Source organism: Mauremys mutica, chromosome 20 (assembly GCF_020497125.1).
Source record: "Mauremys mutica isolate MM-2020 ecotype Southern chromosome 20, ASM2049712v1, whole genome shotgun sequence".
NCBI classification, from domain to species: Eukaryota; Metazoa; Chordata; order Testudines; family Geoemydidae; genus Mauremys; species Mauremys mutica.
The window spans coordinates 24,934,386-25,002,454 of record NC_059091.1 but is presented as its reverse complement, the minus strand read 5'-3'; the positions used below and the strand labels follow the sequence as shown (position 1 = coordinate 25,002,454).

The 68,069-nt window shown below is 62.6% G+C and overlaps 2 protein-coding genes across 3 annotated transcripts; both read left to right on the top strand.

Moving 5' to 3' along the window:
- Positions 1-19,489: 19,489 nt before the first annotated feature.
- On the top strand, positions 19,490-26,611 carry MRPL4 (mitochondrial ribosomal protein L4). The gene is made up of 9 exons (XM_044995802.1): positions 19,490-19,629; positions 21,075-21,159; positions 22,394-22,562; positions 23,041-23,092; positions 23,401-23,518; positions 24,217-24,323; positions 25,190-25,299; positions 25,666-25,736; positions 26,156-26,611. Exons 1-9 carry the CDS (start codon positions 19,582-19,584, stop codon positions 26,299-26,301), a joined length of 906 nt encoding a protein of 301 aa, XP_044851737.1. The 5' UTR covers positions 19,490-19,581; the 3' UTR covers positions 26,302-26,611.
- A 4,281-nt stretch (positions 26,612-30,892) lies between these two features.
- LOC123354085 (vascular cell adhesion protein 1-like) lies at positions 30,893-41,199 on the top strand. Of its 2 annotated transcripts, none has more exons than XM_044995747.1 (5): positions 30,893-31,036; positions 36,590-36,847; positions 37,384-37,671; positions 39,328-39,588; positions 40,754-41,199. In XM_044995747.1, exons 1-5 carry the CDS (start codon positions 30,946-30,948, stop codon positions 40,858-40,860), a joined length of 1,005 nt encoding a protein of 334 aa, XP_044851682.1. In that variant the 5' UTR covers positions 30,893-30,945; the 3' UTR covers positions 40,861-41,199. The 2 variants fall into 2 exon arrangements, with proteins under 2 accessions (XP_044851682.1, XP_044851683.1); XM_044995748.1 differs by lacking the exon at positions 30,893-31,036 and adding an exon at positions 31,460-31,713.
- The last annotated feature ends 26,870 nt before the right edge of the window (positions 41,200-68,069 follow it).

Sequence of the window (68,069 nt, the reverse complement as noted above, 5' to 3'; positions counted from 1 at the left end):
ACACACACGCACATACATAGACACACGCGCACACACTCTCACACACGCGCACACACCACACACATGCAAACACACCACACGCACACACACATGCACTCGAACACATGCACATGCAAACACACACTCACACTCACACACATGCAAACACACCACACACACACGCACCCCCCCCCCAGGTTGTTGACCCTCAGAGCCAATCGGCAGCCAGGTGTCACCCGGGGAGCCGGGGCACCCTCAGGGCTGCAAACGCCTGCATCTCTAACCCGACGGGGCCAGGCCACGCTGGCTAACACCCGCAGAGGCCTGGGCGCCCTGGACTGGGCCCGTGGCCCGTACACAGAGCACAGGCGCCTTCCCAGGCACGTGTATCTGCAACGGACCCAGCGCGTCCAGCACCAAAGTCCACCATGCGGCGCCAGAGTCTGGGCAGCCTCCGAGCTGGGCCCCGGCTGCGGCAGGAGCCCCGGCAGCCCAGCCCAGCCCCTCGCTCCGGTGCCTGCCGGTACTTTTGCTGCTGAACTTTCCGCACCGAAGTCTGGATGTTGCGGTTTGTTTACCTGCGTGTTAACCCCTCGAGCGCTGCATGGCACCCGTCCCAGGGGCCCCGCGCGTCTCCCTGGCTGCCGCTCAGCTCAGCGAAGTGCAAGGAGCTGGCTGCAGCGCCAAGGGGCCGCCGGGCGGCGACGGTGCTGGGGCCATTCAGGGATCTGTAGCTTGGCAAAGAGAGAGAGTGTGTGTGTGTGAGCACACGGTTTGTGTATGTGCAGCATATGGGTACGTGTGCGCAGGTGGTTTGTGCATGCACATGTGCATTTGTTCACCCGTGTGTGTATGCACGTGGGTGCGCAGCTGCAGCTGTATGTGTGTCGACAGCCGTTACACACACAGGTGTGCACTAGACTGGACGTGCGCTGGTGCCCAGCTCCTGCCCCCCGCCGCGGGCGCCCAGGAACGCGGCCTGAGCTCCCGGAGTCAGGGGAAGACACACGCAGCCTCCCCCGGGAGGGCATGAACCCTGCGGGGGGAGGGAGGGGCATCGGCTCCGGCACAGCCAGACGCAGCCGCTGCTCTCCTCTTTCCAGGAAGCGGGGGCTGCTGTGTGGGCGGTTTCCGGCCGGGGGTGGGGGGCTTTGATCCTGCCCCAGGCACTTGCTCTAGCTGTGTGGGCGTCAGGTGTTTGTCTGGCACCAGAGCTCCCGGGCGGGAAAGGCTGAGTCAGCTGCCGAGCAACCCTGTCATGGGGAGTCTGACGAGGTCGCGGGCTCTGTAATAACCCCCCCCCCGCCCTTATGGAAAGGTGGGCACTGCCAAGGGCTTTCCGGGCATGGGCCCTGGGCAGTAACTGGCATTCTCCTTGCTATGGGGGGGTCGTCCCCGTCAGGGGCAGAGCTGGAACCCAGGGGTCCTGGCTCCCCAGCTCTAACCCACTACACCCCACTCCCCTCCCAGAGCTGTAGATAGAACCCAGGAGTCCTGGCTCCCCAGCTCTAACCCACTACACCCCACTCCCCTCCCAGAGCTGTAGATAGAACCCAGGAGTCCTGGCTCCCCCCCCCCCAGCTCTAACCCACTACACCCCACTTCCCTCCCACAGCTGTAGATAGAACCCAGGAGTCCTGGCTCCCCCCCCCCAGCTCTAACCCACTACACCCCACTTCCCTCCCACAGCTGTAGATAGAACCCAGGAGTCCTGGCTCCCCCCCCCCAGCTCTAATCCACTACACCCCACTCCCCTCCCACAGCTGTAGATAGAAGCCAGGGGTCCTGGCTCCCCCCTCCCAGCTCTAACCCGCTACACCCCACTCCCCTCCCAGAGCTGTAGATAGAACCCAGGAGTCCTGGCTCCCAGCCCTCCCCCAACCCCTCTCCCTTCACTTCAGAGCTGTCTGCACGTTAGCGGCTGGGAGCAGGGGGACCCCGCTGGGAGCAGGTCTGTGGCCCTCCCACCCCAGCCTCCCGCAGAGGCAGCCGCTGCGCTGGAGCCAGCCTGGGGAGCAGCCCCACATGGGGCTCGCGGTGACAGCGGTTAGCAGCAGGCAGGAAGGAAGCAGCATCACCTCTGAAGGTGCGATGCACAGACAGTGCTGCAGCCAGCTGGGGCAGGAGGGGACATACATGGGGGGTGCGGGCTGGGGCCGGGGAGTGCAGAGGGCTGGGAGATGTGGGTTTGCAGGGGGTTGGGTGGTTGGAGGAAGCGGAAGTGGGGCTGTGTGTGCGTGCAGGGGGCTGGAGGGTTGCTAGGCTCGGTGGGTGCTCAGGCCGGGGGGACGGGTGCAGGGAGCTGGAGGCAATGGGGGGTGGAGGTGGGTCACGCGTACGGCAGCCCCTGCACTTAGAGGCAACCCTACAATAACAAATCATTGTGTGCAGCGTCCCAGCGCTCAACCCTACAATAACATGGGCCCCGCGGGCTGTTTAACCCGCCCTTCCCCCGCGGGGCCAGAACTGCCCCTCCCCACCGGAGAACGCAGGCCCTGCCGAGACTGGACCCAGCTGGACGACCCAGGAGGCAAATATTGACAGAGGTGGGGGTGGAGTGGCCGGGGCCTCCCGGTGCCGGGTGCCTGCACCCAGGGACCCTGGCGGTCTGGCCCTGGGTCGCAGGCGGGAATCCAGGCGTTGGCCCCGGAGCCTTTGGGCTGGAGCTCCAGGAGCAGGGGCTGCTTTAGGGTCGGATTTATTGACCCTGGTGGCAAACCCGACGCAGGGCGAGATCTGGCCCCAGGGACTACGGCTGAGCTGAGGGGCCTCGGGGTGCCCCCAGGCTGCATTTTGGGGTCCCCCAATGCATATCCCCAAAGGCCCTCCCAGTGGCCGGATCCGCAGCCAGCGCAGGCTCCATTCCTCACAGCCCTGAGTGCTCCCCACTGAGAGCCGCAGCCCCGTTCCCCAGAGCAGGAGCCGCTGGGACCCGAGTCCCCTCCGCAGCCTCCCACAGGGCAGGGCGCCTCGGTGAGGCAGCTGGGATCCTGGGACCTCCCAGTGCACCCCTCGTTACTAGCCTGACGGGGCAACGGATGCACCTCATCAGAGACACCCCATCCCCCCAGGCTGCAGCTCCCCGTTCTTCCCTTTTCCAGTTAGCCCGTGAGATCCACAAGGCTGGGATGAGCTCTCGGCCGGGGTCCGGGCAGCGCCCGACACGACGGGGCCCTGATCTCAGCTGGGGTCTGGGCAGCATCTGGCGCGACGGGGCCCTGATCTCAGCTGGGGTCTGGGCAGCATCTGGCCCAACGGGGCCCTGATCTCAGCCGGGGTCTGGGCGGCGCCCGGCCCGACGGGGCCTGATCTCAGCTGGGGTCTGGGCGGCGCCCGGCGCGACGGGGCCCTGATCTCAGCCGGGGTCTGGGCGGCGCCCGGCCCGACGGGGCCCTGATCTCGGCCGGGGTCTGGGCGGCGCCCGGCCCGACGGGGCCCTGATCTCGGCTGGGGTCTGGGCGGCGCCCGGCGTGACGGGGCCCCGATCTCGGCTGGGTCTGGCCGGCGCCTGGCGCGACGGGGCCCTGATCTCAGCCGGGGTCTGGGCGGCGCCCGGCCCGACGGGGCCCTGATCTCGGCCGGGGTCTGGGCGGCGCCAGGCGCGACGGGGCCCTGATCTCGGCCGGGGTCTGGGCGGCGCCAGGCGCGACGGGGCCCTGATCTCGGCCGGGGTCTGGGCGGCGCCAGGCGCGACGGGGCCCTGATCTCGGCCGGGGTCTGGGCGGCGCCAGGCGCGACGGGGCCCTGATCTCGGCCGGGGTCTGGGCGGCGCCCGGCACGACGGGGCCCTGATCTCGGCCGGGGTCTGGGCGGCGCCCGGCGCGACGGGGCCCTGATCTCGTCCGGGGTCTGGGCAGCGCCCGGCGCGACGGGGCCCTGATCTCGGCCGGGGTATGGGCAGCGCCCGGCGCGACGGGGCCCGGATCTCAGTTGGCGTCTGGGCAGCGCCCGGCGCGACGGGTTCCCCTGGGCCTCACTCTGGGCTTGTCGGCACTACCATAATGAGTCACAGATCTTGCAGGGAGCCCCTGCTGGGGCCAGGCGAGAAGCCCAGAGCCCCAGGGATGCCCCGGACAGCAGGTCCCTGCAGGAATCCCACCGCCGTGGCATGAGGCCTGGGCAGTGTTGCCCTCCTCAGGCAGTGTGGGGAGATAATGAAGGGGTTGGGTTTTGCAGCTGACCACAGCTGGAAACCCGCGGCCCCAGCTGTGCCAGCCCAGATGTTGCTCTGCGAGCAGCAGGAAGTTATTCATTGTGCACCAGTGCCCCTGCCCTGCCCCCCGGCTCAGTGCTGTGCCCCCCAGCTGCTGCTTGGCCAGTCCCACACGCCGGACCCCTGGGGGCCGCATCCAGGGAGGTTTCCAGACAGTCGTTCACGAGGGACCCGGGGGGTTTCATGAACTGGTGACAGGCCACCAGGCATCTGGATTCACCTGCAGGCCCCATCACAAACCCAGCCCATATCTGGCAGTCTGCTCTGAGGGGGGCTTTGGAGAGCAGAGGGACTGGGGCTGCGGGTCGGGATTGAGGGGCACCGCCGAGCTGCTGGGGGAGGGGTGAACCCAGGGCGCTTCGGAGCTGGTGTCTGTGGCCCCGATTCCCCAGGACAGGGTTGGGGGGGGAGGGGAACGCTCAGTCCCGGGGGAGGCCGCTGGGTGTGTGAGGATGACCGGGGGGGGGACCCCCTCCCCTCTCCCTCACTGGGGCATTTCTCCTTCCCGCCTTCACCCCCAGCACGGTCAGGAGCCGCCTCCTCCTGGGCTGGGGTACGGGCGGGTCCAGGAACGGGAGCGGGGGGCCAGTGCTGGCCACATCCTGCCAGGGACAGGACCATGGGGCTGAACCCGCCGCCGGGGGCCTGACCTGGGGAACCACCCACAGCCAGTGCTGCCGAGCCTGGAGGAGCCGTGGGGATCGGGCTGGGGGGGCCTGGGGCTGCCAGGCTCCCTGGGGGATTGGGTCTGGGGGGGTCTGGGGCTGCCAGGCTCCCTGGGGGATTGGGTCTGGGGGGGCCTGGGGCGGCCAGGCTCCCTGGGGGATTGGGTCTGGGGTGGGGGGGGGCTGGGGCTGCCAGGCTCCCTGGGGGATTGGGTCTGGGGGGTCTGGGGCTGCCAGGCTCCCTGGGGGATCAGGCTGGGGGGGCCTGGGGCTGCCAGGCTCTCTGGGGGATTGGGTCTGGGGGGGCCTGGGGCTGCCAGGCTCCCTGAGGGATCAGGCTGGGGGGGCCTGGGGCTGCCAGGCTCCCTGGGGGATTGGGTCTGGGGGGGCCTGGGGCTGCCAGGCTCCCTGGGGGATTGGGTCTGGGGGGGCCTGGGGCTGCCAGGATCTCTGGGGGATCAGGCAGGGGGGGGTCTGGGGCTGCCAGGATCTCTGGGGGATTGGGTCTGGGGGGGCCTGGGGCTGCCAGGCTCTCTGGGGGATCAGGCTGGGGGGGGCTGGGGCTGCAATGATCCCTGGGGGATGTGGGCTGTGGGGGTCCTGGGGCTGCCAGGCTCCCTGAGGGATCAGGCTGGGGGGGCCTGGGGCTGCCAGGCTCCCTGGGGGATTGGGTCTGGGGGGGCCTGGGGCTGCCAGGCTCCCTGGGGGATTGGGTGTGGGGGGGCCTGGGGCTGCCAGGCTCCCTGGGGGATCAGGCTGGGGGGGCTGGGGCTGCCAGGCTCTCTGGGGGATCAGGCTGGGGGGGGGGTCTGGGGCTGCCAGGCTCTCTGGGGGATCAGGCTGGGGGGGCCGGCGGGGGGCCGAGGGGGGCCGTGCTGGGGAGGGGAGCAGGCGGGGGGCGGAGGGGGGCCGTGCTGGGGAGGGGAGCAGGCGGGGGGGCGAGGGAGGCCGTCCCGGGGAGGGAGGGGCGCGGGAGGGGGCTGAGGGGGGCCGTGCTGAGGAGGGGAGCAGGCGGGGGGCCGAGGGGGGCCGTGCTGGGGAGGGGAACAGGCGGGGGGCCGAGGGGGGCCGTGCCGGGGAGGGAGGGGAGCAGGAGGGGGGCTGAGGGGGGCCGTGCTGGGGAGGGGAGCAGGAGGGGGGCCGAGGGGGGCCGTGCTGGGGAGGGGAGCAGGAGGGGGTCTGAGGGGGGACGTGCTGGGTAGAGGAGAAGGACGTGGGCTGACGCGGGGCCTTGCGGGGGAGGGGAGCAGGCGGGGGGCCGAGGGGGGCCGTGCTGGGGAGGGGAGCGGGAGGGGGGCCGTGCCGGGGAGGGGAGCAGGAGGGGGGCTGAGGGGGGCCGTGCTGGGGACGGGAGCAGGCAGGGGGCGGAGGGGGGCCGTGCAGGGGAGGGGAGCAGGAGGTGGGGGGAGGAGCAGGCAGGGGGCTGAGGGGGGCCGTGCTGGGGAGGGGAGCAGGAGGTGGGGGGAGGAGCAGGAGGGGGGCTGAGGGGGGCCGTGCTGGGGAGGGGAGCAGGAGGGGGGCCGAGGGGGGCGGTGCCGGGGAGGGAGGGGAGCAGGAGGGGGGCTGAGGGGGGCCGTGCTGGGGAGGGGAGCAGGCGGGGGGCCGAGGGGGGCCGTGCTGGAGAGGGGAGCGGGAGGGAGGCCGAGGGGGGCCGTGCCGGGGAGGGAGGGGAGCACTCAGGTTTCCCCAGTTCCTGTCTCTGAAGGGAGGGAGTGGAGCTAATTGGAAGCAGACGCCTCCCACCCAGCCCCGGTTCTTTCTGCCCTCTCCTCGGGGCGGGGCGGGGCTGGGGGCCTACAGCCTGTGCCCGTCCCAGCGGGTTTTGGGGGAGGCCCTGTGGGGCGCTGGACTCACACGTGTGCACACGGGCGCTGCCCGGCTCCGACAGACGCAGACACTGAGCCTGGCGGGACAGGCCCGCGACGGCTGGCGTGTCAGCCCTGGGTCATGTCACCCGTTCCTGGGCCGCGTCCAGGCCGACACAGTGACTCCCAGGCACTTCCAGCTGGCTCGAGAAGTGGGAGCTGGACGACGTCCCCCAGCCCTGGAGAGCAGCTAGGCCCCAGATGACCCGGCAGCTGGCTCCAGATTGCCCGTCAGTCCCCCCCGCCCCTCCCAGCCCCACGGCGGGCACCACAGAACCCTGCCCCAATGCTGAGCGTGTGGGAGACGGAGCAGAGGGAGAACGACGGGGCCTTCCCCCCAGGGATGGGGTCAGACCAGCTCACGGCCGGCTGACCCAGAGATCCCTGGGGGCTGGCGGCACCGTGGGGGTAAATGTAACCCCCGGCCGAGAGAGGATAACAGCCTACTACTGGCAGCAAGGAGCGGAGCTGCTGCTTTAGCTCCAGGGGTAGAACTTGGTGCTGGCGGCCCTGGCGCGGCCCCGTGGGACGGGGCTTGCTGCACAAAGTCCGGCCTTTCGCCAGCCCGGTCCTGCCCTCCCCAGCCCGGCTGGCACCCTCGGCCGGGGGATCTGAACCGCCCTGGGTGGCCCCCTCGGAACGCGCGGGGCCGTGCCGGGGCCGGAGATGGGGTCGCGGGGCCCAGAGAGGCGAGCGCTTCGGGGCACGCCCAGGGCGCCGTGCAAGTGAGCGATGGGGGCAGCGACAGCACGGGGCATCGTGCCCTGTCTGGGGATCGGGTCCTGCCACGCTGGGGAGAGCGGGGGTCAGGGCTCCTCCAGGGTCTGTCTTGTGGGCCTGGCTCCCGGCTGGGCGGGGGGTGATGCCCCCCAAGCGAGGGGCAGCAGGGACGGATCGGGGCAGGAAAGGACAGTCCCGGGCAGGGGCTCAGCACAGCAGCCGTGTCAGGCGCAGGGCGGGGCCCGGCTCTCTTCCCGCCGCACAGAAATCGTTTCCCATCAGCCTCCTGCTCCTGCCTTCCCAGGGCAAGGCCTGTGCAGGGAGCAGAGCCGGGGCCGGGCGTGGGACAGGGAGGGGAGCGGTTTGGGGGCAGGATCCTCAGCCCGGCGCTTTGGGATCCTTGTGGCACCACCCGGCGTGGCCGGGGCTGGAGCACGCCAGGCGGCGCGGGAAGCGGAATCTGCTGCGCTCCCGCCCCGCCCCCGCCCATTACCCAGCTCACATGGAATTCGTTTGGCTCTGGCACCGGCCAGGGCCTCAACACTGGGGATTTATCTCTGTTCTGCGAGCGCTGAAGTCAACAAACCCAGACGTGAAGTGGTCCCAGCTGTTTGCAGCCCCCGCCCCGCCCCCCACAATGATCTCACCCCAGCCAGAGCGGGTCCTGATGAGCTGGGGGAGGGGCGGGCGGGGGGCCGAGGGGGGCTACGCTGGGGAGGGGAACAGGGGGTGGGGGAGGGGCGGGCGGGGCGCCGAGGGGGTTACACTGGGGAGGGGAACAGGAGGTGGGGGAGGAGCGGGCGGGGGGCCGAGGGGGGTACACTGGGGAGGGGAACAGGAGGTGGGGGAGGAGCGGGCGGGGGGCCGAGGGGGGTCAGCTGGGGAGGGGAACAGGAGGGGGGGGAGGAGCGGGCGGGGGGCCGAGGGGGGCTACGCTGGGGAGGGGAACGGGAGGTGGGGGAGGGGCGGGCGGGGGGCTGACGGGGGTACACTGGGGAGGGGAACAGGAGGTGGGGGAGGAGCGGGCGGGGGGCCGAGGGGGGTACACGGGGGAGGGGAACAGGAGGTGGGGGAGGAGCGGGCGGGGGGCCGAGGGGGGCTACGCTGCGGAGGGGACCAGGAGGTGTGGGAGGAGCGGGCGGGGGCCGAGGGGGGTACACTGGGGAGGGGAACAGGAGGTGGGGGCGGGGCGGGCGGGGGGCCGAGGGGGGTACCCGGGGGAGGGGAACAGGAGGTGGGGGAGGAGGGGGCGGGGGGCTGAGGGGGGTACACTGGGGAGGGGAAGAGGAGGTGGGGGAGGAGCGGGCGGGGGCCGAGGGGGGTACACTGGGGAGGGGAACAGGAGGTGGGGGAGGAGCGGGCGGGGGGCCGAGGGGGGCTACGCTGGGGAGGGGAACAGGAGGTGGGGGAGGGGCGGGCGGGGGGCCGTGCTATGAGGGTAGCATGGCCCTGACTCTGGTGCAGGAGACCCCTGGGAACAGGGCAGCAGGTTTGGTCGCTGATCATGGTGTGGGGGCAGGAATGACATGAGTCCTGCAGCCCCACGAGCTGGGGGCCGGTCAGGGGCTGGGCCAGCTCCGCACTCGAACGGGAGGGCTCAGCACCGGGTGCTCTCCCCTTGCAGGCAATGCTGACCCCTGTCCTAGCCCGGTGCCCAGGGCACCCTGCCGCAGGGGCTCAGTAGGGGGCACCCTCATCTCGTAGTCAGTGTGGGCCCTGGCACGGTGCCAGGGAGCGCCGTGCTGGAGGGAGCAGGGTGGGGGGCTCAGACAGGGTGTGACTGCAGTGTCCCAGCGTGACACTAGGGGGCGCCGTGCTGAGGGGAGCAGGGTGGGGGGCTCAGACGGGGTGTGACCGCAGTGTCCCAGCGTGGCACTAGGGGGCGCCGTGCTGAGGGGAGCAGGGTGGGGGGCTCAGACGGGGGTGTGACCGCAGTGACCCAGCGTGGCACTAGGGGGCGCCGTGCTGTGGGGAGCAGGGTGGGGGGCTCAGACGGGGTGTGACCGCAGTGTCCCAGCGTGGCACTGGGGGGGGCTCAGATGGGGTGAGACCGCAGTGTCCCAGCGTGGCACTAGGGGGCGCCGTGCTCTGGGGAGGAGGGTGGGGGGCTCAGACGGGGTGTGACCGCAGTGTCCCAGCGTGGCACTGGGGGGCGCCGTGCACGCGGGAGGAGGGTGGGGGGCTCAGACGGGGTGTGACCGCAGTGTCCCAGCGTGGCACTAGGGGGCGCCATGCTGGGGGGAGCAGGGTGGGGGGGTCAGACGGGGTGTGACCGCAGTGTCCCAGCGTGGCACTGGGGGGGGCTCAGACGGGGGTGTGACCGCAGTGTCCCAGCGTGGCACTAGGGGGCGCCGTGCTCTGGGGAGGAGGGTGGGGGGCTCAGACGGGGTGTGACCGCAGTGTCCCAGCGTGGCACTAGGGGGCGCCGTGCTGAGGGGAGCAGGGTGGGGGGCTCAGGTGGGGGTGTGACCGCAGTGTCCCAGCGTGGCACTAGGGGGCGCCGTGCTGGGGGGGAGGAGGGTGGGGGGCTCAGACGGGGTGTGATTCCCTTGCCCTCGCGCTGGCCCCATGGTCACGGGGCGCCAGGGGCTCCGTGCTGCGGGGAACGGGAGCCTTGGCATTGCGGCTCCCGGAGGCGGCGGCCAGGGGGAGTCACTGGGTGAGAGAAGTGGGCTGCGGGGCGCGGGGCTGTTTGCACCGTCCCAGGCTCCGCGAAAGCAGCAGAGGCAGGTGCCCCTCTCGGGTAAACGGCTGCAGCAGAACTCGGACTCCTGCCTCGCCTGTTGCCCCAGCAGTGGGGGGCCCTTTGGGGCAGCTCTGCCCCCCTGGGATCCAGGGGACAAATCTCGCAGGGCACAGGAGAGGGCAGGGTGACCAGGCCCCAGCACGGCCCCGTCCACCCCACGGCTCCAGCCCTGGGACAGCCCTGGCATGGCCCTGTCTCGCACAGCTGGGTGCCGTCTGTGGGTCTCCCCCCGGCCGCAGAGGCTCCCTGGCCAGTCCAGAAAGCCCTGGCTCTCACCCGCGGCTGGCAGGCCAAGCCCGGACAGGAGACCGCGCGGGAAGCCGCTGCTGGTGAAATCTCAGCTTTCTTCAAAACAAACCAGCTAAAATGAGCCCCCGGTGCGCCCCCAGCGCTGCCAGCGGCTGCTCGGCGCTTTCACAGGCAGAAATCAGAGTGGGGGCCAGTCCTGTGCGCGGGCTGGCAGGTGCCACGCAGGGGTGGAGACCTCGCTCTGTGCCCGACTGTGGGAAGGGGCCGGGAGCATCCCACTCTTACCCCCACGCTCCTGGGCAGATCCCTGGCCGAGGCGCCTGAACCGCAGGCCCCTGGGGAGAGGAGCCGAGGTTCTCTTGGACCTGGAATAACAACAGGCACCAGCCCTTCCACTGGGCACCTCGCAGACTGTCCCTGGGATCCGGCGTCCCGCTCAGGTGCACCCACTTCTAGGGGCCGGCGACGAGAGTCCCTGCCTTGACGGGAGAGGCTCCATCTATTTAGCATCTCCGGGGGTCAGTACGGACCCCTCTGGCGAAGGGGTTCCTGCCTGTGGGCAGCCCTGGAAGGAGACCCAGGGGCACGGCGTTTCTCTCTGGGGAATCTCACCCAGCACCACAATTCAGCTGCCATCCCTCTGCCCACAGCGCAGACACGTCTCCTGCCAAACTGAAATCCCAGCCCGTCTCTGACGCCCCTCGCAGAGTCCAGCCGTCCGCTCAAGCGCAGCATGGAAGAAACAGAGCGAATCTCCCCCCCAGCGGCGACCTCCTTGCTTACCACTGCGGCCACCACCGACGCGAACGCCCTGCCTGGCGCTTGGGCCTAGAACCCAGGGGTCATCTTCAGCACAGGCCTCACGTCCAGACTCGCTGACTCTCCCTGCAGAACATCCCTTTCCCATCGCTCCACGCACGCAAACCTCTGGCCCAGGCTCTGATCAGCAGCAGCCTTCGCCGTGGCCTGGCCAGACGCAGTCCTGCCCCACTCAGCTCCGTGCCGAACGCAGCTGCAAGGCCATTCGCCCAGCCCGCTGCTTTGACCGCGTCTCCTTCTCTGCACCCCTCTGCCGGTCCCCTTCCCTGCATCCCTCCACCGGCTCCCTTCCCTGCATCCCTCCGCCGGCTCCCTTCCCTGCATCCCTCCACCAGCTCCCTTCTCTGCATCCCTCCACCGGCTCCTTCTCTGCATCCCTCCACCGGCTCCTTCCCTGCATCCCTCCACCGGCTCCTTCCCTGCATCCCTCCGCCGGCTCCCTTCCCTGCATCCCTCCACCAGCTCCCTTCCCTGCATCCCTCCGCCGGCTCCTTCCCTGCATCCCTCCACCAGCTCCTTCCCTGCACCCCTCCGCCGGCTCCCTTCCCTGCATCCCTCCACTGGCCTCCTTCCCTGCATCCCTCCGCCGGCTCCTTCCCTGCATCCTTCCACCGGCCTCCTTCCCTGCATCCCTCCGCTGGCTCCTTCCCTGCATCCCTCCACCGGCTCCCTTCTCTGCACCCCTCCACCGGCTCCTTCCCTGCATCCCTCCGCCGGCTCCCTTCTCTGCACCCTTCCACCGGCTCCTTCCCTGCATCCCTCCGCCAGCTCCTTCCCTGCATCCCTCCACCGGCTCCTTCCCTGCATCCCTCCGCCGGCTCCTTCTCTGCATCCCTCCGCCGGCTCCTTCCCTGCATCCCTCCACCAGCTCCTTCCCTGCATCCATCCGCCGGCTCCTTCCCTGCATCCATCCGCCGGCTCCTTCCCTGCATCCCTCCACCAGCTCCCTTCCCTGCATCCCTCCACCGGCTCCTTCCCTGCATCCTTCCACCGGCCTCCTTCCCTGCATCCCTCCACCAGCTCCTTCCCTGCATCCCTCCACCAGCCCCCTTCTCTGCATCCCTCCGCCGTCTCCTTCCCTGCATCCCTCCGCCGGCTCCCTTCTCTGCATCCCTCCACCGGCTCCTTCCCTGCATCCCTCCACCAGCCCCCTTCTCTGCATCCCTCCGCCGGCTCCTTCCCTGCATCCCTCCGCCGGCTCCCTTCCCTGCATCCCTCCACCGGCTCCCTTCTCTAGTGCATCCAACACGAGCTGTTGGGTTCTGCCGTAAGGCCATGGATGCCCTATCCCCACCCTACCGAGCATCTCTCACTCACCACTGCAACCTCGGCTCCCGTCTCCTGTGGGCCCCGGATCTCAGCCTCCAGCACCCGCTGGGAACACTTCCAAACTGGCCCCTTGGTGCTTCCCCTCCCCCTGGAAACAGCCCCCCAGCTCCCCCGAGAACCATGCTCTGCCAGAGGCCAAGAAAAGCCCTGACGAGGGTCAGGCTGCTGGGGGGGAGGGGTTGGGCTGCCCGTTGTCCCCCTGTGCTGCCTGCCTCCCTGTATCCAGACACCGTCTCTCATCTTAGCCTGTGTCTACACACGGAGGCGGCCCCGGCGGAGTTACGCTGTCACGCCAACAAGAACAGTCACCATTGTGACGAAGTGGGACTGTTCGCACTGGGGGCTGGGGACAGATCCTAAGTTTCTAGCAGCAAAAGTCCATGCAGCCAAATGCCTGAAGTGCTGTCTCCTAGCAACGGATGGCCAGGCCCCTCCCTGCAAAGGTGCTGGCTAAAGGTGTTGGAGACAAAGGGGTCAGGTGACCTCCTGGCCCGGGAAAGAGGCAGAGCAGGGAGGAGGGGCCGGAGGGGGTTGGGCAGACTGGAGTTGGCTGGGGAAAAGAGGGGAGGCAGAGAGACCGGGCTCTGATCCCCGAGGGGGGTTATGGGCCCCCAAGATGGACCTAACAGGGGGGATCCTGTTATCTGTGCCTGCAAGACCCTGTCCTGGACTGTGTTCCTGTCGTCTAAATAAACCTTCTGCTTTACTGGCTGGCTGAGAGTCCTGGTGAATCGGCAGGGAGCCCGGGGGTGCAGGACCCTGACTCCCCCACACTCCGTGACAACCATCTCCCGAGCCAGCATGAGCGACAGCCCCAGACGCCCCCTCCATGGACAAGCTCTGTCCTCACTGGGCGGGTGTCAGCAGAGCTGGGTCAGGCTGGGGCACCGATCGGAGTCTTATCCTGAGCCCGTGAGCAACGTGGGCCAGGGGCTCTGTTCTGTGTCCGCACAGCACCCAGCACATGGGGTCCTGGGCTGGGCTCCCAGGCACTACCGTAATGCACCTATTTACAGCACAACGGGGCTCCTAGGTGCTACTGTAATACACCTAATAGATAACGCACAGGGCCTACAATTCAGGCTAGACATACAGAGCATATTTTAAGAGCGAGGGGAATTAACTCTTGGAGTAAGTCACCCCGAGCTGGGGCGGGTTCCCCATCACTCGAAGTCCTTAAATGGAGCCTTTCAAAAGGAGGGGCTTGGCCTTTCTCTCAGCCCGAGCCTCTGGGCGGCTGCAGGAGTCGCGGGGGCAGATGCTGGTGGCGCTCTGCAGGGGGGCAGACAGTCCCTCTGGCCTCAGACTCAGTGAACATTTGAGGGTGTCACAGCGATCGACACACTTCCTCCTCGTTTTCTCACCCTGCCCCCCACCGACTGAGTGCATCCTCTGGCTACGGCTTGTCCTGTACACGTGGTGCTCTTTGGGGCAGATCTGTCATTTCCTAGATGTCTGGGCGGCGTCCAGCCCAGCACGACGGGGCCCTGATCTCAGGCGGAGTCTGTGCAGCACCCGGCGCGACGGGGCCCTGATCTCAGGCGGCATCTGTGCAGCGCCCGGCGCGACGGGGCCCCAATCTTGGTCGGAGTTTGGGCAGTGCCTGGCACAACGACACTCTGATCTCGGCTGGGGTCTGCACAGCAGCCAACGCAGCGGGGCCCTGATCTTGCCTGCTGTCTGAGCATCACCCAGCACAAAAGGGCCCTGATCTCGGTTGGGGTCTGGGCAGCGCCCGGCATGACAGGACCTTGATCTCGGTCGGGGTCTGGGCAGCGCCCGGCACAGTTTGTCCCAAGCCAGTTGGTCTCTCAGCACTTTCGCAATCTAAATGTTAAACAAATCATCACCACAATATGGATGTACTGGCGCTGTCCCCAGGGCTTTGTCCAGTCCAGGGTCATTATAATGATCTGATAGCGAGAGTTCACATTAAGGGTTCATGCAGTTTACAGAGGAAGAGGAAACCGCACTGGTGTCATTAGGAATTATCTAATAAGATGCTGTCGTCCGATTAGGTCCCATTTCTGGTACAGGTCCGGCCAGGCACCGCGTGACTCTGCATTAAAATCCTTGGCATTGTATCAGCTGCAGAAGGAGGTGATTAAAAGGCTGCTTGTATTGAGGAGCTGTTTGGAAGCAATTCACAGGCCAGCTCGGCTTGACAGACACAGGGCTGATGCCTCTCCAGTGCTGGCAGCTTTTCAGTCTGGACTGGAGGTTTGTCTAAAAGCTCTGCTCTAGTTCAACCAGGGATTAACTCAGGGCGCCCTGTGACCGGCGTGGTGCCAGGGATCAGAGTGGACGGGCCCTGGAATCTAGGAATCTTTGTCCATAGGATAAGGGTAGCCCTGACTGTGTAAGCTTCTGACGCCCTCCTGCCAGCGTGTCTCACCTGTGCACTAAAGGGTCCCCTCGAGGGGCCAGCTTAGTCTCAGTGGACTCTGGAGCTATTTGCTGTAGTATCCTGCAGCCAGGAGTTCCGTAGCTACTTGTGTGCTGCGTGCCGGAGCCTAACCAGCTAACGATAGCACGCAGAATGGCCATGCTGGATCTGACCCCAGGCCCATCAAGCCCGGCTTGTCTCTGACAGCGACCGACACCAAAGAAGCTGGAAGAACCCTGCAGCAGCAGACGTAGATCGTCTCCCTGGACCCCCCGCACGTCTAGGCGTGAGACCACCTGCTTATCAGACAGCAGCTGGTTTGCGGCACGGGCTCCCTTCACACATCCTGTTTGCCTCATCCACCTGTTACAGCTGGCCAGGACCTCGATTATGAGGTGCCTGGGGCAGGGACCATGCACAGCACAGGGCAGAATGGGGCCTGACCCTCAGCAGGGGCCCCCGGGCTCTGGCTGTGTATGAGTAACAATCCCACTGACATGCATGGAGTCCCGTCCCCCCCCCCGCTTGCTCCTCCATCACCAGGCAGGCCCGGAGGGGCTCGCTCTGCTTCACGACTGCAGAGGCCTCTCGCACAGCAGCCTCCCGCTAGACCACCGGGCCATTAACGATATGGCTAGAGTGCCCCCTGCTGGCCCAGCGCTGGCAGGCGCTTACTAGAAACCGGCCTTGGCTTGCAGGAAAGTGTCACTGTTTATCCCAGTACAGTTAAACCAGCACATGGAGAACTATTGTGGGATAGGAGCCCCCCTCCAACCACTGATTCTGCCACTGCTACTGCCCTGCTTTGTCAGGCGCTCGGAGACCCTCTGATGAGCTGGGCTGCAGTCAGAGCAGGCTAGGAATTATCATCATCCTCGAATAAGAGTCTTTCCCCGGGACATCAGACCAGCAGAACTGCGGCACTGCTCCCTGGGGTGGCCAGGGGGAATCACTACCACCTGCTCCCAGTGGGGCGAGCCCTGTCTGAGCCCACCGGAGGAAACCATCCCCAGCCACAGCTGCTCCGCTCGGTAACACAGGTGCTCTTCTCCGCGGCAGGCGAGCCATTCACACCGCCCACTTCGTTACACCCGGCGGGGTCCAGCTGTTGTCTGGACCCCCACAATCCGCTGCCTCCCTGGTTCCGTGGTGTTTCAGCTCAGATCAAGGCTCTCCCTTAGCACGAGGCCCTTGGGGTTACAGTGAATGTACAGGAGAGAGCTTGGGAGAAAGCGTCAGGTAAAAGCAAGTGTCAGGGTTTGGAAACATACGGTGAGAAACTAAGAAAAACATAAACCACAACCTAGTGATGAACAAGTGACTGTCTGGTCTAATCCACTAGTTCTCACCCGCGGCTCTGTCTCTGGTGCTGTTCCGGTCCCGTCGCCACCAGGCACGCTCTGGGCTCACCCCCCCTGCAGTCAGGAATAGGGTGACCAGAGGGCCCGTTTTTAGAGGGACAGTCCTGTTTTGAGGGGCTTTTGCTTCTTTAGGTGCCTATTACCCCCCACCCCCGTCCCGTTTTTTCACAGTTGCTGTCTGGTCACCCTAGTCAGGAAGCAAACCCCCCCTTTTCACTGATGGCAGCTGAGCCCCCCCAGAGCCTCGGTGCCTCAGCCAAGGACTCGAACCCAGGGCTCATCCTCCCGCTCCACTCCGACAAGCTTTTCTTCAGACGCACTCGGCTGGGACAGTGACTTTCCTTGTGCCTGCGACCTGGGGCGGCCATTCCTGTGCAGCAGCGGCCAGAGAAATCCACTGGGTCACAGAATCATAGAACATCAGGGTGGGGAGGGACCTCAGGAGGTGTCTAGTCCAACCCCCTGCTCAAATCAGGACCAATCCCCAACTAAATCGTCCCAGCCAGGGCTTTGTCAAGCCTGACCTTAAAAACCTCTAAGGAAGGAGATTCCACCCCCTCCCTAGGGAACCCATTCCAGTGCTTCACCACCCTCCTAGTGAAATAGTGTTTCCTAATATCCAACCTAGACCTCCCCCACTGCAACTTGAGACCATTACTCCTTGTTCTGTCGTCTGCCACCACTGAGAACAGTCTAGATCCCTCCTCTTTGGAACCCCCTTTCAGGTAGTTGAAAGCAGCTATCAAATTAAGAACATAAGAATGGCTATACTGGGTCAGACCAAAGGTCCATCCAGCCCAGTATCCTGCCTGCTGACAGTGGCCAATGCCAGGTGCCCCAGAGGGAGTGAACCTAACAGGTAATGATCAAGTGATCTCTCTCCTGCCGTCCATCTCCACCCTCTGACAAACAGAGGCTAGGGACACCATTCCTTACCCAGCCTGGCTAATAGGCATTAATGGACTTAACCTCCATGAATTTATCCAGTTCTCTTTTAAACCCTGTTATAGTCCTAGCCTTCACAACCTCCTCAGGCAAGGAGTTCCACAGGTTGACTATGCGCTGTGTGAAGAAAAGCTTCCTTTTATTTATTTTAAATCTGCTGCCCATTAATTTCATTTGGTGCCCCCTAGTTCTTGTATTATAGGAACAAGTAAATAACTTTTCCTTATTCACTTTCTCCACACCACTCATGATTTTATAGACCTCTATCATATCCCCCCTTAGTCTCCTCTTTTCCCAGCTGAAAAGTCCTAGCCTCTTTAATCTCTCCTCTCTTTTAATTCCCCCTCATTCTTCTCTTCTGCAGACTAAACAATCCCAGTTCCATCAGCCTCTCCTCGTAAGTCATGTGCTCCAGCCCCTAATCATTTTTGTTGCCCTCCGCTGGACTCTTTCCAATTTTTCCACATCCTTCTTGTAGCGTGGGGCCCAAAACTGGACACAGGACTCCAGATGTGGCCTCACCAGTATCGAATAGAGGGGAATGATCACGTCCCTCGATCTGCTGGCAATGCCCCTACTTAATACAGCCCAAGATGCCGTTAGCCTTCTTGGCAACAAGGGCACACTGCTGACTCATATCCAGCTTCTCGTCCACTGTAACCCCCAGGTCCTTTTCTGCAGAACTGCTGCCTAGCCACTCGCTCCTTAGTCTATAGCAGTGTATGGGATTCTTCCGTCCTAAGTGGAGGTGTGACGAAGCGGGGATGTTCTTGATGTGTTCTTTGAATACTGAGTGGGGAGTATTGCACTTCGGTGGCGGGTCCTGCTTCGGCGGTAATTCGGTGGCGGGGAGTCCTTCCGCCCCGGAGTGGAAGGACCCCCCGCTGGCGAAGACCGGGAGCGGAAGAAGCTCTGGCGGCCCCGCTCCAGGGCCCCTGAAAAACTCTCGTGGGGGCCCCTTGCGGGGCCCAGGGCAAATTGCCCCACTTGCCCCCCCTCTGGGCGGCCCTGTTGCCAGCTGCAACTCCAAGTGTGATTTGGCCTTCCTGATTTCACTCCTGCAGCCTGAGCAATACTTTTATACTCCTCCCTGGTCATTTGTCCAATCTTCCACTTCTTGTAAGCTTCTTTTTTGTGTTTAAGATCAGCAAGGATTTCACTGTTAAGCCAAGCTGGTCGCCTGCCATATTTACTGTTCTTCCTACACATCGGGATGGTTTGTTCCTGCAACCTCAATAAGGATTCTTTAAAATACAGCCAGCTCTCCTGGACTCCTTTCCCACTCATGCTATTCTCCCAGGGGATCCTGCCCATCAGCTCCCTGAGGGAGCCAAAGTCTGCTTTTCTGAAGTCCAGGGTCTGTATTCTGCTGCTCTCCTTCCTTCCTTGTGTCAGGATCCTGAACTCGACCATCTCATGGTCACTGCCTCCCAGGTTCCCATCCACTATTGCTTCCTCCACTGATTCTTCTCTGTTTGTGAGCAGCAGGTCAAGGAGAGCTCTGCCCCTAGTTGGTTCCTCCAGCACTTGCACCAGGAAATTGTCCCCTACACTTTCCAAAAACTTCCTGGATTGTCTGTGCACTGCTGTATTGCTCTGCCAGCGGATATCGGGGTGATTGAAGTCCCCCATGAGAACCAGGGCCTGTGATCTAGTAACTTCTGTTAGGTGCCAGAAGAAAGTCTCATCACCTCATCCCCCTGGTCTGGTGTCTATAGCAGACTCCCACCGCGACATCACCCTTGTTGCTCACACTTCTCAACTTAATCCGGAGACTCTCAGGTTGCTCTCCACCTCTTCCCCCATTCCCGGCGCCCTCCCCCACGGTCTGTGCTCTCTGCCCCATCCAACTTCCCCCCTCCCCATCCACCTTCCCCCATTCCCACCCCCTGCTCTCCCCCATCCACCTTCCCCTCCCCCTTCCCTGCTCTCCCCCATCCACCTTCCCCTCCCCCTTCCCTGCTCTCCCCATCCCCCTTCCCACCCCCCGCTCTCCCCATCCACCCCCCCCGCTCTCCCCCATCCCCCTTCCCACCCCCCCCGCTCTCCCCCATCCCCCTTCCCCGCTCTGCCCCTTCCCCCTTCCCCTCCCCCATGATGGGCGTTACCCCAGCACCTCCCCTCCCCCTTCCCCGCCAACCGGAAGTGCCTCCGGCCCCGCCCCCTAGGAGCCCCGCGCTGTCTCCTCTTGCGTCATCGGCACGCGCCGGAAGCGGCTCTGTCGGCCCCCCCCACCCCGCCGCCGCTCCTGGGCGCTCACGTGGGGCCGGCGGTGGCTCTTCCCGCGGCCGGGGACGGGGCGCCATGATCCGGGCTGGGAGCCGGCTCTGGAGCCGGGGCGCGGCCGCGCGGGTGAGGGGGTCAAAGGGCAGAGGTCAGAGGGCGCTCGGGGTGAAGGGGCCCTGTGGGGGTCAGAGGGCGCTCGGGGTGAAGGGGCCCTGTGGGGGTCAGAGGTCAGAGGGCGCTCGGCGAAGGGCCCCCTGTGGGGGTCAGAGGGCGCTCGGGGTGAAGGGGCCCTGTGGGGGTCAGAGGTCAGAGGGCGCTCGGGGTGAAGGGGCCCGGGGGGGGTCAGAGGTCAGAGGGCGCTCGGGGTGAAGGGGCCCTGTGGGGGTCAGAGGTCAGAGGGCGCTCGGTGAAGGGGCCCTGTGGGGGTCAGAGGTCAGAGGGCGCTCGGGGTGACGGGGCCCTGTGGGGGTCAGAGGTCAGAGGGCGCTCGGCGAAGGGCCCCCTGTGGGGGTCAGAGGGCGCTCGGGGTGAAGGGGCCCTGTGGGGGTCAGAGGGCGCTCGGCGAAGGGGCCCTGTGGGGGTCAGAGGTCAGAGGGCGCTCGGCGAAGGGCCCCCTGTGGGGGTCAGAGGGCGCTCGGGGTGAAGGGGCCCTGTGGGGGTCAGAGGTCAGAGGGCGCTCGGGGTGAAGGGGCCCTGTGGGGGTCAGAGGTCAGAGGGTGCTCAGCGGAGGGGCCCTGTGGAGGTCAGAGGGCGCTCGGCGAAGGGGCCCTGTGGGGGTCAGAGGTCAGAGGGCGCTCGGCGGAGGGGCCCTGTGGGGCGGGGGAAGAGCTGGGGGCTCAGAGCAGAGCTCAGGGGTGGGTGGTGTCGGGGTCACAGGGCCAGCGGCGGGGGGAGTGAAGGGGCCTTGGGCTGGGGTCAAAGGGCGGAGCCCGGCAGGGTGATGCCCCCTGGGCGGGGAGGAGGGGGCTGCAGCCCTGAGCTCCCTCTGCTCCGGTGGGGGGGGGGTGAGCGGGGATGGGCTGCAGCTGAGCCAGCAGGGACGTGTGGCTCGGGGCCCCGCGTTCTCCGGGCCTCTCTCCTCCCTGGGGCTGGGGGGGGGCTCCCTCCTCTGGGCCTGATGCTGCATCTCCTCACCCCCCCGCCCCCCGAGGCTGGGCTGGACTCGCCCGGCCCCCCTGGGGACGAGCTGGCTCAGGTGCGAGGGTGAATGATTTCGCAAAGGGCTCCAGGGTGGGGTTTAAACTCTCAGCTGATCAGGCTCTGCCAGCCTGGGACAGGGCCTGCCAGGGCTTGGCTGGCACAGCCCCCTCCTGTAGGTGCAGCATATACGACAGGCCGGCATAGCAACCCCACCTGCTCCAGTGGCCGCAGCTGTGGGGCCAAGGGGTGCGATTTCCCCCATACCTTGACCAGGGTAGCCATGGCGACACAGTATTGGAGTATGGCGCTGGCCTGAGCCTGGGGCGTTTTAACAACAGTGGGTGCAACATGCGACTTCCACCACTGCGCCTTTTCCCTCACGACTCTGTGCTCTGACCTCTCCCTCCCCTTGTCTTTCCTCCCTCTCCAAGGCTCTGGCCACCTCTGCCGGCCGGCTGGGGCTTCCCGAGGTGCCCGTACCCTCCCCACACGTGGTGGATGCCGCATCCCAGGCGGGTGAGTCCCGTTCATGGTTCTAAAGTGCTGCCTCTACGGTTCCTGTGCCCGGGCCCTGTGTGGTGGCCGGGTGTGAAATGAGATCACAGGTGCCATAAGAAGTAGGATTGCAGGGATTGCGCAAGACCAAGCTTGCTGGAACAGACCAGGGGAGCCAACTGGATTAATCTCCTGGGTGTGACAGGGGACAGCACCGGCTGCTTCGGGGGGGATCCCTTCAGGAGGTGGTAGTGGGATAACCGCCCCCCAGGGGAAGTGTCTTCCAAACCTCTCTTAGAGGTCAGCTCATTCTCTGATGGGGGGGTGCGAGGGGTTGTATTGTTGTTTATTTGTATTATGGTAACACCTGGAGTCCCCAGCTGCGGTTCAGGGTCCCTGTGGTGCTGGGCACTGCACAGGCCCCTGACTGAGGGTCGGGGGCCCCCGCTGTGCCAGGCGCTGCACAGACTCAGAGTGAGAGGTGTTCCCTGGCCCCAAAGTGCTCACAGTCTACTGGGGGAGTCAATTCTTTTTTGTCAAGGTCCAAATTTCTTGTTCAAGGTATAATCAGGGTCCAGACTTCAGAGAAAATAGTTAAAAAATAACAATCATGATAAGTAAATACAAAGATTTTGGGGTCCATTGAAAAGCATGTGGCGGTCCAGGTTTAGCCCGCGGTCTGCCTATTGACTACCCCTGGTCTAAACAGACAAAGGCAGGAGGGGAAACCGAGGCGCGGAGGGAGAAGGGACTTGCCCTAGGTCACCCAGCTGGGCAGCGGTGGGAGTAGGTGTCCCGTGTCTCTGTCCTGTGCCCTCGCCACTAGATCCAGGTGCTGCCTGGTCACTGTTGCTGTCACACTGTGCTCTTGGGTGTGTTTGATAGCTCTGGCTTGCTTGTGGCCAGTGAGCGTAGGGTGGCCAGAGAGCCAGTTTTGCGCTCTCGCTCTGTTGTCTGCTTTGCTGTGTGTGTGTGATGGTGCCTGGCTGGCTTTAGAATTGAGTTGTGCAGCGGGTTGTGGTTCTGCTGGAGATGAGCACCTGGCCTCTGCTACCTGCCTTAGCAGAGTGACTTGTTATGTGTTGTCAATCAGGGATAGTCAGTTTTAACCGGGACGGACTGTGACCATCACGTACCATGGGCTGAAAATGGGCCGGTTATTCCTGGCCAGAGGCTGCTACGATCTGCTTGTGGCTGCACGAAGCGCGCGGGCTCTGCAGTGGCTGCTCAGACCTCTTTTGTTTGTGCCTCCTAGAAAAGCTGCCCTTGGTGACCCCCAGCGCCCCTGTCCTGCGGGATTGCCACCTTGCGATCCCCTCTCACCGCACGGCCGTGCAGGCCTGGGTGGAGTCCCTCAGGCACTATGATGACAGACACGTGGGCCTGGCAGACCTGCATCCCGATGTCTTTGCAGTAATGCCCCGGTACGGTTCAGAGACACGTCGTCGGCCCGGGGAGCGTCCGGGTTAAGGGGGAATGAGCACCCTTTCCAGGGAATGGCTGCCTCAGGGGGTGGGGATCGGGACGGGGGCCCTTTCCCTCTGATCCAGCCCCGATCTGAAGGAGTTGTCTCAGAGCTGTTTGCTGGCCTGGCCCCCACAGTCACCTTTGCGCTGAGATAAAGCCGGCCGAACATCGGCTGAACAATGGGGACAGAACTGCTCTCTGCCCCCCCAAGGGGGTCACCCAAGTGCCGGCCTTGTGGCTAAACACAGGGATCCTGTCCCCAGGGCTAATTCCAACCCAGAGAGAAATCGTGAACCCCTGGGGTGTTCGCTCCCCGATGTTGCTTGTTAAGCTGCAGCTCTGCCCGCCGCTGTGTGCTCCTCAGACACACACCGCCTGCTGTCTCACTCGGCACAGCCTGCGCCAACCCCTGGTCTCTGTGCTTTCCCTCTGCAGGGTCGACATCCTGCACACGGTCGCAGTCTGGCAGAGGAACTACAAGAGGATAGTGAGTGTGTGCAGAGCCGGGGGGTGGGGACCCTGAGTGGAATGACAGCTTGTCAGTCTGAGGAGTGGGGATGGGATGGGAGAGTGCCCCTAGGCCACTGACACCTGGGTTCTGTTCCCAGCTCGGGGAGTGGTTAGAGGTCGGGGCCTAGGAGTCGGGACTCGTGGGTTCTATCCCTGTCTCTGTGTGCCGCCGGACGAGTCCCTCCCCCGTGCCTCAGTTTCCCCCGTTGAGCGGCAGCAAGTTGGGTCAGGCGGGTCCGCGGTGCTCACCCCCGCTGGGCGCTCTGACCCGCACTCTCCTTTCAGAGCTACGCCAAGGTGAAGACGCGAGCGGAGGTGTGCGGCGGGGGCAAGAAGCCCTGGCCGCAGAAGGGCAGCGGCCGGGCCCGGCACGGCAGCATCCGCTCCCCCCTCTGGCGCGGCGGTGAGTGGCTCCCAGCCCTCACGGGTTCTGCCCGAGCTCGGTGGTTTGAGCCTTGGCCTGCTAAACCCAGGGTTGTGAGTTCAATCCTTGAGGGGGCCATTTGGGGTTGGTCCTGCTCTGAGCAGGGGGTGGGACTAGACACCTCCCGAGGTCCCTTCCAACCCTGAGATTCTATGAGTCACCAAATATAATTAAAATGAATCAGCCAGATTCTGAGCCCATTCCTCTGACGCCGGGTGGGGGGCAGGGGGCAAACGGAGCCAGGGCCCCGGAAGCTGCGTGACTCTGGGCCCTGCTCCAGTCTCCCGTGCCCCAGGGCGCAGCCGGGGCCACGTGGCCCATGACCGGTGCTGCCTGGGGATGCTGCCGCAGCGCGTGTGCATTCAGTGGGTTGGGGGGGGGCGGGCAGCCGGGCTCCCTGGATTGGGAGTCAGTACAGTGCTGTGCAGTGGGGGAGCAGGGGGGCTGCTCAGGGCGCAGCCGTCATGCCCCTGAATCTGAGACGCCCTCCTAGCCCCCTCCTGCGGGCACTGATCCCTCCTGACCTCCTGCTGCCTCTAGGGTGACCAGACAGCAAGTCTGAAAAATCGGGACGCGGGTGGGGGGTAATAGGAGCCTATATAAGAAAAAGACCCAAAAATTGGGACGGTCCCTATAAAATGGGGCCATCTGGTCACCCCAGCTCCTCTGCCTTCCAGGCGGCATCATCCATGGCCCCAGGGGCCCCACCAGCTACTACTACATGCTGCCCATGAAAGTGCGCGTCTTGGGCCTCAAGGTGGCGCTGACGACCAAGCTGATGCAGGTAGCACGAGTGTGCGACTGTCTGTGTACAGGGCCCACGCGGGCCGCTGGGCTTCTTAGTGTGTGTGGGTGGAGTGCCAGGACTCCTGGGTTCTGTCCTGGGTTAGGGGACTGGGTTAGGGAGTGGGGGGAGTAGGAACTGGGACTCCTGGGTTCTGTCCTGGGTGAGGTCGAGCGGGGGGAGTAGGAACTGGGACTCCTGGGTTCTGTCCTGGGTTAGGTCGAGCGGGGGAAGTAGGAACTGGGACTCCTGGGTTCTGTCCTGGGTTAGGGGACTGGGTTAGGTCGAGTGGGGGGAGTAGGAACTGGGACTCCTGGGTTCTGTCCTGGGTTAAGTCGAGCGGGGGGAGTAGGAACTGGGACTCCTGGGTTCTGTCCTGGGTTAGGGGACTGGGTTAGGTCGAGTGGGGGGAGTAGGAACTGGGACTCCTGGGTTCTGTCCTGGGTTAGGTCGAGCGGGGGAAGTAGGAACTGGGACTCCTGGGTTCTGTCCCGGGCTATGGGACTGGGTTAAGTCGGGCGGGGGACTGGGAACCAGGACTCCTGGCTTCTGGCCCCTGCTCTTGCCCGGACCTGCTGTGTGTACAATCACAGATAGAAGAGGGGTGCGCTGGGGTCCCCAGGGTCTCATTCTGCCAGATGCAGGGCCTTGTTGCCAGGCGTTCTGGTCACTTGGTAGCTAGGAGGGGAAGGGGTTGTGACCCCTTCCTAGAAGGTCCTTTCCTAGCCCAGCTGAAGGGGGAGGGTCGGGATGGGGAGGGCCTCAGCTGGCTTAGAGGCTGGATCGGGGGGGTCACCCTGGCTCCGGGGGCTGGTGGCAGAGGGGTAAAGCAGCTGAAAGGTACCGAGCGTATTTTGTGTTTCCAGGACAACCTGCACATTGTGGATGGCCTGGACATGCCGACCTGTGACCCCCAGTACCTGGCAGACCTAGCGCGATACAGGCATTGGGGCCAGTCCGTGCTGATTGTCGATGTGTGAGTGGGAGCGGGAGGGGGGAGACGTGGAGAACCATAAACCCCAGACACCCAGCAGAGGGTGTGATCTGGGGGCCTGGCGGGAGAGGAGAGCGCTGGGGAGGCCAGGCCTGGGGCCCAGGAGTGGAGCGCCCCCTGCTGGTGAGAGATCTGGGGGTGCTGCAGGGTTTGGGCCCGGGGGTAGCGCTCCCAGCCTTCCCCAAGAGAGGTGGGGACTGGTCTCCTTGCTGCCCTGTGCCAATGCCCCCTGGCTGGCGTTGGCGCTCCAGGCCCTGCACGCAGCCTGGAGGAGGGTCTCGGGCATGAGGGGAGTCCCCAGGGCAGCCTGGGCCTGAGCTCACGATTCCTCCTCTGCCTCTGCTCCAGCAACAAGATGCCTGAGAACATCATGAAGGCAGCAGCCAGCCTGAAAACCATCACCCTGGTGCCAGCCCTAGGTGAGTGCTGGAGGGGCGGGGGGCGTGCTGGCCTCCCGGAGGGGCCCAGGCTGGGGGTCTTCACAAGAGCCCTGGCCTGCGGGACGCGGTGCCTTTCCTCCCTGCTGCGTACTGCCCTGTAAGGGGAGTTTGTACCCTGGCCCTCGCCTCGTCCCCCTCGTCAAGCACCAGCCTTCCACAGTCCTTGTTCCTTCCTCCCAGCGTGGGTGGGGGGAGAATGCAGCTGGCTCTGGGGTGGGGCGCGGAGGCTGTTTATAGACGGCTCCCTCGGCCGGCACTGAGATGTGCCTGCCTCTGGGGTGGGGTGTCAGGAACCATCGCAGGGGCTGCCACGTGGGCAGGGGGTGCTGGGCTACCCTGCACCGCACAGATCTGGGCTGGGCTGGGCACGCTGTGACCCTGCCCTGGGTCTCTTTCAGGTCTCAACGTGCACAGCATACTCAAGCACGAGACACTGGTGCTCACGCTGGACACGGTCACCTTCCTGGAGGAGAAGCTGCTGTGGCACGACTCCCGCTACACCGCCCTGTACCCCTTCCGGCTGCCCTACGGCAACTCCCCCTAGCCCCGGGGGACGGCGCCCGCCGCAGGAGGCCTCTTGCGTGGTGAGCCTGTTGAGTGAGTCGGCCCCAGTGAGCGCGTGCGGAAAGGGGACTGGCGCCGAGGCAGCGTCCCGCTGCCCTCCCACAATGCACCTGGGGGCTGCAAAGTGGCTTGGAAGTGACTGTTCTCTTCACGGTGGACAGGAGGGAAGCTGGGCCGCGCCCTCGGGGGTGGGGGGATGGGGGAGTTGCCTTCTCCCGCTTGCCTGGAGTGTGACTGTTAAACAGCCTGTCCTGCCGGCGCACGGCCATTAAAGAGCTGCCGCTACTGCACTGCCTGGTGCTGGCTCATCCTGCTTTCTGTGGGGCTGGGGCACCAGGCATCCGAGCCCAGCGTTCTCGGCGGGGGCTGCCGGGCCAGGGAGGGGTTTCCCTTTTGCCTGAAGGGTTTACCCTAAACTGGGGGAGGGGAGGGAGTGAGCAGGAGCACAGCCCCCGGGGGGGCATCACCCCTCGCCCTGCATGTGGCACGTGGCGGAAGGACCCCCTGGCCGCTGGTCTTCGGGGCACCTCGGGGGCGGGTCCCGGGGCGGAAGGACCCCTCGGCCGCTGGTGTTCGGGGCACCTCGGGGGCGGGTCCCGGGGCAGAAGGACCCCCCCGGCCGCTGGTCTTCGGGGCACCTCGGGGGCGGGTCCCGGGGCGGAAGGACCCCCCCCCCCCCCCGCCACCGAATTGCTGCCGAAGACCTGGAGCGAAGAAGCTCCGGGGCCCCCGCAAGGGTTTCCCGGGGCCCCTGGAGCGAGTGAAGGACCCTGCTCCAGGGGTCCCGAAAAACTCTCGTGGGGGCCCCTGCAGGACCTGGGGCAAATTGTCCCCCCCGCCGGGCGGCCCTGTCTGCCTGTCCCACCAGCCTGGAGTCTCCCTCTCACGCTGTGATGCTGTGGCCAAGTTGCCAGCCTCTGACGGGCACTGCCCAGCTGCGGTACACGAGCCATCTCCCGGTCACTCGAACCAACAACGGCCAATTGCTCCCCAGAGCTGCACCGGCCTGCCCGGGTCGGAAGCCTGGTCAGAGTTAGTTCATTATCCGTCCGCCCCTCCCTCCATGGGGCGACGACACGCACCGGCCTTTGTAAACTGAGCTGAGATTTCCCACGTTCTTCCACCGAAAGACCCTGTTTTAGGTAAAATCTAACCCAGGTCTAGTAACCGCAGAGGGATGTCAGTGATTGCACGTACCGCGTGTGGAGACAGAGTCGGTTACTTAAGAAACAAGAAAGTTGCAGTCCCAGTTCTGCAGGCCAAGCAGCAGCTGCCTCAAGCTGTGTCTCACCCTGACCCATGGTACAAACAGGTCCCAGATCCTCACTCCCCCGGCTGGGCCCATCCGCCCCCGGTTGGCTCTTTGCCTCCAGCCGGGTTTCCAGGTGTTGAGTTGGGGGGAGTGAGGCCGAGTGATGCCGGCACTTCCCCCCAGCGTGCAGTGAGGGGGGTTGGTCGGGCGTCTCCCTTGCACACAGGCTCTCGGATGGGCGCTGACGAGCCATGAACCGCTGTCTGGCGGCTCCCTGGGCTGGCGGCGGGTGTTCCCAGCCTCACAGGGGATTTCAGTGCGTCAGACCCTCGCCTACAATCCAACCGGCTGGTAACCTTCAACAGATCAAGACGGGGGTATGGGGAGTCCAGGGTGCTGCTCTGAGGCACCGTGTCACACCAGGCCCTGCGGGGGCTGGGGAAGCCAGGCCGGGGCTGTCACGCGGGGGCTTGGGCCAGGCCGGCTCGAACCCCAGGCAGAGGGGCTGGCTCCCCTGGGCGTGCGACAGGTGGGTGCTGAGTCTCAGCACTGCTGGCTGAGCCGGTCTGTCCTGCCCCACGTGCCCCCCAACCCCTGGGCTTCCTGCTCTGTGGTGCTGCCCACAGGCCCTGCAGGCGGGGGTGTAACAGCCCAAGCTCACAGCAGGGGAGGGGTTAACGCTCCCCCCCCCCCCGTGATGCCGCAGGGGAGGCCTGTTCTAGGCGTGGGAGGCAGACGCAGCATCACGCGTGCAGCCAGGGCGGGCTGGGCAAGCTTTGCACGCAGGGCAGGAGGGCAGCGCCTGCTCGCGCCAGGGAGGAGGCTGGGCCGTGCCACTCAGAGCTGCAGCCGCAGTCACTCCCAAGGGCTAGTTCCTCTTGGCAGGGTCCCGTTCCTCATCCGTGGGAGTTGAGTTTTCTAAAGACTTTGTGCCCTGGAACCGTTCTGTAAAATACTATCAGAGGGGAGCCGTGTTAGTCTGGTTCTGTAGAAGCAGCAAAGAATCCTGTGGCACCTTATACCCTGCAAGCTTGCATCCGAAGAAGTGGGTATTCACCCACGAAAGCTCATGCTGCAAAACGTCTGTTAGTCTATAAGGTGCCACAGGATTCTTTGCTGCTTGTAAAATATAGTAATGAACAGCGGCAAGCCAGTGCTTAGGAGACCCTACGATAACAAACCGGGGGAGGAGACCCTACAATAACAAACCAGCGTGCCACCTCCAGACGTGCTCGTGTAACACGCTGGTGCATCACCCCCCACAAGTGAGACGATCTCTGAGGTCCAGGCCTGCTCCCAGCCGGGACTGCTCCCCAGGGCCTGCTCCCCGCGTCTCACACAGGCTCTGCTGGGGCAGTGAAGGAGGCCAGGGCTGCTGATTTCTGGTCCTGTTTGCGCCGTGTCAGGCCGACTACTGCTGGAGCCCGGGCAGGCTCATGGGAAGTGGAGGGAGGGCAGCAGGGTCGGCGCCTCCCTCCCATCCCGCCTCCCCTTGCTCAACTCCAGGGCTTCGCCCGCCTCTTCCTTCCCAGCAGCCACTCCTGGGGCTTCAGGGAGACCAGTGCGCAGGGCGGAAAGTGCTGGGTCCTTCCTGTATGTGGCTGCTGATTGCAGCTTCCTGCCTGGGTCTGAGCACATGGCTCATGGGAGACCTTTGGTGCCAGCGTCTGCTTGTGCTTCCCTCATCTGTGCAAGTGACTCCGGATCCTGACTGGGGCAAGGGGGCAGGAACGGGCCCTGGATCTGTTTTCTTTGGCTCAGAACCGCGATTTCCTGGTGGCGTCTGTGCAGTTTTAAAAAACAACGTTCGACGCCATCGTCCCTGTCCCTGTCCAGCCTCTGCGTGCCAGGGAGGAAAACAAAACCGTCGTTCACCACGCAGGGCTGCCTTGTTAAATTACTATGAGGTGTGTTACGATCGCACCCCCAGACCCCGGCGGAGATCGGGGCCCTGTCGGGCCGGGCGCCGCCCAGACCCCGGCGGAGATCAGGGCCCTGTCACTCCGGGCGCCGCCCAGACCCCGGCGGAGATCAGGGCCCTGTCACGCCGGGCGCCACCCAGACCCCGGCGGAGATCAGGGCCCTGTCACGCCGGGCGCCACCCAGACCCCGGCGGAGATCAGGGCCCTGTCACTCCGGGCGCCGCCCAGACCGGTACTTCTCAACTGTTTTACCATTGGGAGCTGCATCCACACAATATCCTGCCTGTATGGCCCTGGGGATGTCACGTGGGCTGCCCCAGCGGGCCATGTGTTGAGAAGCTGGGGCCCGGAGAGACCGTCCCAGTCCCAGAGTGCTGGTGGCAGGACAAGGCAGGGCCGTTCTCCCCACGTTACAGATGAGGAACTAGGGCCCAGGGAGTGAAAGGGTGGGATTTTCCTGTGGGCCGAGCCCTGCACCTCCCCACTGAGCCCTGACAATCCGGCTCCAGGGGTTGTGGCAGGACAAGGCCCTGGGTTCCTGGAGTCGCAGCCCAGCTCCCTGAGCACGAGGCCAGAACATTTGAACCTCGGGCAGGATGATCTTCCATCTCGCAGTCCCAGGCCCTGAAAGCCTGGCTGGGCCCAGCAGGTCTGGAGTGTCCCCAGCCCCTCCCTTCTGCTGCTTTCGGGGCCTGTTCGAAGGCTGGTTTTTTCCCCGGAGGAAAGGCAGCCACAGAGAGCAGCAGGCCCGGATAACCCCGGCCAGCGCCGTGCACATGAGGCGGGGCCATGCTGCGGCCGGGGCGCAGAACCCAGGGGCAGGTCAGCGTTAAACAGCCGGATGCCCCCAGAACTGCCTGTCTCCATAGAGACCGTACAATCCCCCCGCCCCTCATGCAGACCCCCTGTCTCTCTATTCTAGCTATTCCTCCCCAGACAGGCCCCCTGTCTAGCCATTCATCCATCCCCACAGCAGCTCTCTCTCTCAGGACACATCCCGCTGTCTAGCCCAACTGGTGCCCATCACCGCTGCAGCTGGGCGGCCGTGTGAACAGACTGCAGGGAAGGAGTGACCTGGCCAAGCCCCTCCCCTTGCTCTCAGGGGTGCAGCTGGCCTCTTCCTTTGACAGGGTGGGTGGCCTCTGGGCACAGGCTCCTCTCCACACCCGTGTCTGCGTAAAGGTGTTAGCCAAGATTTTCACACACCCGGCCGTGTGCTGCTGTCAACGTGGTCGGTCTTGCAGAAGCTGCTGTGGTGGTGTGTGATAAGCAGCAGCTTTGCCCTTTTTTGGTGGTTTTAGAAGAAGAACTCAAAGCTCCCCAACCTCGGGGGAGGGGCTGACCAGGTCCTTTCCCTCACCAGTGAAGTGCAGCCACCTCTGGGGTGGAGCATGACAGCTGCACAGCAAGACCACCACAATTTGGGACAGGCAGTGAAGGAGAAGCCTGGATGCAGCTGAAGCCACAGGGAGAGGGGCTGAGTTACAGCCAGGACATCTGCCCGGAGGGGAAAGTCTCGGATACTTCACTGCCTTTAAGGGGTCAGCCCCCCCGGTCTGCCCTCCTAGCGCTTCTCACCCCTCGGGGGAGGGGGCAGCAGCCGGCTCCCCCTGGAGCTGCACCACGGGAGTTGGGAGGTCGCGTCCCCTTGAGAGGCCGGAGCCAGCGGCACCCTGGGGATTGAATTGCCGCTTGGGGAGACGGGGGGCTGTTGCCGCTTGGGCAGCGTAAAAGGGGTGGAAATGCCCCTCCGAGTCGCCTCCCCATACAGGGCCTCCCAGCCCAGCGTGGAGGGGGCACAAAGCCCAGCGCCTGGCACGGGGGGCAGAGCGGGCGCGTGGCCAGCGCGCACGGTGCTGTGCCCGGTCTCTGCGCCCCAGGGCCCGGTGGGAAGCAGAGGGTCAGAGCAGCGGTGAGGCTGCGGGGTGGGCAGTGCCCAGGTGGCTTGACCCCATCTTGTCCCAGCCCCCAGGAGCAGCGTAAGTGGGAGCTGCCTGTGGGGTTGCCCCTGGTAGCCGGACTGGTCGCTCCCAGACAGGGGGGAGAGCACAGCACCAGGATACGCTGCCCAGCCCGGAGGAAGGGGTGGGACCTGGCTGGGGGTGGCCTCCGCGCACAGGCTCCTCTCCAGACACAGGGCTCTCCTGCTGCACAATGACACCTCGCTGCCTCTGTCTTGGCCTGACACCGCTGGTTCTGCTCTGCTGCCTGCCTCTGGGTAAGTTGCGTGTTCCCCGGGGCCGCTGGCGGGGAGCTCAGGCCGCGCGGCTGGGGAGTTGGAAGACGAGCAGTCGAGAGTGGGTTCAACCTTCTCTTCCCAACGTGCCTGTAGTGTCGCGGTGCCGCACGCAACAGCAGCCGAAGCTGCCTGGCAGGTGCCAGCTGGTGCCTTTAGCTCTGGAGCCGGGACGGGGTGATTTGGAGGGGGGCCCCGGGACCTGGGCTCTGTAGTCACAGCCCAGGGTGAGGCGAGCCCCGGCAGTGCCTCCCACGGAGCAGGGGGGCTCCGAAGGGCTAGAGGGAGCATCTGGGCCGGCCGGCTTTGACACACACAAACCTTGTGAGTAGCAGGGACTCTCCCAGCCTGGCAAAAGCGTTTCTGGAATGGCTCCGCGCTGGCGGCGGGCCCCTCCCAAGCACGAGTGATGGCTGGAGATGGTGATTCTCGGCACTGGGCACATTTATGATGCATAGTTCGGTAGCACTGAGCAGCCCCGGCTGGAGTCGGGGTCCTGTTGTGCCGGGCGCAGTGTGAGAACCCGTCCTACTGAAACCAGCTCCCAGAGGCTGAAGGTGGAAAACAAGCCCATAAAGGGGAAATTACTTCTCCTAGGTCAGGCATAAGGCAGGAAACAGAACCTCCCGTCAGCACTCTGCCAGCTGGCTCGCTGCCCCGTGGGCTGCCAGCCCCCGGTCCTAACCCCGAGAGGGGGAGGAGGGTAACGAGTTAATATTTGCAGACCCGTAGGGAAGACCCGGATCTGCCTGGTGAGTTACAAATGATCCACAGCCCTGGGCTTTGACTCGGTATTTAGACTGATTTTATTCTTGATTTCTTTGTAACGTCACCGCCACCCCCTGACTTTACCAAGAAAGGCCAGGCTGCCCCGGGATGCGACTGGCAATTTCTGTCGCTCTGAGTGAATCAAGTTTAAACAACTTGGGGGGGGTCCATTGGGGTGTAAATGCCAAGTCTGTGGGTGAGTGTGGGATGTCTGGAGCATCGCTCGCAGGGCGACAGGAGCAGTGGGAACCTGGGAAGTGGGCTGAGCACCAAAGGACTATTTTAAACTACATGCCAGACAAAAAGGAACTTTGGGGATAAGAAAAATTCAGTGGGTTTCCCACGAAATACCTGGGGATGGGCGGGAAGCAAATTCCCCCCTGCAGACCCACCCTTCAGAGGCTACACCCTGAGCAAAGAGCCGCTGTCCGGCTGACGAGCTGTTCCCGGGCTCTGAAGACCAAAGACCCGAGTGGGGCCGGGAGACTGACCTGTCACGAGGGTGCGTGTTGTTCTGAGTGCGGGGTGGGGCTTGCAGCACTGCCTGGGCTGGTCTCTGGGACGCTTGTGCGGGTCCTTTAATCACTCGGTGTCTTCTCTGTAACGCTTTCACCTGAGAATAACAGCGCTAGGGAGGGCCGGGGGAGTAGCTTCTACTTGGGGCCAAGGTGCCTGTGACAGGTTCCCCCTGGGGTACCACTGAGCCCCCCCGACCCACCAGCCTGGCCTCCCTTTACACGGTACTGCTGTGCCCGGCCTGCCAAGCCCCTCCCAGGCTCCAGCCGGCACTTTACCAGCACACACCCAGGTAGGGACACACCCAGCTGCAGTTACATGCAGACGCTGTGCATGGGGATGCCCAGCTAGGGTGTCACGGAGTCCCTGGGCGATGCTCTGGAGCTGCTCCCCACCAAGCCAGGCAGGACTCTGGGAGCCTCCTCTCCCTCGGAGCAGCCTGTCTGCAGGGCAAGAAGCTCCCACGGCTTCACCTCCTGGGTCTCTCCTTGGAGCATTCAGCATCCTCTGCCCCTCCGTGCGCTTCCCACAGCAAGTCCACCCAGGCAGAGTCCTGGGGAAGCCAGAGGGTCCTGCACCCCCACTGCGCAGTCAGATGTGACTCTTAGCCAGCCAGTAACACAGAGGTTTATTCGATGACAGGAACGGGGTCTAACACAGAGCTTGTAGGTACAGAGAACCGGACCCCTCGGCCGGGTCCATTCTGGGGGGCAGTGAGCCAGACCCCCACGTCTGCCCTCACTCCTCGTCCCCAGCCAGCCCCAGACTGAAACCCTCCAGCCCCATCTCCTCTGCTCAGTTCCTTTCCCTGGGCCAGGAGGTCACCTGACCTCTTCGTTCGCCCCCACCTTTAGCCTCCCCTGGCAGGGGGAAGGGCCGGGCCATTAGGTCGCCCCCCCCCCCCCAGTATTCAGAGGGAACATTAAGAACAGCCCCACTTCCTCACATAGGGCACCTCCCAGTTCCTAAGCCCCCCCCAGTGTAAACCCCGAGTTACACTGTCCTGCGCTGCCCCGAGAGCTGCACAGCGCAAGCTCATGAAATTCGCCCCCTCCCTCAATGTGGAGAGGAAACGCGCAGCCGCTTTCTGCCCCGAGTTATTCCTCCCACACGCTGCTTTGAGACAAAGCAAAAATAAGTTTATTAAATACAAAGAGAGATTGGAAGCGATTGGAAGCGAAAGCAAACGGCAAAGCAAACGACCTAGAAAAGAAACAAACCCGCAAACGGGGCCTAACACACCAGGCAGGTAGGATACAAATGAGCAACTTCTCGCCCTGCGTGACAAACGGGCTGGCGGATTCTTACGGCACAAGCTGCCTGGGCTTTGCCAGGTTTTCATACACAGGCTAGAAATCCCTGGAGCCTGGGACCAGCACTCGCCCCGCTCAGTCCCTGCTCCTCGGGGGTCCCAGGTGCCGTGTTGTCGGGAGAGCGAGGTCCCCCCAGGGTGTCACCCCCCCCGTCTGTCTTCTCCCCCTGGCTGGAAAGCTCGTTTGCCATGACCTGGGTCAGACAGTTCCCGACGCGCAGAGCTGGCGCTGAGCCCGGCGCTGACGTCCCCTCCGGCCCGAGGCGGCTCAGCCCCCACTCTGCCCCCGCCTCCACGCCACCCCTTCCAGCAGGCCCTGCCCCTCCACCTCCCGCCCCTTCCCCCATGCCCCGACTCCGCCCCCTCCCCGCCCCTTCCCCCACGCCCCGACTCCGCCCCCTTCCCGCCCCTTCCCCCACGTCCCTGCCCCGACTCCGCCCCCTTCCCGCCCCTTCCCCCACGCCCTGACTCCGCCCCCTTCCCCCACGGTCCGACTCCGCCCCCTCCCCGCCCCTTCCCCCACATCCCTGCCCCTCCCGCCCCTTCCCCACGCCCTGACACCGCCCCCTCCCGCCCCTTCCCCCACGCCCGGACACTGCCCCTTCCCGCCCCTTCCCCCACTCCCCGACTCCGCCCCCTTCCCGCCCCTTCCCCCACGTCCCTGCCCCGACTCCGCCCCCGTCCCGCCCCTTCCCCCACGTCCCTGCCCCGACTCCGCCCCCTTCCCGCCCCTTCCCCCACGTCCCTGCCCCGACTCCGCCCCCTCCCGCCCCTTCCCCCACGTCCCTGCCCCGTCTCCGCCCCCTTCCCGCCCCTTCCCCCCCGTCCCTGCCCCGACTCCGCCCCCTCCCGCCCCTTCCCCCACGTCCCTGCCCCGACTCCGCCCCCGTCCCGCCCCTTCCCCCACGGCCCTGCCCCGACTCCGCCCCCTTCCCGCCCCTTCCCCCACGTCCCGGCCCGACTCCGCCCCCTGCCCGCCCCTTCCCCCACGTGCCTGCGCCGTCTCCACCCCCTCCCCGACCCTTCCCCCCCGCCCCGACTCCGCCCCCTCCCCGCCCCTTCCCCCACGCCCTGACTCCGCCCCCTTCCCGCCCCTTCCCCCACGTCCCTGCCCCGACTCCGCCCCCTTCCCGCCCCTTCCCCCACGTCCCTGCCCCGACTCCGCCCCCTCCCGGCCCCTTCCCCCACGTCCCGGCCCCGACTCCGCCCCCTCCCGCCCTTTTCCCCCACGTCCCTGCCCCGACTCTGCCCCCTCCCGCCCCTTCCCCCACGTCCCTGCCCCCACTCTGCCCCCGCCTCTACGCCACCCCTTCCAGCAGGCCCTGCCCCTCCCGCCCCTTCCCCCACGCCCCGACTCCGCCCCCTCCCCGCCCCTTCCCCCACGTCCCTGCCCCGACTCCGCCCCCTTCCCGCCCCTTCCCCCACGTCCCTGCCCCGACTCCACCCCTTCCTTGGCTCCTCCCCCCAGCATGCCACGTTCCCACTCCTCCCCCACCCTCCCGGCGCGTGCTAATGCTGCCAAACAGCTGTTTGGCGGCGGGCGGGCGGGCAGCGCTGGGAGGCAGGTGGAGGAGCGGGGACGCGGCGCACTTGGGGGAAGGAGGAGGTGGGGCAGCTGGCGAGGGGAGCTTGGCTGCCGGTGGGTCCAAAGCACCCACTAATTTTTCCCCATGGGTGCTCCAGGCCCGGAGCACCCACGAAGTCGGTGCCTATGCTGGGAGAGGTTTCTCTTGCACACAGTTCCTGGGGTGATCCTTGTGCTTGTGTTGCATTTCCGCAGTCGGCCGCCAGCGTTGGCTGGCCGTTTTACTGTTGTGCCTGACAGGCGGCTTGGGGGTGTGTTCGGCCTCAGCCCGTTTCAGTCCCAGGCACAGAGCCTAACTTGGCATGCGGCGATGGCACCGACAATCCAACGAGGTATTCGTGTCGAGCAGACCAAGGGTACCTCACAAGGCAGACTTGGGACAAACCCTGGCCTCAGTACACGGCGGTGCCACAGCACCGCTCATGGCGTCGCAGAGAAAACCCCATGCAGCTGGGCACCGCGTAGGCAGGGAACCCTGCAGGAGGGTGAGATCGGCGGGTCTCCGCCCAAGAGAGGTGATGCCCGAGGAGCCGGGAGCCCAGTGCAGTGCCCTTGCCGGCCCACAGGGCGGGAGGCGGCGGGATGGGGAAGGTCCCCGGGGGGAGCCTGGCCCATGTGGTGTCCCCAGAGGGGGGTGGGCTGGGGGGAGCCTGCCTGATTGTCTCTCTGCTCCGCAGCGCGCCCGCAGCCATGCGGCCTGAGCATCGTGCCCAAGGACCCGGCGGTGGCGTTTGGGGGTGACGTGGTTCTGAACTGCACCAGCACGTGCTCCAGTCACACCAGCCTGGGCTGGGAGACGTCGGTGACGAAGGTGACGAATAACGGAATCGGCTGGATGTCTCTGAACATCTCCAACCTCACGGTGTGGGACCTGGAGCCCCTGTGCTACGTCAGCTCCACGGACATCACCGAAAAAGCCCGGCTCCACGTGTACCGTACGCTGAGGTTTAACCGCGCGCTCACTCCCCCCTGCAGTGCCGCCCCTGGGTGGGGAAAGACTTTTCCAAGGACTAGAAATCAGTGCAAAGAATAAAACCCCGGAGTCCGGATTCCCAGCACCCTGCTCCTGCCACTGCCCCTCCCACATCTGGGAATGGAACCCAGGAGTCCTGCCTCCCAGCTCCCCCCACCGTCCCCTCCCACCCCTGGGAATGGAACCCAGGAGTCCTGCCTCCCAGCTCCCCCCACCGTCCCCTCCCACCCCTGGGAATGGAACCCAGGAGTCCTGCCTCCCAGCTCCCCCCACCGGCCCCTCCCACCCCTGGGAATGGAACCCAGGAGTCCTGCCTCTCATCTCCCTCTGCTCTAACCACCATCCCCCACAGTGCCCTCCCCCCAGAATGGAACCCAGGAGTCCTGGCTCCCCGGGCACTGAGCACAGTCTTTATAAGAAGGCAGGGCCCCTGGCCCGTTCTATGCAGGGAGAAGCTTCAGGAAGGTTCATTCCCCTTTGTTTCCCCCTCCCCCGCAGGATTCTCACCCCCCGAGATCCACCTGGGAGCCGAGATGGTGGCCGGCCAGCAGGAGCGAATCACCTGCAACGTCTTCAGCCTTGTGTCCGGCTCCAGCCCCTCCGACATCAACGTCACCCTGAGCAGCGGGGGCAGCACCCTCAACGAAAGCCGTGGCAGCCCGGCCGTGGGGTACAGCTTCGTGGCACAGCCCACGCAGCACGGGCAGGAGATCGTGTGCCGGGCCTGGCTCCGCGTGGGCCACCAGGTGCTGAGTGACAGCGCCAGGGCCACCCTGCACGTCGGGGGTGAGGAGCTGTCAGTGACGGCGAGTGGGTCCTTAGTGTGCAGCAGCTTCCTGACCATAAGAACTTCAGAACGGCCAGACTGGGGCAGACCCGGGGTCCATCCAGCCCAGTGTCCTGTCTGCCGACAGGGGCCAGTGCCAGAGAGAGCGACCAGAACAGGGAATCAGCAAGTGACCCATCCCCTGTCGCCCATTCCCAGCTTCTGGCAAACAGAGGCTAGAGACACCATCCCTGCCCAGCCCGGCTAATAGCCATTGAGGGACATGTCCTCCGGAACTGATCTAGTTCTTTACTAAACGCTGTTGTATTGAGTGGATGTTTTCAGAGAACTATCCACAATGATGCCAAGATCCCTTTCTCGAGTGGCAGCAGCTAATTTAAATCTGATCGTTCTATAGGTACAGTTGGGAGGATGTTTCCCAAGGTGCATCACTTTGCATTTGTCAACACTGAATTTCATCTGCCATTTTTCTGCCCAGTCACCCAGATTTGTGAGATCCCTTTGCAGCTCTTCGCAGTCTGCCTGGGTCTTAACTATCTTGAGTAGTTTTGTATCATCTGCAAATGTTGCCACCTCGCTGTTTACCCCTTTTTCCAAACCATTTCTGAATATGTTGACTGGGACTGGGCCCAGTACAGACCCCTGGGGGACCCCACTATTTACCTCTCTCCATTGTGAAAACTGACCAGTTATTCCTGCCCTTTGTTTCCTGTCTTGTAACCAGTTACCGACCCATGAGAGAACCTTCCCTCTTATCCCGTGACAGTTTACTTTGCTTAAGAGCCTTTGAGGGACCTTGTCAAAGGCTTCCTGAAAATCTAAGTACACTCTATCCACTGGATCCCCCTTGGCCACCTGCTTATTGACCCCCTCAAAGAATTCTAGTAGATTGGTGAGGCAGGATTTCCCTTTACAAAACCCTGTTGACTCTTCCCCAACAAATTATGCTCATCTCTGTGTCTGACAATAATACTGTTCAGTTTATCAATTTGTTCCAAAACCTCCTCTAATGACACCTCAATCTGGGACAGTTCCTCAGGTCTGTCACCTAAACAGAATGGCTCAGGTTTGTGAAGCTCCCTCATGTTCCTCAGCCATGAAGACTGATGGAAAGAATTCGCTTAGTTTCTCTGCAATGGCCTTATCGCCCTTGAGTGCTCCTTCAGCATCTAGATCGTCCCGTGGCCCCACTGGTTGTTTAGCAGCTTCCTGCTTCTGATGTACTTAAAATATTTTTTGCTATTACTTTTTGTTTCTTTTTGAGACCATGGAAATAAGAAACAAAGTTACTTCCTGCAGCCAGGGATAGAACCAAGGAGTCCTGGCGCCCAGTCCCCTGCTCTAACCATTTGTCCCCAGGCCTCTCCCAGAGCTGGGATAGAACCCAGGAGTCCTGGCTCTCGTCACCCCTCCCTTTGCAGCACTCGGGAAAGCCCCAGCAGGGTTCCCTTTTCTGACCCCACCCCTGAGACTCCGACCCTGGAGCCCAGACTCCCAGTAATGCCGGGACAGTGATACCCATCTCCTCCTTGGCAGGGTGGCCAGGAGAAAACCGGGGCAAGCCTGATGGTGTGGGGCACCTGGGTGGGAGGTGGGGATCAGCCCCCCCTGGGGCCCACTCCTTGCTGACCCCCGCTCTCCCCGTGCCCTTTCAGCCCCGCCCCACAACATGAAGGTCTCCGTGGAGCGGCTGCAGTTCGGGGTCGGCGCTAACTTCACGGTGTGGTGCAGCGCCGAGGGGAACCCCCCGCCCGAGGTGCGCTGGGAGCTGCCCTCCAACGCCAGCGTGGAGCTGTCTGACCGCGGCTGGACGGTGACCGTGCGCTCGGCCCAGCGTGCCCACAACGGGACCTACCGGTGCCGGACACAGAACAGATACGGGGCCAGCTCGGGGCACGTCGATGTGCTTGTCGAAGGTAAAAGCAACGGGCCCCTGGGCACCTTCCTTCCCCTCTGCGGAGGGGCTCTGTGCCAGCCCCCGGAGCCGGGCCCAAGGCTGGGAACACTGGGGACCCGGAGCCACGGGCTCCATGCCTGCCTCAGTCACTGGCTCCCTCGTGACATGTCTGTGGGTCCAGGCGGGGGCTATTCATTGGGCCAGGGGGTGGTCTCTGTCTGGGGCAGGGTCCCCAGCCCTGCCGGCTTGGTCTGATCCCCTTCCTGTCAGGGCAGACAGCACGGGCTGGCTGGGGGCCACCGAGACAGGGCTACCGTGTCCTGCAGTGCCCCTGGGCGGGGCGGTGGGGGGCAGCAGGCAGGGAGGCTCCCAGGCCCTGTGTGTGTGGGGGGGGGAGCTCAGGGGCACCTGTCAGGGGGGCTCCCAGGCACCCGGGCCTTGCGGGGGGGAAGGGGCACCCAGGCCCTGCGGGGGGGGAAGGGGCACCCAGGCTCGGGGGGGGGGACGGGGCCACCAGGCGCGGGGGGGGAAGGGGCACCCAGGCTCTGCGGGGGGGGGGAAGGGGCACCCAGGCCCTGCGGGGGGGGGAAGGGGCACCCAGGCTCTGGGGGGGAAGGGGCACCCAGGCCCTGCGGGGGGGGGGGGGACGGGCCACCCAGGCCCGGCGGGGGGGGCAAGGGGCACCGAGGCTCTGGGGGGAAGGGGCACCCAGGCCCTGTGGGGGGGGAAGGGGCACCCAGGCTCTGGGGGGAAAGGGGCACCCAGGCCATGCGGGGGGGGGAAGGGGCACCCAGGCCCTGCGTGGGGGGGGAAGGGGCACCCAGGCTCTGGGGGGGAAGGGGCACCCAGGAGCTGGGGGGGGGGAAGGGGCACCCAGGCAAGGGGGGGGAAGGGGCACCCAGGCCCTGCGGGGGGGGGGGAAAGGGGCACCCAGGCTCTGGGGGGGAAGGGGCACCCAGGCCCTGCGGGGGGGGGAAGGGGCACCCAGGCCCTGCGGGGGGGGGGAAGGGGCACCCAGGCTCTGGGGGGGAAGGGGCACCCAGGCCCTGCGGGGAGGGGGAAGGGGCACCCAGGCCTTGCGGGGGGGGGAAGGGGCACCCAGGCCCTGCGGGGGGGCACCCAGGCCCTGCGGGGGGCGGGAGGAAGCAAGCTGGGGCTCCCCCTGACTCGTGTTTCTCCCACAGACTCCACGGTTCCCCCAAGGTCCTGGATCGTGATCATCGCAGTGGTGCTGGGGGCGATTGTGGTTCTCGGCGGCGTAGGCGTGTGGTGGCGTGTGAGAAACGGGTGACTCAGGGAAGGGGGAAGAACTGGGCAGTGATGGGCCTGACTCTTTGGGTGAGGACAAGGAGGAGCCCAGCGGTGTCTGAGCCCGAAGCCCTCACCCCAGGGGACTGGTGCCAGGGGCGGGTGGGGTCACGGCCCTTTCCCTGATGTGTCCTGGCTGGTGGGCTGGGACCGAGCAGAGGAGCCGAGCCGGGCCGCAGCTCTCCAGGGTGTCTAGCCCTGGTGCTTGTGCACGTGTGTGTGTGCGTGTGCCTGTGTGTGTGTGCGCGTGTGCCTGTGTGTGTGTGTGCGTGTGCCTGTGTGTGCATGTGCCTGTGTGCACACATGAGAGTGTGAATGTGAGTGTGCGCGTGTGTGCCTGTGTGTGTGTGCGTGTGTGCCTGTGCGTGTGTGCCTGTGTGTGTGTGTGCGTGTGCCTGTGTGTGTGTGCGCGTGTGTGCCTGTGTGTGTGTGTGCGTGTGTGCCTGTGCGTGTGTGTGCGTGTGTGCCTGTGCGTGTGTGCCTGTGTGTGTGTGTGTGCGTGTGCCTGTGTGTGTGTGCCTGTGTGTGTGTGCGTGTGTGAGTGCGCATGTGTGCGTGTGTGTGTGTGCGTGTGTGTGTGCGCATGTGTGCCTGTGCGTGTGTGTGCGTGTGCCTGTGTGTGTGTGCCTGTGTGTGCATGTGTGCACACATGAGAGTGTGACTGTGAGTGTGTGTGTGCCTGTGCCTGTGCGTGTGTGCATGTGTGTGCATGTGTGTGCATATGAGAGTGTGAGTGTGCGTGTGTGTGCGCATGTGTGTGTGCATGTACAATCCTTTTTTCGGTGCCCTGGACAGTGAGCCCAGTCCAGACCCCAGGTAACCCCATGCTCCCCCCCGCCCAGTGGCTCTCATTGGTTCCGCTTGGTTTTGTTGGTCGCAAATAAACTGACTGCCTGGGCACCTTCTGCTGTGTGTGTGAGGCTCACGCCCGCCCCCAGGAGCAGCCCCCTGCGGGCGCCCATGGAGGTGTTAGCCATTGGCGGGGCAAAGCTCGGAGCCTGTATCAGCTCCGGGCATTTGTCATTGTTAATGCTGCTTAGTATGGCCCACGGGCGTTAGAGGGGCCCCGCAGTGGGACATGGTCGGTTGCTGGTTTGAATCCAGCCCCAGCTCATAACGTGTTTGTGTCCCCGGCTTGGAACGGGCTGTGGGGGGTGGGGTGGGCACAGCTCAATTCTTAACAGGGCAGGAACCGCCTGACGTTGATGGCCCTGAATCATTAACAGTCTAGATTAAACCCAAGCACCACGAGCCAAATCCAGCCTCAGGCCCTGCACCTCTGAGCAGCCGCTGCTCTTTCTTCCGCTTTGGGCAGGGGTGGCACCCACTGACACCGGTCTACGTGGCACCCCCAGAAAGGACCTGTCTCTCTGTCGCCCACCCCAAACCGACCCGCGGTGGGCTGGAAATCCCGGGGAGGGGCCTCGGGGAGTCCTCGAGCCCGCGGTGGAGGGGGGCCAGGGCAGGGATTCCGTTTGGATACAAGGCTTGCGCGGTAGGTGCAGATGAGTCCGTGTGACCGAGGGAGGGAGGGGAACGAGGTGTGAGCAGACGTTCTAAGGCAGCTGAGCTGTATCCCTGCCCACACGCCCAACCGAAGCTCGGAGTCGGGTGAAAATGTCCCCGTCTGGGCCTGGGCCGGCCGGTGAGTCTAACCGCTCAGGCAGGGTGGGGGCAGGAGCCGTTTGCTTCTTTGCAGAGCTCTGGAGTAGATCCAAGTCTCTTCCTAGCTGGCCGGATGAACACAGGGAGGCGGGTGAATCTCTGGCAGCTGGGCTCAGAGAAGGGTAACGTACCGAATGACGCAGACTCACTAATAATAATTCCCTGATAGCAGCGGTGTCTGAGGATCTCAAAGCACTGGGCAAACTATTGTCCCGTGAAAGGGATCATGAAATGGTCGAGTTCGCGGTTCCAAGGACTGGTAGGCGGGAGAACAGCACAATCAAGTGGATTTCAGGGCGGTGAGTTGGAGTTGGTCGGTAAGATCCCATGGGAAGCAAGTCTAAGGGGAAAAACAATAGAAGACAGTTGGCGGTTTTTCAAAGAGACGTTATTAAGGGCGCAAGAGCGAACTATCCCCCTGCGTAGGTGTGGCAGGGCGAGTGCCCCACCCCCGTGTGAGAGGGGGCTAGAGTAGGCCAGAGCGGCTGCACCGGCTGGCAGCCAATCAGGAAAGGGCTTTGTGAGAGCCAATCAGAGGCCGACATTAGAGCCAGCCAATCAGGGCTAGGCTAGGCCCTATATAAAGGCTGCCCAGGCGCACTGCAGGCAGTCTGCCCCGGACCTTCATGGGGGAAGGTCTGTCTCCAGAGCAGGAGACCAGGGCCTCGGCAGAGCCGTGCTGGGCAGGCTCAGGGGGAGCATAGTCGGGCTCCGGCCCAAGACCTGCCAGACTGCGGCCCTGATAGAAATGGCCTAGAGGGTGCGAGGGGCGGGAGGGGAAGTGGCCCAGGGACAGTTGGACAAAGGGAGAGCAGGGGGGCAGGGAGGCTGCCACTAGGGGGTCCCTGGGTCGGGACCCAGAGTAGTGGGCAGCCCTGGGTCCCCCCCCCTTCCCCCTTGTACTGCAGCTGGCCATGCAGTCGGGTGGCTGAGACAAACTGCAACCGGCCCTTGAGACAAGGGGCCAAACTTTGGAGGTTGTGGTTGGCCACTGAGGCCAGTGCAAGGACTGCTGAACACCCCCCCCCCCCCCGGAAGGGGGCGAGGGTGGACTAGGGGGCAGTGGCCTGAAGAGGATGCTGCCAAGTGGGGAGCAACGTGGGTCCAGACACCAGCGAGGAACAGATGATGGACGGGACACCACCAGCAGAGGACTGAGCTAATTCCCAGAACAACCAGTGGGAGGCGCTGGGTGGTGAGTCCCAACCCCGTCACAGTAGGAACGATAGGAAGTCTGGCAAGAGACCCCCCGGCCTTAACCAGGATATCGTCAATGATCTAAAACTCAAAAAAGAGTCCTGCAAAAAGTGGAAACTTGGTCAAATTACAAAGGATGATAAACGAATAACACAAGTAGGGATAAAATTGGAAAGGCCAAGGCACAAACCGAGATCACACTAGCGAGGGAGATAAAGGGAAACAAGAAAACATTCTACAAATACAATAGAAGCAAGAGGAAGCCCAAGGACAGAGTAGGCCCGTTACGCGATGAGGGGGAAAGACGATAACAGAAAACGTGGAAATGGCAGAGGTGCTTAATGACGTCTTTGTTTCGGTTTTCATCAAGAAGGTTGGTGGCGATGGCACGTCTAACATAGTGAATGTCAGTGAAAATGAGGTAGGATCAGAGACTAAAATAGGGAAAGAACAAGTCAAAAATTACTTAGACAAGTTAGATGTCTTCAAATCACCAGGGCCTGATGAAATGCATCCTAGAATACTCAAGGATCTGACCGAGGAGATATCTGAGCCATTAGCGATTATCTCTGAAAAGTCATGGAAGACGGGAGACGTTCCAGACGACTGGAAAAGGGCAAATCTAGTGCCCATCTGTAAAAAGGGAAACAAGGACAACCCAGGGAATTACAGACCAGTCAGCTCAACTCCTGTACCCGGAAAGATAATGGAGCAAAGAATTAACCCATCAATTAGCAAACACCTAGACGATAACGTGTCAAGAACAAATCAGGTCAAACCAACCTGAGAGCTTCCTTTGGCAGGGTAACAAGCCTTGTGGATGGGGGGAAGCAGTAGATGTGGTATATCTTGACTTTAGTAAAGCTTTTGATACTATCTCGCATGACCTTCTCATAAACAAACTAGGGCAATGCAACCTAGATGGAGCTGCTATAAGGTGGTTGGAAAATCGTTCCCAGAGAGTAGTGATCAGTGGTTCACAGTCAGGCTGGAAGGACATAACCAGTGGGGTCCCACAGGGATCGGTTCTGTTCAATATCTTCATCAATGATTTAGATAATGGCATAGAGTTTGCGGACGATACCAAGCTGGGAGGGGTTGCAAGTGCTTTGGAGGATAGGATTAAAATTCAAACTGGAGAAATGGTCTGAAGTAAATAGGATGAAATTCAATCAGGACAAATGCAAAGTGCTCCACTGAGGAAGGAACAGTCAGTTGCACACACAAATGGGCAATGACAGCCTAGGAAGGAGCACTGCGGAGAGGGATCTGGGGTCAGAGTGGGTCACAAGCTAGATCTGAGTCAACAGTGTAACAGTGCTCCACAGAAAGCAAACATCCTTCTGGGCTGTATCAGCAGGAGTGTTGTGAGCAAGACACGAGAAGTGATTCTTCTGCTCTGCTCCGTGCTGATACGGCCTCAGCTGGAGTCTTGTGTCCAGATCTGGGCGCCACATTTCTGGAAAGATGTGGACAAATTGGAGAGTCCAGAGAAGAGCAACACCAATGATGAAAGGGCTCGAAAACGTGACCTATGAGGGAAGATTGAAAAACTTGGGTTTGTTTAGTCTGGAGAGGAGAAGACTGAGAGGGGACATGAGAGCAGTTTTCAATTACATGAAAAGTTGTTACAAGGAGGAGGGAGGTAAATTGTTCTCTGCAAGCTCTGAGGACAGGACAAGCAGCAATGGGCTGAAATTGCAGCGAGGGAGGGTTAGGTTGGACATTAGGAAAAGCTTCCTGCCTGGCAGGGTGGTCACGCACTGGACTAAATTGCCCAGGGAGGTTGTGGAATCTCCATCACTGGAGACTTTTTAGAGCAGGTTGGACACACCCCTGCCAGGGCTGGGCTGGATAATCCGTAGTCCTGCCAGGAGTGCAGGGGGCTGGACTAGGTGCCTCTCGAGGTCCCTCCCAGTCCTGTGATTCTAGAGTAAGCAGGTCTGCGTGGTCCTGCCTCAGCACAGAGGGTTGGACTCAAAGGCCCTGCCGGTCCGTTCCCCGCCCCATTTCGGGCTCTGGGATTAGTGACAAGCCATGGCTGACTGTGTCCATCCTGTCCCAGGCACACAAGTAGCTCCTCGCATTTCCATAGCACTGAACAGCTGGCAGCTACGCACATTTCTGTACAAGGCAGAAGCAACCAGTGGCAGGAAGCCGTCACGGGCGCAGAGGGTACAGCCTTGGGCCACGTTCCCACTCCCTGTCCTTCGTATGAACAGCAGAAAGCCAACCCGAAGGTTTGAAGCTGTAAACACAGTGGGGAAAAGCGTCTTTAAAGGCAGGATCTGCTCTGTACACACTGGCCAGGGTGCCAGCAGGAGGGAGTTTGCATGGCAAGAGGCCCCAGGAAGCAGGTTACAGCAGGCGCTTCAAACTGTTCGGTGTCGCGTGGATTTTCCTCAGGTTTGGGGAATCTCTAGGGTTGGATCCAGGGAGGTCCAGGGAGGTTTCACTGAGGGCAAAGAGAAAGGTTGTTTCGAAGTTCACGCTGCATGTACCAAGCCGACAGGGCAGTTACACCCACATCCTGGGGGGAAGCCTTGACGCAGAGCAGCAGGGTTCTGTGGCCAGCAGCATTTCTTGGAAAGGGAGGCCTCTCCCCGCATTAGCAGAAATGCCCCAGCTTGGTTCCTTTCTAAAGGAAATAACCACCAGGCCGAGCACCCCGCAGTGCCCCAGCAAGGTTCATTCCCACTGTGCAAAGCCAGGTTAATCCACTGAGCCTCCCTGGGTGAAGCAGATAAGGGATAAACAAAGATTGCTGCACCTGCCACTGAAATGCAGCTGCCTCTGGGGTGGAAGATGGCAGCAGTTTAACAGCCACGTGGCAGTGCTGCTCAGGGAATGCCCACACAGTGTGGCGATGCATGCACTTCTGGGGTGGGACACAGGAGGTGTTTAACAGCCGTGCTGCACAGGGCTCACTTGCCCAAAGCTGAAATGCACCCATTTCTGGGGTGGGACGTGGCAGCTAGATAACAGGAGCACAGCAATGCTGCCCAGGGAGCACTCACTCAGCACAGGAGGTGTTTCCCGGCTGCCGGTGTTTGGGACAGGAAGTGATTTCGCTGCCGGGATGGAGCTTGCGGGGATCTCTCAATGCACGGACTCCTGCAGCAGAGGGCAGAGGCCAGGGGCTGGTGAAGACGGTCGAAAGCCCGCAGAAGCCAGCAGAACTGTCAGCTCTGGCCCATGGGTATTTAGGTGCATCGCAGCCTGGGGCCCCCAGTAACTTCTCACAGGATCCCGCCCCACGGGCTGCGCTTGCGGGGCCTTTAGGGGCTTTGGGGAGACTGCGCCTGGAGCGTCCCCGAGAGCCCTGCTGGTGTCCTAACGAATCCCCTTCCCCGCCCTTCGGTCTCTCGCGTCCGGCCGCCCCTCCCCAGCGCACCCTGTGGTGTGAGGATCGTCCCCGAGGACCCCGCGGTGAGCTTGGGGAGCGCCTTGGTTCTGAGCCGCACCAGCTCGTGCACCGATCACGCCCGCCTGGGCTGGGGGATGTTGGGGGCCGAAGGTGCCGGAGCAGGGAGCTGGCTGGGGGGCCCTGACTCTCCACAATGTCACAGCGTGGACCCTGGAGCCCCTCTGCTTCGCCAGCTACGGGGAGCATGTGAGCGTCGCCTCGGCAAGGACCCACAGTTATCGGGAGCTGCCGCGTCTGGGGCTAAAGCTGTGTTAGCTGCTCGACACCACGCGCCCTCCCAGGCTGCTCCCCACCCCCGCCCGCCGCTGGGATAGCGTGCTCCGACCCCCACTCCCCGCCGGGCAGGTACAATCCAGATAGTACAGACAGGGAAACTGAGTCACAGAAGGGCAGGCGTGTTCCCAACATCTCACAGCAAGCCAGTCTTTTAGCAATGGAAACCAGGCGTTCTAGAGCCCATTTCCCCTCTTTAACCACTAGTCCCCCCTCCCCTGCCAGAGCTGGGAGAGAACCCAGGAATCCTGACTCTCAGTCCCCCCTGCTCCAACCCACCAGCCCCCACTCCCCTCCCAGAGCCAGGGAGAGAACCCAGGAGTCCTGGCTCCCAGCCTCCTGTTCTAACTCCCTAGACTCCCCACACTCCCCCTGCCCTCCCAGCCCCACAGCCTCTCCCCACTGACCCCCGCCCCACAGTGTGAAGGTCTCCGTGGAGCGGCTGCAGTTCGGGGTTGGCGCTAACTTCACGGTGTGGTGCAGCGCCGAGGGGAACCCCCCGCCCAAGCTGCGCCGGGAGCTGCCCTCCAACGCCAGCGTGGAGCTGTCTGACCGCGGCCGGACGGTGACCGTGCGCTCGGCCCAGCGTGCCCACGACGGGACCTACCGGTGCCTGGCACAGAACAGATACGGGGCCAGCTCGGGGCATGTCGATGTGCTCGTCGAAGGTAAAAGCAACGGGCCCCTGGTCTGCTCTGACATCTGTGCAGTTCTGGGTCTTATGGATAGAAATTTCATGCTCTAATAAAAATATAACATTAGGGATCTATTATCGACCACCTGATCAGGACAGTAATAGTGATGATGAAATGCTAAGGGAAATTAGAGAGGCTATCAAAATTAAGAACCCAATAATAGTGGGGGATTTCAATTATCCCCATATTGACTGGAAACATTTCACTTCAGGACAAAATGCAGAGATAAAATTTCTCGATACTTTAAATGACTGCTTCATGGAGCAGCTGGTACGGGAACCCACAAGGGGAGAGGCAACTCTAGATTTAATCCTGAGTGGAGAGCAGGAGCTGGTCCAAGAGGTAATATAGCAGGACCGCTTGGAAATAGTGACCATAATACAATAGCATTCAACATCCCTGTGGTGGGAAGAACATCTCAACTGCCCAACACTGTGGCATTTAATTTCAAAAGGGGGAACTATACAAAAATGAGGGGGTTAGTTAGACAAAAGTTAAGAGGTACAGGGACTAAAGTGAAATCCCTGCAAGTTGCGTGGGCCTGTTTTAAAGACACCATAATAGAGGCCCAACTTCAATGTATACCCCAAATTAAGAAACACAGTAAAAGAACCAAAAAAGAGCCACCGTGGCTTAACAACCATGTAAGGGGTTGTAACAGGGGCAGGGAGGGGGCGGAGTCGGGGCAGGGACGTGGGGGAAGGGGCGGGAAGGGGGCGGAGTCGGGGCAGGGACGTGGGGGAAGGGGAAGGGAGGGGGCGGAGTCGGGGCAGGGACATGAGCTTTCGTGGGTGAATACATCCGAAGAATCCGAAGAAGTGGATATTCACCCACGAAAGCTCATGCTGCAAAACGTCTGTTAGTCTATAAGGTGCCACAGGATTCTTTAATGTTTAAAAGGGAACTGGATAAATTCATGGTGGCTAAGTCCATAAATGGCTATTAGCCAGGCTGGGTAAGAATGGTGTCCCTAGCCTCTGTTCGTCAGAGGATGGAGATGGATGGCAGGAGAGAGATCACTTGATCATTGCCTGTTAGGTTCACTCCCTCTGGGGCACCTGGCATTGGCCACTGTCGGTAGACAGATACTGGGCTAGATGGACCTTTGGTCTGACCCGGTACAGCCGTTCTTATGTTCTTATGTTATGTTCTTATCCCACAAACGGCCAAGTCACTGCTGGAGTCGGTCCAGTACTTGTCTAACCTGGGACACGTGGTCCTCCCAGGTCTGGCTGAAGACGCAGATGTCGTCAATATACGCCACAGCAAAACTCTCCATCCCCCTCAGTAGCTGATCCACCAGGCGCTGGAAGGTGGCCGGCGCCCCCTTGAGGCCGAAGGGCAGGGTCAGAAACTCGTAGAGCCCCCAAGGGGTGATAAAGGCTGATTTCAGCCGGGCATCTGCGTCCAGTGGCACTTGCCAGTAGCCCTTTGTAAGATCCATGGTGGTGAGGTACCGAGCGCCTCCCAGCTTGTCTAGGAGCTCGTCAGGCCTTGGCATGGGGTAGGCATCAGATACGGTGATGGCATTGAGCTTTCGATAGTCCACACAGAACCGGATCGACCCGTCCTTCTTGGGGACCAGCACCACCGGCGAGGCCCAAGGGCTGGCGGACGGCTGGATCACCCCCAAAGCTAGCATGTCCCTGACCTCTCTTTCTAGGACCTGGGCAGGTTTCCCGGTGACCCGAAAAGGGGAGCATCGTATAGGGGGGTGTGACCCGGTCTCCACCTGGTGGACAGTCAAATTAGTGCGTCCAGGCTGGTTGGAAAACAGCTGTCGGTACAGATGCAGCACCCCTCTGATCTCAGCATGCTGGGCAGGGGTCAGCTGATCAGAGAGGGGAATCGCCTCCAGGGGGGAGCCAGCTTTTGTCCCAGGGAATAGATCCACTAAAGGGTCATCTCCCTGCTCCTCCCAGTGTCCACACACGGCCAACACCACATTCCCCCTGTCATCGTATGGCTTCATCATATTCACATGGTACACCCGGCGGTGATGAGCCCGGTTCGACAGCTCCACCACATAGTTTACCTCATTTAGTTGCTTGACAACCTTGAAGGGCCCTTCCCAGGCAGCCTGGAGTTTGTTTTTCCTCACGGGGATGAGAACCATCACTTGGTCCCCGGTGGCGAAGGCGCGGGCCCGCGCCGTGCGGTCGTACCAGACCTTCTGCTTCCTCTGGGCTCGGGCCAGATTCTCCCTGGCCAGGCCCATGAGCTCGGCAAGTCTTTCCCGGAAGGTCAGGACATACTCCACCACCGACTCTCCATCGGGAGCGGCCTTCCCCTCCCATTCGTCTCTCAGCAGGTCCAGGGGCCCCCTTACCCGCCTTCCATATAACAGTTCGAAAGGCGAGAACCCGGTAGATTCCTGGGGTACCTCCCTGTATGCAAACAGCAGGTGAGGTAAATACTTGTCCCAGTCCTGCGGGTGCTGGTGCATAAAGGTTTTCAGCATCATCTTTAGCGTCCCGTTGAACCTCTCGGGAGTCAGCCCAAACTCGCCTAGCAGGGCCTTTTTCATAGTCCCCTGCCTCCGCCCCTTCCATTCGGCTGTACATCCCCACGGCTGTGGGGTCCAGAAAGGGGATGAGAAACCGGAGCCTGTCCGCAGGGTCAACCCTGTGCAGCTCGTGGGCCGTCTCAAAGGCCGTCAGGAAGTCATCCATGTCCTCCCCCTCCTTACGCCGGGCCAGGATGCACTTATCAACGCTCCGCGCAGTCCTGGGTCCCCCCTCGCTCACCGCAGCCGGGGGCCCGCTGCCCCCCAGCCTGGCCAGCTCCAGCTCACGCTGCTGCTGTTTTTCCTGATCCTCCAGCTCTTTCAGTTTTATCTCCCTCTCCCATTCCAGCTGCCTCAGCTCCAGCGATGGGGAGCTCCACCGTGAGGATCCCCTGATGGCCGCGGGGGTCATGGTGCCCCTGGGGTTCACCGGGCTCCTTCCAGCCTCTCCCTTAGCCGTAGGTAGGAGGGGCCTCGGGATTCCCTCGGCAGCAGCCTGACCACTCCCAGCCGGGACAGACTCTGGTGCTGGCGCTGCATCTGCCAGGCTGCTTCCCTCTGGGGCAGGGATCAGCTCCTCCGAGCGATCGTCCTCCTCCAGCTGGGCCATCAGCTGAGCTTGGGTGGCCTTCCCTCTGTGCAGCCCCCTCTGCCTGCACAGCTCCGCCAGGCCCCTCTTAAGGAGATGGTTCTACATCCCCACAGATCCTGAAAGTGGTTGTGGACTCGCAGGCCTGTGTGCTCTCAGCTCCCCACTGTTTCCAGGAAAACCCCCTCCTGTGCCAGCCCTTCTCCAGGTCACCACCTCTCCCAGGGTCAAGCCGCAGACTCCTCCACCCCAGGGGGACCCCGTTACTGCAACAGTCCTTCTCGCTGGTCACACACTCCCACGGGTTAAGCATAGCTTCTCCGCCCCCGAAACTGCTCCTCTCTGAGCCTTCAGCAGGCCTGGTTCATGTTACTCCCCCTTTGTTTTACTGCTCCCCAGTCACTTACTGCAGGAAGCGCCGTCCCCGGGGTGCCGCCGATCCCACCGCTGCCACCAGTTGTCGCAGAGTGTGGGGGAGTCAGGGCCCTGCACTCCCCACTTCCTGTGATTCCCCGGGACTCTCAGCCAGCCAGTAACACAGACGGGTTATTAGACGACAGGACACAGTCCCAAGCAGGGCTTGTAGGGACAGAGAACAGGACCCCTCAGTCAGGTCCCTCTCGGGGGTGGGGAGCCCAGACCCTGGTTCTGGGCCTCCCCCTGTCTCCCCAGCCAGCTCCAAACTAAAACTCCCTCCAGCGTCTCCCCCAGCCTCCCCCGGCCCCTCCTCCAGCCTCTGTCCAGTGTCCCGGGCAGAAGGTGTCCCCTGGCCCCAGCCCCCTCCTGGGCTCAGGTTACGCAGGCCCCGGCCATCAGGTATCATTCCTCAGTGAAGTCAGCCCCTTATCTCCCGTCCCCATCTAGTGTCAATGCAGAGAGTGAACTAGTAACACTCCCACGCACCATTCCCAGGTTAATACTCCCCACTCCCTGCTCCGTCACACCCATAAACGGCCAATTCGCTCCATCTCTGCCGGCTCACCCCGACCCGAAGGAAGCCGGGAACTCGACGGGAATGAGTCTGGGCTGAAAACACTCAGGGCTGGATTAGAGGAGATTAAATCCCCCGGGCCTGGAGTGCACCGCCTGTGGGGACGGGAGCATCAGAGGTGAGAGAGTGGGAAGGTGGGTAGATAGACGGCCCCTCCTGGAGCCAGAGGTAGAGGAATGTGGATGGGTAAAGGCACCAGGGTGTAATGCTGGGACTAGGTCGATACCCAGTCGCTAGGTGAGGAGCCAGTGCTGGGGGTGGGTGACCGGAGCGGTAGCTCTACGAGGACCCAGAGAGAGAGACGCTAGGACCTGGAGATGGATGGGCAGATAGACAGACAGATCAGCTAAACGAGGATGGGTGGAGAGTCCCAGATTCCAAGGCCAGAGGGGCCCATGGTGACCATCCATCCGACCCCCTGCATGACCCAGGCCCGAGAACTGCCCCCCAGCGATTCCCGGAGCAGAGGGGTAGAAACCAAGAGCTCACTTTGAACTCCAGGAGCCAGCTGTCTATGTCCACAGGCACTGGGCTGTGTTTCCAGGGGCCTTGTCCGGCACAGGGAGCTCCGTGTGTCTCAGTGCCAGCGGCGCGTCCTGCTGAGAGCGGTGGCTGGGGGAAGCCAGCCCAGCGCCGAGCAGTGCTCAGACAGAGCCAGCGCCGATCTCGTTCCTTCCAAACACTCCAGGCCCCGAGTGCAGAACTTCCCTGGCCCCGAGACTCCCTAGGGTGCCAGCTAAAGCCCTCTCCTCTCCTCCTCCATCCCGTCTCTGCAGGCCGGTGTCGGAGCCAGCCCCAGGCCTGGTGGCCTTCTTTCTGCTGGCCACGGCCACTGCCTCTGGCATCCTCTAGCACAGCTACCGACAGTGAGGGTGGCCGTGACAGCGGAGCCAGGGAGGCCTGTTCTGCAGCCCACAGCGGCCAGTGCTCACTGCACACGGCAGGGAGGGGGCGAGCGGCTGGAGCTGGGGCATGGGCAGTGCAGGGCGGTGATGCTGGGGCCGGGAGAGAGCCCAGGGACCTGCATGGTGCACGCCAGCCTGGGAGGCTCAGACGGGATCTATGCTAGGGATCATCGCCAGCGCCGCAGCCGTGAGCCAGCGAGCACCAGGGACTGCTCATCACTGTGCCCTCGGTGCCGCCAGCTGAGGAGGGACACTAGACAGGCTGTGACCGAACACCGCCACTCCCATCCCGCGGCCAGGAGCTCCCGGACCCCCGGGCAGCAGGGCCGATCGGGTCTCCGCGCCCAGCGCTCAGCAATGACAAGACACCATTGGGGGTGGGCGGTCGGCGGGCGCCGTGGTGACATCGCTCCTGTCGGCACCGCAAGGCAGGAAACCCGGACAGGGCCTCTCACTGGGCTGATGCAGCGCCTGTTGGGAGTCAGCGGGACGACGCCTGCCGGGCTTTGGATCAGACGGCCAGTGGCTGCAGCAGCGGAGGGGAGAGCCTCAGCTGCCGTGAGGCAGCGTCCCCTTAGCAGCCAGCCCCAAGGCGCTCGGCTACTGCAGTAATGGGCAGAAACCTACAGCCTGCCCTTCGGTCCATGCCCAGGTTCCCGGTAAGTATTAGGTGTATTATGGCAGCGCCTAGGTCCCCCAGCCATGGCCCCGGCCCCCAGCCCATGTGCAGGATCCCATTAATGTATTAGGTGTATTACGGTAGCCTCTAGGCACCTCCCCCCCAGCCATGGCCCCAGCCCCCAGCCCATGTGCAGGGTCCCCGTAATGTATTAGGTGTATTATGGTAGTGCCTAGCACCCCCTACACACACCCCCAGCCCACGTAGCTCCTGGCAATTGCCCAGGACTGGCCAGTAACCACCTGCAGCCGAGTGGCTGCTCGGGTCTAATCAGAGACGCTCCCCAGTTTTCCCGGGATTCGATTGAATTCCGCCAGGCCGTGCGTTTCCAGTCCATCGCGGGGGCTCTGCCTTGGAGCGATTCCCAGCTGCTGTTTAAAATACATGCTGCAGAGCTGCCCTTCTGAGGCCTATCGAAAATGATAAAGTGCGAACGTTGGCAGGTCACGGGGTTTGCGACGGGAATTCCCGCTGGGAACGTGCTTCTGACTAATGCTTTTATTGGAAATCATGGGCACGCCGTGTCGGAGCAGGGCAAAGTCCGTGCCTCAGTAGAGAAACGCCAGCTGGGAATGCGAACCCCCGCACAGCATGCTCAGCATATCGCTACGGGGCTTGGGATCCCCCGTCTGCCCTGCCGCTAACGCCAGCCCACAACCTCACCCAGAGATGCCTGCCTGGAGTCCAGCGGCGTGTGGTTCAACTTCTTCTTTATATTTCAGCAGTGCCTGGGAGCCCCAGCCGTGGCCCAGAGCCCCATTGTGCTGGGCGCGGTACAGTACAAATTAGGTGTATTATGGTAGCGCCCTGGCACCCCAGCCATGGTCCAGGCCCCCATCACGCTGGGCGCTTACGTTATTTATTAGAAGTATTACGGTAGCACCTAAAGCCCGTCATAGAGCAGTCCCCCCTTGTGCTAGGCGCTGTACGTTGTTTATTAGGTGTATTACGGGAGCACCTAGGCGCGCTTGTCATGGGCCAGACACAGCAGAAAGGGCTGGTCCCTGCTCCAGCGAGCTGACACCCAAAGGCAATGGAGGATTTGCCTCTGCCCTCGGGGAGCCGTTCCAGCGGGTGTAGGACCCCGTTCAGGGAGAGCCGGCGTCACCAGAAGGCCCTGCCTTGCGTGGGCTGGGCTATGTAAAGGGGAACAGGCAGCTGGGCAGGTGCCGGCTGCAGCTGCCTGGGAAAGGTCTGGGAAAGCTAGAGAGGGCAGGGCCAGGCACCGAAATTGCTAAGGGTCGTGATCTCTGTCCCCAGCTCCAGAGGCCTGTCCCGACCAGTTTGTTTTGTGGGCCTGCAGTCTGGGAGCGGGGAGCCTGGGCCCTGGGGAAGCCCGTACGGACCATACGTTGTGACGGCCCCGTCCCTGAGACCTTGTGAAGGGAGATGCGCTGGTTTGTGAGTTTGCTTTGGCGTCCCCTGGCCCAGACCCGCGGGTGGGGCCCCTGTGGGGATGGCGCTGGGCTCACCTGCGGTGCCGCCGTGGGGCTGCCCCCGGATCACACCCGCGTTCGTTTCCCTTATCGGGGCACAAGCCGACTAGTGACAGGGCCCTAAGGACAGATTGTTCCATCAGTGCCCACCAGGGGGTGCTGCTGCACCCTTGCCATGGGCACCGCCAGGGTCCAGGAGGAGCTGCCAGGTCTGGCCTAGCCCCCTGCAGTACATTGGGGCCTGCAGTGCGAGGAGCTCGTCTCCAGCACGGCTCGCAGGAAGGCCGAGCGTGATCACGTGCCCTGAGCTCGGGTACAGCGCAGGCCTGGGACCTGCCCCACAAGAATTCCTCTTGGAACTAGGCCCGAGCTCTGAGAAAAACAGCCCGTCTTGCTTTACAAAGTGTCCGTGAGGGGGAATCCCCCACGCCCCTGGGAACCTTGTTCCAGGGCTTCATTTCCCCCCTGGTGAAACATTTATTACCATTATCCCCGCTGCACAGGTGGGGAAACTGAGGCACGGCGTGGCCACTCACCCAAGGTCAGACCTGTGGCAGAGCTGGGACTAGGACACATAATCTCCTGCGTGCCAGGCCAGTGCACTACCCATTAGACTGCACTGCCTCTCTGCAGTACAGTACAGGTGCCAGGTGTGTATAGAACAGTTCGGCTCATGTCTGCCCCCAGCGCTTCATCCCAACTAGGGCAATGCGGGATGTAAGCTACGGCTCAGCAATGGGAGGCCGTCGGGGCTGCAGCTGCCTGCGTCTGACTCTGAGCAACCTGAGACGGCCTGCGGCGAGAAGCCAGAGCAGTTACCCACCCGCCCCCAGCCTGCCTGCCTGCCTGCGAGGAGCAGCGGCTCCCGCTGGATTCCTCGCCACCCTCCCTGCCAGCTGCTAGCACAAGCCAACGGCTAAGGGGCCGCATGGGATGTGGGAGGCTCCTGGACGCTTTGATGGGGCCTGAGGCGTGACCCTTCCAGCCGCCGGGAGATGGCATTTGACGGCCCTTCCTCGCTGCTAGTGCCAGGCGGCCCTGTCGCCACGTGGGGGCAGCAGGCAGCTGGAGAAGAGTCAAGCCAAGCAGCAAGCCCCTGTCCATGCGACTGAGGGTCCAGCCGCAGGGGGAGCGGGGACCCGGGGACCCCGAGCCATGACCGGGCCCCTCACGACGGGGTTCTGAGGGGAGGGCGCCAGCTGCCCACATGGACCCGACCTGAATTCCCCCCTTTCACTCGGGGCCTGCAAACACCAGCAAGGTACTAACCTGGGCCCCTCGGCCCTGAGCCACAGTCCCGGGCCCACGGCCAGATGAGAGCCCGGGGCCCCTAGAGGGGAGGGGCCCGTGTGTCCCATTCCTGGGCCCTGAGCCCACCGTCAAGCGACCCGTAACCCCCCTCCTCCCCCGCGTGCTGGTTACTCGCGCTGAGGGCAGTGCGGGCTGCTGGGGGGGCTGGAGGGCAGGTGGGGGGCAGCGCAGAGCCTGGCAATGCAGAGCGAATGCTGCGACTCTTCTTGCAGAGGCAGCGGGGGACTCGGAGGGGAATTTCCCAGGATTGTCCCAAAGCAGGTGTCCGTTTGCTGGCGCTGTGTTCATCCCGGAGCCCTCTGAAGACATCCGCTGGCACAGGGAATTCATTCCTAGACGCGGAGGCTGGCCCCTGCCGCCGTACAGACGACTTCCTTGCCGTTAGCTGGGAGAAGGTGAAATGACTCACGGGGCGGAGGTCAGTGTGGGAAGTTCGGTGGAATTGCCTGAAAACGAACATTCTCTAAATGTGAATCAAACAGGCAGGAACAGGTTTCGATCTGGAGTGACTAAAACGGTTTCTTTTAAAGGACAGGGAATTTCGAGCTGAAAAACTGGAACGGTTCCAGTTGCTCAGACTTTCGGTTTCTTTTATTTTTTGTTTTTCCAACACGAACAATGCAGCGAGACCGGCCCGAAGTCGCAAAATGTCTCTGAATCACCAGAGCCGCAGCTTTCACCCGGAGAAGGGCTTCATTGGCTGTGTTGTTTCAGCTGTGTCAGTCCCAGGATATGACCTGGGTGATACTGGGGGCAGCGGGGCAGGATTGGGGGGGTGATACTGGGGGGAGCAGGCTGGGAATGGGGGTGATACTGGGGGGAGAGGGCAGGATTGGGGGGGTGATACTGGGGGGAGAGGGCAGGATTGGGGGGGTGATAGCTGGGGGGAGCCAGGCAGGATTGGGGGGGTGATAGCTGGGGGGGAGCCAGGCAGGATTGGGGGGGTGATAGCTGGGGGGGAGCAGGCTGGGAATGGGGGTGATACTGGGGGGAGCGGGGCAGGATTGGGGGGGTGATAGCTGGGGGGAGCAGGCTGGGAATGGGGGTGATACTGGGGGGAGCGGGGCAGGATTGGGGGGGTGATAGCTGGGCAGGAGCAGGCCAGGGATGGGGGTGCTACTGCGGGGAGCAGGCCGGGAATGAGGGGGGTGATAGCTGGGAGGGAGCAGGGCCAGATTGGGGGGGTGATAGCTGGGGGGGGGGAGCAGGCCGGGAATGGAGGTGATACTGGGGCAGCGGCGGGGCAGGATTGGGGGGTGATACTGGGGGGAGCAGGGCAGGATTGGGGGGTGATACTGGGGGAAGCAGGCCTGGAATGAGGGGGGTGATACTGGGGGGAGCAGGCCGGGAATGGGGGTGATACTGGGGGGAGCAGGGCAGGATTGGGGGGTGATACTGGGGGGAGCGGGGCAGGATTGGGGGGTGATACTGGGGGGAGCAGGCCGGGAATGAGGGGGGTGATAGCTGGGGGGGAGCAGGGCAGGATTGGGGGGTGATACTGGGGGGAGCAGGCCGGGAATGGGGGGGTTACGGGGGGGAGCAGCGCAGGATTGGGGGGTGATACTGGGGGGAGCAGGCCGGGAATGAGGGGGGAGATACTGGGGGGAGCAGGACGGGACTGGGGTGGATACTTGGGGGAGCACGCCAGGATTGGGGGGGTGATACGGGGGGGAGCAGGCCGGGAAGGAGGGGGGTGATAGCTGGGGGGAGCAGGCCGGGAATGGGGGTGATAGTGGGGGGAGCATGGCAGGATTGGGGGGTGATACTGGGGGGAGCCGGCCGGGACTGAGGGGGGAGATACTGGGGGGAGCAGGCGGGGACTGGGGGTGATACTGGGGGGAGCAGGGCAGGATTGGGGGGTGATACTGGGGGGAGCCGGCCGGGAATGGGGGTGATACTGGGGGGAGCAGGCCGGGAATGAGGGGGGTGATACTGCGGGGAAGCAGGGCAGGATTGGGGGGTGATACTGGGGGGAGCAGGCCGGGAATGAGGGGGGGTGATACTGGGGGGAGCAGGGCAGGATTGGGGGGTGATACTGGGGGGAGCAGGCCGGGAATGGGGGTGATACTGGGGGGAGCAGGCCGGGAATGAGGGGGTGATAGCTGGGGGGAGTAGGGCAGGATTGGAGGGTGATATTGGGGGGAGCAGGCCGGGAATGGGGGTGATAGCTGGGGGGAGCAGGCCGGGAATGAGGGGGGTGATACTGGGGGGAGCAGGGCAGGATTGGGGGGTGATACTGGGGGGAGCCGGCCGGGAATGGGGGGGTGATACGGGGGGGAGCAGGCCGGGAATGGGGGTGATACTGGGGGGAGCAGTCCCGGAATGAGGGGGGTGATACTGGGGGGAGTAGGGCAGGATTGGGGGGTGATACTGGGGGGGAGCAGGCCGGGAATGGGGGTGATACTGGGGGGAGCAGGCCGGGAATGAGGGGGTGATAGCTGGGGGGAGCAGGGCAGGATTGGGGGGTGATAGCTGGGGGGAGCAGGCCGGGAATGGGGGTGATACTGGGGGGAGCAGGGCAGGATTGGGGGGTGATATTGGGGGGAGCAGGCTGGGAATGAGGGGGGTGATACTGCGGGGAGCAGGGCAGGATTGGGGGGTGATAGCTGGGGGGAGCAGGGCAGGATTGGGGGGTGATAGCTGGGGGGAGCAGGGCAGGATTGGGGGGGGTGATAGGTGGGAGGGAGCAGGCCGGGAATGAGGGGGGTGATACTGGGTTGACCAGCAGGCCAGGGCTGGGGAGAGCCGGGCCGTGGCGAGTAGGCCTGGGTCGGGAGCAGGGCTGCCCACAGTCCATATTACAGGGAGGTCCCTTATTTGTCCATCTCGGTGCAGCCGGCCCAGGCGGGCGTTGCCGGGCCCCGGCCAGGGGAGGGCAGGGCTGCATTTGGGGGCCGCAGGCCGTGGCGGGTGGGGGCTGAATGTGGAGGAGGGGTGCTGGGGCTGAGCGCAGGGGAGCCTGGCGCTGGGACCAGGCCTGAATCTTACGGAAATGGGGTCAGAGGCCTGGACTGGGGGGAGACCCCAGGATTTGGCCCCAGGCTCCGTGTGGGCTGAGGACAGGGTCCGGCCGCCCCACCTAGTGTGACAGTGTAATGGAATCTGCCCCCCCCACCCGCCCACGCACCTCCCCAGCCCCGTATCCTGCCTGGCATGGCCAGGTTCCTGTTTTCTCCATTTGAAACCCCCCCTGGGCCAGGTGTCCGGGAAGGTCCCTGTGTGGGCCTGGGGTCAGGGAGCGCCGGCCATTTCCTGGAACACTTGTGACTGTGGGAGCGGAGAAAGTGGGGGCATCAGGCCGGGGTCGGAGGAGAGGCGCTGGGAGCCGTGCGCTTGGCAGGCCTGACTCACTTCCACAGAACCTGGTGGCGGAGCATGAGTCACCCCGTGCAATCACGTGCACTAACCCAGATGCACTTCTCTGATAAACCACAAGTAGCTAGAAACCCCATCGCCAGGGGGTCAGGTTTGGTTGGACGGATTCCTGGAGGTTTCATCTCGTGGCATAATCTTTAATGAAAGATTAATCTTCAGTTCCTGGACTTCTGGAGCCTCTGATCTCTGTGTCCACACACAGCCACCTATCTATCTGTCTATCTGTCTATCTATCCCCATCCACCCTGTCTATCTATCGATCTACCCCCCCACACACCCCTCTCTCTTTATCTATCCCCATCCGCCCCCTCTATCTATCTATCTATCTATCTATCTATCTATCTATCTATCTATCCCCATCCGCCCCCTCTATCTATCTATCTATCTATCTATCTATCTATCTATCCCCATCCACCCTGTCTATCTATCTATCTACCCCCCCACACACCCCTCTCTCTTTATCTATCCCCATCCGCCCCCTCTATCTATCTATCTATCTATCTATCTATCTATCTATCTACCCCCTCTCTCTATCTATCCATCCCCCCCATCCCCCCCCCCAGCTAGCTAGCTCGCTCCATACACACCTTTCACACCCCCTGTGTACGTGGCAGCAGGAAGGACCCTGCATTTCAGTCGTGCTAAGGGAGGCTCCCGGCGGATGCTCAGCCAGGCGTGGGGGGGACTGTGGGGTATTTAGAGCCTGTTGTGTTCCCATTCTCACCGAAGGGCCTGATTCCCCGCTCCCTCGCAGGGGTGAAATCGGGAGTAGCGTCCTGGAGACCCCCGGCGTGTGGGAGGCTCAGTGAGTGCCTGGGATGCTTCTGCCTGGCCCGGCCTGCCAAGCCGGTGCCTGGGATGCGGCTGGCTGGGGTGACCCGCAGGGGCTCCGTGGTCTCCCAGCACTATAGGGGAGTGATACAAACCACAGGGCAAGGCGCCCGCCAGTGCCCAGCTTTGCCCGCGTCCCTGCCGTGGGTCATGCGGGGACGCGCTGAGCAGGGGGCTGGCGACAAACACAGCCCAGGGGCAGGGATTGGGGGGCCAGGCAGGAGGGGGTTAGAGAGCAGCCATGGGGGAAGGGCCTTAGGAAGAGGGAAGCCCAGTGCTGGAAGGGGCAGAACCCCCAGATCCTCCGGGAGCCCCTGCCCCTGCTGGTGAGCCCTTGGCTGGCGGGTCTGTCCCACACCCCGGACCCGGCCAGCACCTGGTGCCAAGAGAAGCCATCGCCGTGGGTTGGGCTGCTGGCGGGACCCGGACGGTGCACGGGGCAGGACGCAGAGCTGTGGGTGCTGGGCCAGGGTGCCCTCCCTCCCAGGCAGGCAATGGCCCCTTGGTCCCCCCGCCCCCTCCTGCAGAGAAATGTAGCTGAGGGCAGAGGCTTCTGAGACAACCAGCTTGCACCCTGCAAGTGGCAGGTGGGCCGGGCCCCGGCCGTCTGCAATCGGGCTCCAGCGGGTGCTGGGCTGCGGGCGCTGGACTGTCACAGACCTCAGGCAGCCTGCGGCCAGCTCCGTTTCCTGTCCTTGGGGGATGCACGACAGCCCTGGACCGGGTGCACTCCCCCGGACTCGGCCGAGGGCTGAGCCTCTGTGACGGAGCGATTCTGGTGGGACCCAACTGAGAGTGCCAAATCAGGACCAATTGCTCAAACAGGGCAGTCACAGCCCTAGGCTGGGGTTTTTCCACCTCTAAGGCCAACCAAACCAGCCAGACAAAAAGGACTTTGGTCTCACCCCACTGGCTAACCACAAGTCACACAAGCAATTTCCTTAGACACTCCAGTCTCCCAGCATCACCACCAGTGCACTCGTCCTGGGGATGAATGGTTATGAAAACCAACACCCCAATAAAAGAAAACGGTTCCCTCGATCCCAAAGGACCAAGCCCCAGACCCAGGTCAATATACACATCAAATCATACCCACAAATCACGCTGTTGCCAATCCTTTAGAATCTAAAATCTAAAGGTATATTTACAAAGGGAAAAAGGTGGAAATGAGAGGTAGAATTGGTTAAATGGAATCAATTACATACAGTAATGGCAAAGTTCTTAGTTCAGGCTTGCAGCAGTGCTGGAGTAAACTGCAGGTTCAGATTAAGTCCCTGGAACATCCCCCGCTGGGATGGGTCAACAGTCCTTCGTGCAGAGCTTCAGTTTGTAGCTAAGTCCTTCCAGAGGTCAGAAGCAGGATTGAAGACAAGATGGAGATGAGGCATTAGCCTTATATAGACTTTTCCAGGTGTAAGAATCCCTTTGTCTTCACTGTGGAAATTTACAGCAAAAATAAAATGGAGTCTGGAGTCACATGGGCCAGTCCCTGCATACTTTGCTGAGTCACAAGGCGTGTCTGCCTTCTCTCCATGGGTCAATTGTGTAGCTGATGGCCCTTTAATGGGCCATCAAGCCAGCTATGCCGGGCTAACATCAGCTTTGTCTGGGACACTTCCCAGAGGCAGAGCATAATACAAAATTACAGACATTACAGAGCCAATACTTATAACTTCAACTACAAAATAATACACAGACATACAGACAGCATAATCATAACCAGCAACCCAGAACCTGGTCTTAGACACCTTATATGACCCCCTTTACTTAGGATTTGGTGCCACTACAGGACCTTGGTTGCAACCCATGTTCTATATGGTCCCCATTTATATCAATAACGTCACAGCCTCCCACACCCGGATGGGTGCAGACGACGAGGCTGGGAGGTGGGTGAGTCAAGCAAGCCCGTGACAGTGTGGATCGGTGTTATCATCCCTGCTTTGTAGACAGAGAAACTAAGGCACAGAGGAATAGAACCCAGGAGTCCTGACCGCCAGCCCCCTGCACTAACCACTAGCCCCTGCATCCCGCCGCTCTGGTTCCACAGGCTGATGGGATTTCAGCGCCGGCAGCACTGGGACTAGCCAGCAGGGAGGAGCTGCACGCTGGCTCTGCGTTCCCGCTGTGCCTGTCAACCTAGTGCGGTCCCAGCAGCACGAGCCAGGCCAGATGGAGTTCAGTGCTCGGCTCCTGGGGCAGGCTGGGGAATTCGCACCATGCCTGGCACAAGCAGCGCCCTCAACCACGGAAACGCGACGCGCCCGCTTCCTGGGGGCGGGGGGAGCTGCAGGGCGTGGGGCACGAACACGGCTCAAGAGTCCTTCGAGCTTTTGATCCAGATTCCAGCCTCCAAATAACTCCCTTCCTGTGCCCAACAATGGGAGCCGACTGCAGCTTTAGAATGACCCCCCCTCGCCCCCCCTCCAGCTGGGGCCCTTTGCCGGCCACAGGGAGGGCAGCCATGGGCCGCCCTGACACCATCAGCAGCTGGCGGTGCCCATGGAGACAGCCCCCGGCCTGCTGCTTCGCAGGTGATCCCTGGCTGGGGAGGGCTGCGCTCCGTGGCCGAGGGGAGGAGATGCTTTGCTGAGCACCTCAAGGCCGGCTGGGTCCTTCCATCGGCCTGCCGCTCAGTGACTCGTGCTGAGTTCATTCCTAGATTCCCTGGCCCCAAGCCCCCCTGGCCCAGCCCCTTGTGCAGTCATTCGCACGGGTGCAAAGTGTGTGCAAAGCACAAGGAACACTCGTGCTGGCGGGAATGACCGTGTAGGGAGCGAGGGGCCCAGGAATTGGGCTCAGAGTTTTCAAGGCGGACGGGAGCTTTGTGATCAGCTGGTCCGACCTCCAGCAGAAGCTGCAATTCTCACCGAGTCACGGGCCTCCCAGCTCCGAATGGGGAGGGAGCAGCGAAGGGAGGGCTCCAGCGAGGGCTGGAGAACATGCCGTCCAGTGCAGACTTCGGTAGCGGGGGGAGCCGTGCTCGTCTGTACCCAGGGAAGTGGGGCTTTTACCCCCGAAAGCTTCTGCCCAAATCAATCCTCGTGTCTTTAAGGTGCCAGCGGGCTCCGCGTTGCTTTTGTGCTCGGTCTGTGTCGTGGCTCAGAAGCCGCTTGAGAGCTGAGCCCGTCCTGGCATGTGAGCTACCGGCACGGGCGGCCCTAAGGGCTCTCCAAGTTGTGGACCAAAGCAGAGCAGCAGCCAGTGGCTAATGTTAACGGCCGACAAAGTCCAGCTAGAACGAAGGCCCCGTTTCCCCAGGAAGGGGGATTCCCCACTGGACCAAACTCCCAAAGGGCATAAGAGCAGCCAGCCTGGGCAGACCCAGGGTCCATCCAGCCCAGTGTCCTGTCGGCCGACAGTGGCCAGTGCCAGGTGCCCCCGAGGGAATGAACTGACCAGGGAATCGTCCAGTGACCCAGCCCCTGTCGCCCACTCCCAGCCTCTGCCAAACGGAGCCTGGGGACCCATCCCTGCCCAGCCTGGCTGATACCCATTGAGGGACCTGCCCTCCAGGAACTTCTCGAGTTCTTTACTGAGCCCGTTGTAGGTTTTCCCTTCAGAACATCCCCTGGGAAATGAATCGCACAGGCTGGCTGTGCGCTGGGTGAAGAAGAACTTCCTTGTGTTTGTTTGAAACCTGCTGCCTGGTCATTTCATCAGGTGAGCCCTGGTTCGTGTGTTACGAGACGGAGCAAATAACACGTCCTTGTTTACGTTCTCCGTGCCAGGCACGACTTTATACAGTTCTCTGCCTAGCGATGGCGGCGCGTCCTGCCAGAGCCTTTCTGGTGGATCTGCTCTAGCCAAACACAGGTGAAGGAGACGCGGGGCCTGCAGGCATCATGTGATACTTGGGCATGGGGCTGGGAGCTGAGTCAGCGCAAGCAGCCAGCAATAAAAGGGGATTGCTGGTTTGTTTGTTCCTGAACGCGGATCACCCAGCTGGAGTCATGAGCTCGGCAGCAACCACGTGTGGGGGGCGGGAGGGACGGGCAGGGCCTCTCCCTGCTGCTGGCTCAGCCCCTCCGCTGGGCGCCTGATGCTGCACCCCTTGGGCAAGGACTGGAAAAGCCGCCAAAGTGGGGTGACGCTTCCATTCCCCTGCCAGCTTCCCCATCCCTCTGCCCTTCACCCCAGGGTGCCTCAGCCTCACACTCTCTACTGCCTGCATCCTCGAGCCTTCCTCCTCGATGGCTTTTAACACATGGGGACCTAAGGACCAGAGATTAAGTGATGTACCTAAGGTCACACAGGAAGTCAGTAGCAGAGCAAATAATTGAAGCCAGTTGCCCACCCAAGTCCCAGTCTAGGCCAACCTTTCCCAGCCCCCGGCTGCCTCCTCCCCTCCCCCCCTCTGGGCCACTCCCCAGTGCCTCACAAGACACGTCCCCCCGTTGCTGGGACACGCAGGGTCTGGTGGTAGGTGTGGAGCAGACTGCAAAGGACGGGGCGTGGGTGGGTGGGTGTTTGTCGAGGGTCTGCGAGAGGGCAGGTGCAAACAGCTCCGGCGAGTCTCGCTTCGGAACCAGGCTGGGCCTGGGGCGGAGCAAAAATCAACGTTTTCAGCTCTGTTCCTAAATCAACATTTTATAAACACGTGCGGCAGGGGGAGGGGGAGGAATTGTGCTGATCTGGGCAAAAGCTGTTAGCAGCTTGGCAAGTCCCGGTCAGTGCCCCGCGGGGGATGCAGCTCGGGAACTTGCTTCTTCCTGCTGTCGGAGGGTCACGGACAGCGCGCTCCAACCCGCTGAGCTGGAGCCAAGCTCGTCTCATCCCCGAACATCCCTCTGGGGCGCAAAGCCAGCTCGCCGAGCGCCGCGATAGGCTGAGGCCGGGGGAGGACGGCTGGCACGGGCGGGTGTCCTTTCTGGCAGGCTGCCCCCTTCGGCCCCAGCGTCTCAGCAGCCTGGGGGCCTTCCCCGCAGAGGAGAAACTGACCCTACAAGCCGGGTCTATCCCTGGGGAGCAGTGGTGCAAGTAGAAATCATTTCTTGCTGGTACTGCACTCGTGGGAGGGACACAATGGGGGGGGGCACGTGACCTCCCCACGTGACCCTCCATGTTACTCCTCCCGCCCCCAGCCCGGGGCTCCCGCACTCTCCCCATCCCCTCCGACACCCCCCTTTGTACATACAAACATCAACATGCTCAGCTACTCACTTCCCCCTCGTGTGTACTCGTCAGTCTGTTTCTATGGCAGTTGGGTGAGGAGCCATTTCAGCCTATGCAGGACTTAGTACAAGAGAATTTTTAAGTAGAACTGGATTCGATGGCATCGTACCCAAACACTGCATTTCAGTGGGGGATTCAGCTCCCTGTACAGGAACAGAACAGACTCCTACCAGCACACCAACATGGTCCAGACTCATGCAACTAGCCCCATTGTCCTCAATGGAATTGATCAAGTGATTGAGGGTTTACAGGATAAGGTTCCAAATTTGTAAATTGTTCTGGATGAAACTGACAACGCCCGAGCTGTCAGACTGGAAGGAGCATCATTCCAATAAAGGTGGGCAGATGTGTGATAAGTCTTAGCTCCGTTGCTAAGATGAGGGACATATTGTCAGCAAAGTCCTTGGCAGATTCCTGAGGCAGCTGGTTTAAGGCCGTCAGTGTCCGGCGTTATAATCTTCACTTCTAGTTCTCTCACCCACAAAACTGGAAAATGAGACATTTGTTTTCTTTGTTTTGCTGCTCCAGTTCCAGTTAACAAAATGCATGTTAGACTAGTTTGGATGCAAAGAAGAATTCTATGTACACTGGGGACAAGACCTGATTCCTGTCAGGCTGCAGAACTGGGCTGACATCAGAATCCAAACATCCTCTGGTGCAAGCAGAGGCATTCCTCGAATGATTTGGACTTGATGTGATGCAGTATGGGACGTCATGGATAATTCAGACCAATGGGGAGAAACAGAATCAAAACCACTGTTTAAACACCTTCCGTCCGCCTGTGGTTGCACTCCATAATGCTTTATGGAAATATGCTTATGAGTGTAAATATCACATAGCTGGAATGTGTTTTGTGCTGGATATGCCATGTAACAGATCTCTGCAAATGTTATGAGCTACTGAGTACGTTCATCCTGTCTGTATGCAGGTGTCATTTTTGTACTCAAAGTTATGAAGATTGGCTCTGTACTTGTTTGATTTTAAGTAGCCTCAATGAAGCGTCTGGTCGGCTTCTCGAGAAGGGGCTGTTCTCGGGAAGTGCCCAGTCAAGAAACACTTAACTGACAATGGACTTTGGGAGACGCCAACCCACCTCTGAGCTGTCCTGGGAACGTTCAGGCTAATATGTGAGCAATGGCATCGCCCTGTAGGGAACTGGGTCATGCATGGACATGTGACTCCAAACTCCATCTTGGAGCTGTGATTCTGCATAAGAAAACACAGAGGGTTTCCACTCACAAGAGAGATTATATAGGGCCCTGGGAAATCTCTCCATTTGGTCTTCAGCTGTCTCAAGAGAGAGTCTCTCCACCCCAAAGAGATGCCTGAAAGAAACTGGCAAAAGGACAGTAACTACGGGGGTGTGAGTGACTGCTGGGCCCAGACTAGGAGGAAGTCTAGTCTGTAAAAGAAGCTTATTGGAACATCTCTGAGGGTGACATTTACCTGCATTTAGTTGCTAAGGGTATGTCTACACTATGAAATTAGGTCAATTTTATAGAAGTCGGTTTTTTAGAAATCGATTTTATACAGTGTGATGGAGCAGGGGCTGCCTGTGTGGGAGATGGGAGAGCCGGAGAGCAGTTTAGGTGAGAGACAGGGAGCCAGCCTGTAACATGAGCTAGGAGGGGGGAGGGGAGCTAGACAAAGGATAAGAGCTGAGTGGAGAGGGGGAGGTCAGTTTTCGGTTTGGGGCTTGGGGGGAGAGTTCAGGGAATCCCAGGCTGGGAACCAAGCTCCCTGAACCCCCAGAAGGACTCGATTGAGGGGTCCTGGTTGTGCTGTAACCTGTGTTCCTGTTGCCCAATAAACCTTCTGCGTTACTGGCTGGCTGAGAGTCACTGTGAGTCCCAGGAAGGGGGGTGCAGGGCCGGACTCCCCCACACTCCGTGACATGCAGGCGATTGTGTGTGTCCCCACTAAGCGCATTAAGTCGGTGGAGTGCGTCCCCAGTACCGAGGCTAGTGTCAACTTTGGGAGCGTTGAACTGTGGGTAGCTGTACCACAGTTCCCGCAGTCTCCACCCCCCATTGGAATTCTGGGTTGAGCTCCCAATGCCTGATGGGGCAAAAACATTGTCACGAGTGGTTTTGGGTACATGCCGTCAGGCCCCCCTCCCTCCATGAAAGTGTAACCCTTC

Excerpts from the sequence above, each read along its gene's own strand:
- MRPL4 (XM_044995802.1), top strand. The coding sequence starts at position 19,582 with ATGATCCGGGCTGGGAGCCGGCTCTGGAGCCGGGGCGCGGCCGCGCGG. Across the intron at positions 19,630-21,074 it reads GCCGGGGCGCGGCCGCGCGG|GCTCTGGCCACCTCTGCCGG; the intron begins GTGAGGGGGTCA and ends TCCCTCTCCAAG. Across the intron at positions 22,563-23,040 it reads GTCTTTGCAGTAATGCCCCG|GGTCGACATCCTGCACACGG; the intron begins GTACGGTTCAGA and ends TTCCCTCTGCAG.
- LOC123354085 (XM_044995747.1), top strand. The coding sequence starts at position 30,946 with ATGCAGCTGAAGCCACAGGGAGAGGGGCTGAGTTACAGCCAGGACATC. Across the intron at positions 31,037-36,589 it reads TACTTCACTGCCTTTAAGGG|CGCGCCCGCAGCCATGCGGC; the intron begins GTCAGCCCCCCC and ends TCTGCTCCGCAG. Across the intron at positions 39,589-40,753 it reads CGTCGATGTGCTTGTCGAAG|ACTCCACGGTTCCCCCAAGG; the intron begins GTAAAAGCAACG and ends TTTCTCCCACAG.